Genomic DNA, 56786 nt, shown 5'->3' with positions numbered 1-56786 from the left:
TGGTATGTGGAAGCGTTTAACTAATGTTTAGATCAAAATAATAATAATTTAAAAAACAACACCTCCATCCAGACAAGGTAGAGTTCATGCAGAGGACAGTGATCACACACTGCTCACAGAAGTTTGTTTGCTCAGCGGATGGGTTTATCAAGGGTGACTTACACAACTCACATTTTTTAAAAGCGTGATCATTTTATGATCCATGAGGTGAGCAAAGACAGGCCTTCTGCACTGATAGGGCCTCCATGTCTGCAGTCACCACAGACCGTACCGCTATGGGACTCAACATCTCAGCGTCCTCACACAATTTTTTTTTTTTTTTCAGGGAGCACCTAATTTGTTTGCAAGGCTTCTTTGTCTAGGACGACCTCCATTGTTTGCATTTAAATAGCTGGATGTTTATTGACACAATTCAGGTTGGCATTGCCAACACTAAACCTTCACCTTTCTGAATCCAGGTCCTGTTCCATACTACACCACATGGCATGCCACATAGTGCCAAGGGGAAGAAATAAAAGCCAGATATTAATTTCTAAAGGCCTGTGGATGATACAGACATTGTCTGTTGGATAGATACGTACCATATTTACATAATCCGTTTGAAACCATGATCCACATTATTCCTATTATTTCTGTGACTTGGGGATTTTGTCCTTTCAAAATAATTAACAGCATTCCAACATCTACTCACATGTCTAATCAGATATTTGTACTACTTTGCAACTGAGTTGTTCAGTCTTGCAGTTATATGTCTGCCAGTATTACAAGATGTGCATTGCTAGTGGATTTTTGTGGTTGCAAAATTATTTAGAGAGCATGTGCATTTTTTTCAGGTAGTTCACAAATAATCAACTGTCAAATGCAAGAGAGCTGATCTATTTCCACTGTATTTTTAAATCTGAGCCATAACCAATGGGATGTCAAGTAGCAAGTGATCTCAGTCACTCTCTGACATGTAAGGGCTATGGGAAAATACATCATGGGTTTTGCCCTTTGATTTCCTTTGCCTGTGCAGGAAGCATTTTCTGTAATTGTACAATCTCAAGCGCACTGATGTATTTTACAAAATGTTCCTCTATAGATATCACTGTAGGCATCATGTCAGTGATGTAGACACTGTTCCTTTACCTCTGAAATGGTGAGTGCAGAGAAAGTGTTTGCGTCATGTACTATTCTTGGGTTCTATTGTTGAGCGTCAGATCTTACTGATGGTGGTTACCAGCAGCCCTGAGAAACAGTTTTCTGTACGGCACTGTGGGTACTTTCTGGCAAAGTTTCAGCAGTCACCCACAGTTTTCTGTTGCACTAGGTCTAAGACAAATGTCAGGGATGTCATGTTGAATACATGTTTTTATGTAGATAAGACTAAAACTGTAAAATGAAAATATGCCCTACCTGATGACTAGATGACTATCTATTTACCATAACTATATCTGTTTTTTTTTTTTTTTTTTTTGACACTTGATTGCGTTGGATGCCCCCATGTTTTCTCGTGGAAAGAAACGATGTACACGGCATAGGCTATTTGTCTAACTTTTTCCGGGTGCAGACAGATAACTGCTCACACCCTGCCCATGCAAATTCCGGTTATTCGCACTCCGAGTAAATGTTACTCCCGGCAATGGACCATCAAAAGGTGAAAACTTCGCACGTCATGTGTTGTACAATAGCCAAGACAATGCTAAATGGCCAAATGAAAGATTGTTTTGTTGAATACTTGCGGGGTGGAAGGGGCGCGTGGATATTTGGACAATCTGCAGCATGTAGTAAATTCAAAAGGAAAGCAGGTGAGCTATTAGAGCATAATACAGTTCTCTAATAGCGCTCGCTGTTGGCTGTTGTCTGAAAAAGACCCTAGCCAATAACGTTTGTAGTAATACTCACAACCAGCGCATTTCTAGTATATCAGTAATATAGGTTGCCACAGAGCCAAAGAATATTTATAGATTTCGACGAAACTGCTTGCAGTATTGTTGTTACTGACGCACATACCCCGCCCATACGAGCCGTGGCGGCTATGAACGGGGCACACAGATACGTACTTCCTTACTAACATACACAGGTGTTCGCGCGGCGTGGCTCATTTAAGGCAAAGAGCGTTGCTTTTCATCACTCGTCTTCCGATCGTAGACTTGAGTCAAAGCAATATACATAACGGAACGAACTGTCAAAGGAATACAGTCGCTGGACAACGTTTTCCCACGTTTGCAAGGTTAATTCACGAAGATTTTACATCTCGTGCAGGTAGGCATCTACAGTGGTTTTCGCTTGCGCTTTTAAAGCAACTGTGTAATAGGCCCTACTTATTACTAGTATTACTATGTAGTACCAAGAAGTTTATACTCTTCTTTCTTACTACTAGAACTACAAGTCACTTTACTGTATAGAACAGCGGTTGCAATGTAGGCTACTGAATGACAATTACAGGAAATGCATTTAAACGGTAAAGTTTATTTTAAGAAGATTACCGACCAAAACATTTGTTGTCTGCATTGGACTGTTGTTCGAAGTCATCAATTAAGAGTAGTAATCTCAGGAAAAATGTGGCGTTTTTCAGTTGTTGCAATTCATAGTTCCAGGATGATAGCCACCTGCCATAGCCAGGAGACTTCTTTTAGGTTTGTTGCGAAACAGTACTGATATTGTTTTTATCGCACATCACCTAACATGGTGTTGCAGGATTGATTACGATTACTTGAAGGTTATGAGTCATCCGCATGAAACTGTGCTACGGTCACGGACGCACGGTGTGCAATAGCCATTCAGTGGTAAACGTATGGCTACCCACGGTCTGACGAGCGCGCTTGAGTCATCTCTAGGCTACCTGTTATACTAGTGACCAATGGGAGAATTATGCGCGTTTCTGTGGAATGGGTTGATTGATTGAATTACTTAGACAAGAAAAAAACAAATATTTTGAATTTTTTGTCGTGATAAATTTGTAGCCATACGAAAATTGTTCGTTGTCTAGTGCCGCGGGATTAAACCAGCATTTCCCCCCAAATCCCAAAAGGACCAAATCCATAGTACAGTCCCTCCAGATTAAATGTTGCATCTTTGTCGCATTTAACAATTTAAGGGGAGTATCTGTATATTATGTGATATACCTGCATACTGTTTCTACAATTTAGTATTTTACATAGCACTTAAATACATTGACTCAGCTGCGTAAATCTTACATGCTTTACTTTGGAAGTCGTTGCTTTGTAAATCTTTATCTTTATCAATTGTTTAATAAAAGTATCCCACTTTTAATGATCTCTCTAACAGCTCCAAACTGCAATGTGTGACATCGCCCTGGACATAGCGGACCCTCTATCTGCTGGTTACCGCACGCATTTCAAGGTAAGAAAAGCAGGGGTCTGCTCTCAGCCAATACGTAATAGCCTACAAGAGACGCCGTGCTGTCCACAGAGCACGTGTATTTGAATATACAGTTAAAACTAAACATCAGAATACAGAAGCGTTGCTTTACTGATCAACATTCCCTCGTTCCAGCCCAAGTTCCAAAAAAAAAAAAAAAAACACGCGCGTTTTCCCCACGGCCCCTCTAGAGCGTAATTAACTTAATGCACTGAATCATTATGAAGGGCTTTTGTGTTAAAATAGCCTCCAATGCTTTTAACTGCTATAACTGTTTGAGCTCTGCCATTACCTGAGTACAAAAGAAGCAGAAATGCTGTGGTTGAGTCCTTTGTGGAGGCTCTTGTTCCTACAGGCCAATCATCCAATCCAAGGCTCAGAAGTTGGCACTTTAGTGGCCTCAGTGGCTTTTAAGATGATTAAAAATGGTTTTATTATTGGAATTTTCCAGCCCAGCAAAGGTGACATTGAATTTGCTTTCCTCTGGCCTGATCTCAGATGGCAGCGGATGAGGAGGGTATTGAATGTGGCAGTGTAACATGGTTGTAAGGAGTAGGGGTTGTAACTGAAAGGTTGCTGGTTCAGTTCCCCACTGCGGCACTGTTTTACCATTGGGCAAGGTACTTAACCCACAGGCGCCTCTGTAAATATCCAGCTGTATAAATGGATAACATGTAAAAAATTGTAACTTGTGTAAGTCACTCTGGACAAGTGCATCTGCTCAATGACAATAATGTGATGTATGTATTGAATGTATGGTGAGTCTGTAGACTAAGAAATAGGGGAAATTGGAACTGATCATCACATATTTTACTAAACTTGATTTTCAGCCTTTCAGCTATTGTAGCCTTCAAGCTATATATATATATATTCTTCCGCTCTTCCTCCCAGAAGTGTGAAGCGTGTGCTTGTGTGAGCATAGCCTCTTGAGATGTCTGGTTTGGATGAATAGGTTAATATTCATGTGATGAGCGCAGGGATTATGTGGTGCCAGTGTGGTGTTTGAGGTTTATTCCCGTCAGAGAGTGTGTCTGCACCAGCACGCACACACACACACACACACACACACACAGAACAAGAGGAAACACACTCTTCACATGTGGATGTGTCTGATTCCACTGACGGTTAACGCCTTGATACCCCCTCATTTTCTCCCAGCATGGATTATCATAATGCAGCCCCTGTGTAAATGGGTAAATCTTAATCCATGTCGCATGCCTAGTTAATGTTCTAAAATCTTTTTATAGCACTGCTATTTAAATAAACCAAAAAACTAGGGAAAAATGTTAGGGGGAAACAAGTCCTTTTTTTCATTTGAAGAGAACTTACTTATGGGTTACAGCCGCTCTCCCACAGAGCTCCATGCACCACAGCTGCTGGCTAGTGTCCAGACTACCCACAAGCCTTTTGAGAAAAGAGGAACTTTGTCGATGCGGTCACAGCCTGCACCTCCAACTCCTCCGCATACGGGTTGCAAGTTGATGCAACCGCAGGGTATTTGAGCATCAATGATAAGCAGAGAGAGGTTTCGTGTGAAAAATAATGACAGTGTTCCCCGAGAAACTTGCCTTACCGTCATTGTTATTCTTGGTTTACATTGCACAACAGCAGCATGAAGTGGAACTTTTGAGCAAAAGAAATACATTCTCTCTGTGTGATGTGGTTTTCAGAGTAGGTATATTCTAAGGATTACAGTGTGATATTGAATATTCCATGGTTCGCATGCATGCATATTCAGACAGTCAAAGCCCACCTGTTTTTTTTCTTTTTCTCAAACACTGTACAAAAAGTAATGACCTGTTGTATGTGGAGATGTACAGTCACTCCTTACATTTGGGCAGGAAAATTAATAGTATATATGGATTAGCTGATGTTTTGTGCAGGGCACTATTCCTTGACTCTTCTTCATGAGCATGAGAAAAAGTGGAAAATACCTTTCCTTATTTGGGCATGATTTAGTCATTTCCTCTCAATAAGAGTGTTTTTTTTTTCTCGTTATGTTTTCTCCCCAGCGTCAGATGGCCTTTGATATGTTCGATGACACCATGTCCGTGTTCTCAGCAGTCGAAAAGCAATCTTTTCAGGAGGTTCCCTCAGGCCTGGACTCTGTCCCTCCTGGTATGTCCTCTCAAAAGCATCCAGGATCCAACAGTCTCCCACTGAATACCATGCAGCCACATTGACAGGACTGTCCCAGAACGTACTCTAGCAGAATGAGAAATGGAAAAAAAAATCTTCTTGAGAATGTGACACACCAGAGCTGTGGTGGTTTGTGACCATTAGGGAAAAGTGAGGAAGCAGAAAATGACTGAATTAGAGTAAAAAAAAAGGTAAAAAAAAAAAGGTTTTAGAAAGGGCAGACATCCTGTCTACCAGCCCATGGTTGTTTCTAATCCTCTGCCTTGACGGTAAAGAAAATCAAAAATCGCCCACAAGAATGTCCCAGTGACCAACCATGTCAAATGCACTGTACTGCTTGCGGTATCTCTCAAAACTCTGATTGCAAAATGGAGCTCTGACTACATATGTATACAGATTGCTACATTAATAATTTTAAAAAATCACATTGCATTTCAAAAGCTATGTTTGCACTTCTCTGTCATTATTGGTTATTAATGTTATAAGTTAATTGAGAGATCGGCTAACTTGCACTTTTCTGTATTGAATCAGTATAGTAAATTATGTTCAAATCCGTAACAGATGTTGCCAGTTTATAATTTTGCCTCTTGGCTGAACTACAATATGTATTAAGTCTCAGCAGAAATTATGACGTAATGGCTGAGATGTTTGATGTTGAATTTCGAACTACTGTCACACTGTAATATTTTTCCATGCTTACATAGAGAATGAGGCTGAAATCCCTTTTGATGAATGCCCTTAGTTAATCACAGACTGTTCCTCTCCCATCTACCCCCTCCTCTAGACCTGGATCCCAGCATGGTCCCACTGCTGACACCATGCAGTAAGGCAGTGATGAGCCAGGCTTTGAGGGCCAGTTTCAGTGGATTTTCCAAAGTGCAGCGACACTATGGGATTTCCAGCGGTGAGTTGTCTTCTTTTTTTTTCTCTCTCAGAGCTTCATACGTAATCCTGCCCAAAACACATTCCTGTCCTTGCCTGGCCACAAACCCTGTGCACCAGGAATGATCTGGGGTTTGCGCTCACATGAACGAGGCGTTAATAAGGCTTGACAAGGTAAAGTTTTCAGAGAAGTACAGACCCAAAGCAGTTACTGATGCATCTCTCTCTCCCTGTTTTTCTGTCTTCGTCCTTGCTTTGTGACTCCCCTTTTCTTTCCCTGCATAATGTTTTTCTCTGTCTCTGCTCCTCCACCTATTACTTTCTCTTATTCTCTTTCTCTCTCCTGGGTGTCTCTATCTCTCTTTTTCTCTTCCTGTCTCTTTCTCCCTCTCAATTTCTCACTGTCTCCCTCTGTTACACTCTATCTCTCTCTCTGTCTTTCTCTGCCTCTCTCTCTCTCTGCTGCTATTTGTCTTTCTTTCTCTCCATCTCTCTATCTCTCTCTCTCTCTCTCTCTCTCTCTCTCTCTCTCTCTCTCTCTCTCTCCCACTGTTACTCTCTGTCTTTCTCTCCCCCTGCCTCTCTCACACTCTCTCAGATCCCCGCAGATGGAGCAAAGCAGACGTGCTTCAGTGGCTGTGCTGGGCAGCTGAAGAGTTCAGTCTGTCCAGCATCAACCTCCTCCAGTTCGATGTGTGCGGGCAGGAGCTCTGTGACCTTGGGAAAGAGCAGTTCCTGGAGCTGGCCCCTGACTTCGTCGGGGACATCCTGTGGGAGCACCTGGATCAGATGATGAAAGGTGAGGGAGCCATTAGTCTTCTGTTCACATCCTGAATCCCCTAAGGTGAAATCTGTGCATGCAACATGTAATGTATGTAAGTGTACGTTACAATGTAATGTGATGTAATGCAATGTAATGCTACAATGTTGCTTGCACTTAAATCAGTGATATCCCTTACTTCTGACAGATTGCCAAGAGAACCTCAGTGACACTGTACCTTCAGTATCCAGCTGGATAGATAGCTGTCCCAGCGGTAAGTGGCTTTGGCTCAAATTCATTTTCGGCACTTGAATAAACTGCCTGTAACACCAACACTTTTACCCATAGTTGTTGTTCATATTTTTAAGTTTTTTTTTTAATTTCTCTGAACGTGGTTAGAAAGTGTATAAGAACATTGTGATGTGCTGCTATTTGATAAATGGGCCCCAATGTTCTCGTGTGAAATATTTACTTCAAAGTCATTTTGGTGGTGACTGTGGCTCAGGCTGGAATATTATATACACATTTACAAAATATTGATAATGTATAAATAAATGATTTCATTCTAAATATTTGTTATATCTCTGGTAAACATATGAGAATAGCTAAGGATGTGATTGCAGTGATTTGATTGGAAAACCACTGATAGATTATCCAAGCTCCTTTGAAATTAGTTTCATGCAAGTGTTGATACTGTATGTTGTTTTAATTGCAGTATGTTATATTGTTGTTCAGTGGTATTTTAACTTTTCTATTTTTGGAAGTATTGCTGAAACAACCTGAGTCCTAACACCCCTGATACGTTGTTCAGTGTGCATGTACACTTGTCTCTGCAGACACTAGTTTGGATCCTGGCAGCAACGGAAGGAGCTTACTGAGAGAGGAGTTTAAAAGGCATGACCAGACACCTCTCCTCACCGCCTGCCAGGAGTACCAGCTCTTCCCTAAACCTCAGCTTGACACTGTAACTGTTACCTACACCTCCCTCAACCAGGACTGTTCCAGGAACAATCCTGGCAAAGCCCTCCGTACAGCCAGTAAGTGTGATTTAACTTATCTGTGTGTACTCGATACATGGGTTACAGTGAGTTACAGCCAAAATACATTCCAGATGCATGGTGCTCTTATCAGTCACCACCAGCCCAGAATCCAGGCATCTGTGTCTGATTTTGGCCTGGACAGTACCTGTACACTGGCCTTGCTCAATATATCATGGTGGGTTGTTGTAAAGGGGCATATTTGAACAGCAAGCCACCTTAATTTGGAAGCACTGTGGGTGGGTGCACGTGATTCTGTAGTCATCCCTGAATCCGTATCAGCTGTACTCCTGTGATGACGTCGTCCGTCTCCATTTTTCAGGGTCCTCGTATGACCAGAGCTCCTTGGACAGCGAGGACAGTGCCGGGAGCCCGGACTCGTTGCCGCACCCCTGGAGCCAGCCCTCCCAGCCCGACATGCAGCGGGTTCCGTCCCACGACAGCTTTGACGAGGACAGCGGCTCGGGGCCCCTCGGCCTAAGCATCCAGGGCTTATCCTTCAAGGACTATGTGCAGGAGAAGGAGGAGCCCATGGAGCCAGGCCAGGCTGTCATCCCGGCCTCCACACTGGCTGGTTTCACTGGTGAGCAGCCACTTCCCTGGGCATGGTTAGCAGTGTGGGCTAACGGGTAAATGGCTGTGCTTTGGACCCCATGCCTGTGGGTTTGCCAGGCTCTACGTTGAGAAGGGAACTAATGGAAAAATAACAATACACCATACACAAAACAATCACAATGAAAGGAGCTGCTGTGTTGGTTTCATCACTGACATGTATGAACCAATCAAGAACAAACAATATGTATGACTATGTATGAATAACACAATGATTGGTCCAAAACTGAGAGATTAACAGAAGATGATGAAATATAAACCATATAAGTTGTAAATCCTTAAGCATTGTAAATTTCACAGAATAAGGAAATAATCAATGATCATATAATATCTTATTTCCTTCCTGCTGTGTATATACTGTTATGTATTTGTATTATGTATCATTCAAGGTAACAGAGAGAATTAGGAGATACAGGTTTAGAATAGAAATGGCAAATACAAAAATAACCCGACAGCACAAAAGTAGCTACATATCTTAAGGTAACAAATATCTGCAAATACATATCTAATACACATATCTTGCAGCAAAACCAATTAGACATAATATTCATCATCTCCAATGTACAGACAGATATTTTTAATACTGTCTTGGTTGTCTGTGACATCATATTGGGTTCAGCAATTCTGAGGTAGCGACAGAAAGTCTTCCTTTTTTTGCCTGTGCAGGCAGTGGTCAGATCCACCTGTGGCAGTTCCTGCTGGAGCTCCTGACAGACCGAACCTGCCAGTCTTTCATCAGCTGGACGGGAAACGGCTGGGAGTTCAAACTCAGGGATCCTGACGAGGTGAGAAGGCCGAAAATACTCACAGCTCTGCCATGCAGTGAAACAGCGTGATTTACCTGAGAGAGACATGTGGGGCGGCAGTGTAGCATAGTGGTAAGGAGCAGGACTTGTAACTAAAAAGGTTGCAGGTTTGATTCCCTGCTGGGGTATTGCTGCTGTATCCGTGGGCAAGGTACCTAACGCACAATTGCCTCAGTAAATATTCAGCTGTATAAATGGATAATATGTAAAAATTGTAACCTATGTAAATTGCTCTGGATAAGAGCGTCTGCTAAATGACAATAATGTAATGATTTAAGAAGGGACCACAGAATTTAACTGTGGTGTTCAACATCAGAGAGTTCAGATACACTTGATCCTGACACACACAAAAAAAACAATAAATGATAAAATAAAAATGTGATTATTGTGGCCTGGGAACAGTGTGAAGCCAGGAACAGTGCTAATCAAACAAAACCGCACACGACAAATCCATGAACGGCAAGGCTTTCCTTTTCTTGAAGCTATATTTATTGAAGCAGTTGCATTCGATCAACTGTCTCCCTGCTCTGCCCAGGTGGCACGGCGGTGGGGCCGGCGGAAGAACAAGCCGAAGATGAACTACGAGAAGCTGAGCAGGGGCCTGCGGTACTACTACGACAAGAACATCATCCACAAGACCCTGGGCAAGCGCTACGTGTACCGCTTCGTCTGCAACCTCCGCGGCCTGCTGGGCTACTCTGCGGAGGAGCTGCACCTTATGCTGGGGGTCCAGCCTGATAAAGAGGACTGAACCACCTGTTACACTGCAGGGGGGGGGGGGAGGGGGGGATGGAATCCCCCCTAAAGGAAAACTCACTAATGGTTGAGGCCTTTATGAAGGTTTCCGTTTCTGGTCAATTAGTAGGGAGAGATGGACTGAGCTGAATGTTGCTGTATTCCCTGGGCTGCACTGACAAGAGGAACCTTTTTCCTGGCAAGAGGAAACTATATCATTTTAACCAAGAGGGTCGTCCCTCAGTGATTTTTAAAGGGGTAGTGTCTGTTCCCTTTCAATGCATGTTCACTGAAAAGAGCCTGTTTTCTTGTGGGAATACAGGCCCCCATGGGATGATTTTTTCCAGATTCCTCCTGTTGAGATGAGGAAGTGACATGCTGGTGCTGAGAAACGAATTATGAATTATGGCCCTTAAAAGCGATGGAATCCAACAGATTCCTCATTAATGAACAGCTAGAGGACTGCACTATAGTCTGGCTGCATTTTTATTTATATCCTAAGTGATTATTAGTGTATCTGTTATGTTTATGTTTAATCTATTAGCCGTAGTGTAACTGTAACAGGACCTCTGATGGTTCACAGAAAAAGATACTTTTATCAATGAATGTATGTTTCATTGGGAGGTCTGTACTTCTGTTTTTGTGGAAAAAAATCCATTTGACCTGCAAATACAAACTACAGTGCTAGATAAACTTTAGCCCCAATTAATACTGCTGAATCTGTCAGAGACTTGTGTCACCTACAGCTGAAACACTACACTCATCTCATGTTGAATGGAGTTTGCAATTATAACAATGCCTTTAAAGCAATAAGGGTCAATCAAAATGACTTCAGTAAGGGTGCAAACCACCAGTCCACTGAACTCTGTTAGAACTGGAGCAGTCTTTGCAGGTGGACCTGAATGTTGATGATTTATGTTTACAAATGTATTTATATTGCTGTTATAAAATATAATTCCAGTAAACTGTTGTAGTAAAAATAGTTAAATGTTACTATTGATTGTCTTGTCTTTCTCATGATTTATAATTTATTATGTTACCAAATGTCTGTCAGAGCAGCACATGCTGCAGGATTATTGCCTCAGAATGTAGATAACTTTGTATTTTCTTGAACATTGATTATTCTGTTCTTTTACACTTTATTTTTTATGGACTGAATGTAAGTCTATGTAAAAAATTGGTTCACAGAATCCTTATTATCTATTTTGTCATTAGCACACACTCAGACTTGTGGTAGAATAAATTTTAAAAAACTATGTAATAAAGCTTTATTTTATCCTACTAATGGTACGTTTTTTGGCTTTTTGGTTTCATGGTTTCATCATGAAACCATCACTTCCTGCTACCCGCTGGGTTTTACGTGGTCAGCACACAAATACACAGCCCTCTGTTTACTGTTGACAAGGTGAGTGTTGACATACAGACCACAATGCCGCGGTACAAGGGCTGACCAGCAAACACCATCTTTACTTGTTCCACTACGCATTGGATAAAATACACCCATATACCAGGACGGACCAAGGTTATGGTGTTCACATGAAAACAAACTGTTACGGTTTATATGTCAAGTAACATCCACACTGCAGCCAGCATGCCCCCTCCCTCCATCTCCCTGCATGACCCCTATCTAGACCCCATCTAAATTATTCTGCTGACATATGTTAACATAAGTATGTTTTACATAATTGAAATACCTCGTCTTGCTTCACCATTCGCCTGTTTCTATGCCTTTTTTGTATCTGTTGCTATACAAACAAACATGTACTATTCGGAAGGGGAGATGATGGGTGTATATCAAGCACAAATCAGGAATTTTTTCATGTCTCTAGCCCTGCTCCTTACTGCTGTGTAATGGCCTTAACTAGTGGTATAAATAAATAAAGGCAAATTATGTTTGTGTATAATTACTGTGTTTGGATGATGTGTTTGCTTAGAAAAGCCTTCAGTGATGAAATGTATAGTGGTCAGGAAGAAATGTACCAGTGTGTTGGTTGCTTGAAAAATTTGCTGTTTGAAATAAGCATTTTAAAGTAGCCCAAGACCATCCACAACTGGCTTATCTGTGATGGTTATTGGCCATACAATGCAGTGTACACTGAACACAGAGGTAGCCACCCTGATTGCACTGGTGGTTATGTCTGCTGATGTCTTTGGTTTTTTGCTCCTCTTTACAGTGCAGCAGGGCTATGTAATTCAAAAGGTCTGGCAGTAGACAGGACTCAAACAGCTCCGATCTGATCCACTTCTACTGTGGCAGCTTTCTGGCACAGGACTAAATGGGAACTGTGATGATATTTTGCAGTGTCAAGCTGAAGGGTTGGCTGGTTTCCCTGTAACTTATATCTGAGGGACACAACCATAAGAAGTTTTCAAAAAAAAAAAGAAGAAGAAGAAGAATGTGGAAGAGAATGACAGAAAATGTTGCGACATAAACTTGTAAATGTATTGAAGATGCATCTCTTGGAACAGAATCCATGTGCAGTGAAGAGACGTTGGCAAAAACCCAGAACAGATTTCATGGAGCTTCAGCCTTCAGAAGCACACACTGTGTTCTGGGAAACCTCAGGCCTTATGTCATCAGCTGACATGCCCTGACAGATGCATATAGGGAAAAAATTACTTTAAATCAGAATAATCAATTCACTGGAGCTCTTATCTGTTCAGCAGTAAAAGCTTTCATTATGTGAAGGTATAATTATGTCTTTCATGCTGCAACAGCTCTGGACCTCGATAAATGTAATATGATTTCTTTTAAAATGAAATCTTGCACCGTATCTAGATATCACATAACATTTCTTTTTCTGAAGTAACATTACATTCTCTGTTATGCCATAATTTGCAGTCTGTTTTGGAATATCATTTTGGTTATTGCCATATTTAAAAAGATTTGTATGAAGATTTTGTCATGCACAATTGAGAATTTACAAATTAGTGGTCACAGGAGATTGGAGCTTGGTCGTCAAGGTAGGCAGATGCATACACTCAGACAGATATCCTGAAAGCTTCATTTGAAATAAGCCAAGTAATCATCTAACAGAATGTATGAAAGCACTTTTAATCTAAACAATGCACGAAAAAACAAAAATAATGTAATGAACGTTAGTAAAAATAATATAGAACATAGTGTGCAACTTTGATCTACAAGGCTGGCATTGCCATTTGGTCTGAAATGTTCTGTCCTGTCAGGCTGTTGCTCCAAGCTGTGATGTCATAAACAGGCTGTGATGTGTGACCAATGCAAGCTGAGAGGCAAAGAGCACTGTTGGTCTGTTTCTTTTTATTTCTGTTTAACTTCTATGGAAATGAGGTCATAAGACTCTAAAGCTGGTCTCTGTTTCCACTTGTGTAACTGCTTACTGAAAATCTAGTCATAAGCAGGCTATAAAAACCTCAGATGAGCTTGTGAGGAAATTGTAATGATATTATGCTGCTTGAGCACCACTATCTCTATATATGGTAAAATACTGTATTGATATCCAGTATTTGTGTACAGTCAAGCTTAGCTAAACCTTAGTCTGTCTTCCTTTTCCCAAAACCAGCTTCCCAAAACCAGCCCATTTTATGTGTATTTTTGATGTTTTCTTTATTCAATGCATTCTTTGTTCATTTTTTTTCCATGGCATATTCTAGATCAATTGTAGCAATGTTATTAGTGCAATATAAATACATTTTGTTGACTGGCTCAAATTACAAACAATATCATTATTACTTTTTTATTAGGCCCCGCTGTGGTTCTCAGCTGTATCACAGAAACATGAATAAAAGCAAACAATCCATAATAATAACAATGTTAACAGTCAGCCTGTGTTTTATGGTCACTATTGTCTGTAATATGACTGATTGGTCATGTCTTGCTTCTATGGCAACAGATCCCAGATTCTGGGAATACTCCGACACGTCATCACTACCATTTAGTCTACAACTGCATCACCGCCTGGCCTCAGGCCGAAGGACCTATCCTACTGGTGAAACATGCCCTGTAGAATATTCAATGCTCACAATACAGCTAGTTCCATGAATGGTGAAATGTTGATTTTTATAGATGCTGTAGCAATAACCTTTGACATCTGCAATGTAAATCAGAACACAAACAATGTGTTCATGTGATGTACACTGCCATTCAAATGTTTGGACACGCCTACTTATAGAAGGGTTTTTCTTTACTATTTTCCACATTTTAGAATAATAGCAAAGACATCGAAACTATGAAATAACATTTCATAACAATTGAATTATGCAGTGAACAAAAAAAGTGTTAAACAAATCAAAACTATCTTATATCTTATATCTATATCTAGACTATCTTATATCTATATTCTTCAAAGTAGCCAAAAAAAATTTTTTGGAAAGATATTCATACAGGGACATCACCCTCACTGTATTTGTGTAAAAAACACATTTCAAGCATTTAAGCATAAGTCCTTAGATCAAAATTTCTTTGAATGCATGTTTCCCATTATATTAATCAGCTGTGTCCAAACCTTTGACTGGTACTGTATGGTCACGTGAGTGAGTAGGATTAGGATGGGGAATAAGACCAGGGATAAGGTTAATGTGTTTGCTTGCTAATTATTATCATTACATCATAATGACATTGTTTCATTATGATGTAATGAGGAAATGTTCTTAAGTATATATCTATACTTAATCAGTGGAAGCTGGATGGTATTTTAGTGCAATACATTAATTGGACATTTAAGAGTCAAGACTGCTGGTGGGAATCAGAGATCAGGAGAGATGTTTACCCAAACAACCAGACAGTTTTGAACATATTTGCAACTGGTATTCAAACTACACAAAGCATATATGACAACAGCAGAACCAAAACTCAAGGAATCGCGTCACAGGCTACCAAACCCGAAATCTTTCAGATGACCAAAGAGTATAGCTGAAATAGATGGTTATTGCAGGGAAAAATATGCTTCTAGTACAATATTGATGGTGTCTGTAAACCTCAGTAAAAATTTAAAAGCACTGAGTAAGAGAGGCATGACTTTTCTTGAGAATTTATTGGTTGAATAAGTTTCCATGCTTTTTCCATGCTTCCATAAGCATGAACGGAGATCCAATCAGGGAGTGCTGCTCGGTTATTTTAAGATGGATGACATCCAGCTGTTCATAGCATAGAATCTGAGGAACAGGGAAACACTAAGAGGGGGTACAATTTTACCTTATTTTTAATTTTTAGGCTCAAATCACATACCTGAGGGATCAGAACTGTGCCGCCATCATGGGTGTGTCAGCAAGGGGTTACATTTTTTGTCGTCACATTTTGTTATTTAGCAGACGCTCTTATGCAGCGCGACAAAGATTGAGTTCAAAGTGCAGTGAAGTGACACAAACCATACCCTCACAGACTGCAGTGACATCTAATGCATACATACGCAAGTACGGACAGCACAAGTGCAGTACAACGTGGGCTACAGTAAAACTACAACATACCCATGACACAAAAGACACAGAAATTCTTGAATTATGCATGGGTGGGGGAGCCAGGGTGCAGTCTTAAGAAGTGGGTCTGTGATGATAGATAGCCAGAAACACCCCTGTCCTGACCACTTTAGGGAGCTCATTCCACCACATTGGAAACATAACAGACAGAAGACCCAACTTACAGTTACTGGTAGCCAGTGGAGGGAGATCAGACATGGTTTTAGTTGTGGGCTTGAACTCAGAATCAGGAATATGATTTTTTTTAAAAAAGGGGAAATGAAACAATTTTTCATTTCCAGTTAATTCTCTGAAAGAAATGTAATACATGGCCCATTTGCAAAGTTTATCCCATTTTAGAAATGCAGTTTATTTAAAATCCCTACCTGCAGAGAGTGTGTGCAGTTATTTTTCCTGTTCAGATGAGGCCTTTGGATTGCTTAGTTGCCCACACTGAACATTATTTACATGCTGCCAGTAACTAACCATTTAAGGTGTATTCAACAAGCTGATCCAGCCATCCTGAAAGATCTGCTGGCCTCGGTGCTAACAATAACAAAAAAGAAATGTCTACAAGAAATGGTTTAGTAGGTAAAGTTTATTGGTGCTAGGTACCTTGTCATGACAGGTAAAGAAGGCCAAAACCTTTAATACATTTGCACAAAGTTTTGTGGGGAGGCATAACTCAAACAAGCCGGCTTGGTCTGAGGCAAAACAAGCAAGAACATGATCTCTATTCTTCTGAAGGCCGTATCGCACCCTTTCTGTGGAAATCTACACCCCATCTACACCCATCCATGGGTGAGGTACAGTGTATGGGCAGGTATTTTCCCTTGAGATTATTACAAGTCACCACAGCAGTGAATTACAGGGAATCAAAATTCAAATGATTAAGGATGTGAACTGGGAAGTGTTTTGCATCTGTGCCAAGAAAAATCTTCTCTCCTTCATTTTCCTGCTCCCTGCTGTACTCGGAGCCCACTGACATAACACTGTGAATGTGCACAGAACACTTTTATTTCATCTAAATTCATTTTCCTTTCTCCTGCTTGGGTCACCCATGCAGTGGGCTGGATCTGAAAATCAGGGGATTTTCCCCTTTTCTGGCCCCGGTAGCTCTTATCTGATTGGATGACGCAAATTCGTCCATTTTCAGAATATTTGTCTGATGGTGTGAGCCGCTGTGGTCAGTAAGTTTTCTTCCTTTGCGCTCTTAGGTAGAAGCTTATCGCTTGTGCAAGTGTAAAAAGAGGAACTGTTCTGAGATCAAGCCTATTCATCTCATTCCCCTTCACACTACATGGCCCCCTGGTTATGTTTGATCGGCAAGTTCTTAATTAGAGCGATCCTACGCTTCACTGCCTCCTGAGGTTGCAAGAGTGTACGTCTATGATGCTGATGACGTTGTATTTTGACTCAAATTGAAACCGCCGCACAGATAATAATCAGGCTTCACTGCATTTGCTATCTCAACCCGAAGTGAACACACGTCAGTTGACGGTTGTGTTCATCAAGGACAAAGCAATAAGCATTTGAATTTAAAGCCTGTTAATGTGTCACAGGGACTTGAAAGATACTGGAAGTCCTATCACACCTGTGTCAACACCAATACTGTCTCAACCACACCTGCGTTTAATGAGTTTAGGATCAGGCAACATTGACGGGAGCCCAGACCTGGGTACACAATGTGACTCTGTCTAACCCAAACACATAACAGGTAAAATGTTGTTAAATACAGGAAATAATAATATTGCAGGTGCACCAATGACATACAGTAGCACTCACTCAGGGGCATAAGCCTTGCCCAATACACTTTACAGGACAGTAATGAAAATACAAATACTAAATCCGCAATGCCTAAAAGGAGGACAAGTGATAGTGAATAACAGGAACAAAAACATTTTCTGCAGAAATAGCCATGTATGACCAACACATCACAAAGGACAACTGATACAGAGGAAGGCTATGTAAAATCCAGTTTGGTGATGATGATGACATTAACAATTCTTATTATTAATTTTCATCAGCTGTTTGTCTGTCTTGTGTGTTGGAGGATGACTGCTGTAGGTAGAGGTCAAAGGAGTGGAGTAGTGGGTGGGGTAGGAGCCAGTGGTTTGGTAGTCCTCTGACTGGGTGCTAAAATCTCCCAGGAGAAGAAGCAGGGCCCATTGTTGAATTACATAGGCTACAGTTTCCTTTTTTTTCACGTTACCCCTTTATACAGCTGGATATTTACTGAGACAACTGTAGGTTAAGTACCAAAAGTACAACAGCAGTAGCCTAGCAGGGAATTGAACCAACAACCTTTTGGTCATGAGCGCTGCTCCTTACTACTACACCACTATCAGTGGACTGCCAACTTGTGGTGGCAAATGTGCATTTTTCATGGCATTAAGCAGGGGCCTATTACATCTACCCACACAATCTCTTAGAGCCCTATGAGCCCAAAATGGCGAAAATGCATATTCTGGAAGACTTCACTCCTTGGAAAGTCAGGTTGCAGCTGGATCTTGTGCTTGTGACCCAGAGGAAGACACTCTTCCATTTGGACCAAAAGTAGAAACCAGTGCTTTAGTGCATTGCTTTTTAATTTATCTCTGCAGAAACTATATATTTCACTGTTAAAACACTTCAGAATTTACTTCTTTGACTGGTGGATAAGAATAAAAATTCACTATCTGGTGACAGTCTCAGTGGGTATGTATTTACCCATTTCATCACAGAAAAAGATTAGATATTGGCCATGGCTACATAGCTTCACTTCAACAAATGTAGCAAAACAACCTAACAGTAGCATTGCATTATAGTAGACATCAAATAAGTGGCCAGAGCAATGTACTGTCTCACTAGCCACTGAAATCAGAATGCCATTGTATTTACTATAAGGAGACACTGGCCTGGTAGAATGGCCAATCTGGTCATTTTAGTATGCCTACTGCAACTGGCTTCACAAATGCATACAGAAATCACTCTGAGATCCCGCTTCTTGCAGGACAACTGAAATGTATATATAAATTACCTTGCAACAAGGCATCACCATCCATAGCATTTCTACCTTTCCTGTCAAAGGGGAGTGCCATTTCAGGACATGTTCTGAAGGAAATTGAGGTTGTCTCAACAGAAGCAAAGCTGGATAAACTTTAATGAAATTTCTGACACTTGTTTCTGCCATCACCTCAGTTCATATATTTATTATACCCAGTAGTGTTGCACCTCATGCAAGAATGTGACTATGCCGCCCCCTGCAGGACATATGCTGACCACATTTATGTGTGCATTTCGTTGTACAATGTGCAATGACAATAAAGGCATTCTATTCTATTCTATTCTATTCTATTCTGTTCTTTGGATTATCATAAACTCTGGCTCTGGCTGTTGTGAGCCTTTTCTGAACGTGTGCCAGAGAGAAACAGGGTCTGGACAGGTTCACTGGAAATCCAGTGGACAGCTTATTACTCTCAGTATAAGACAATGAAGCAGAAGGGGGCACAAGAAGACCTGACCCCTGGACACTGCTGATGATACAAAAGGAAAACATCCTGGGCAGACATGGCTAGGACAAAAAAAGGAGAAAGAGAAAATCAAAATATACCTGTGCGCTCTCATTGCCTCCATTTCAATGAAAAGACAAAATGCATCACTGAAAAGTGCTGGGAAAACCTCCAATGTGTGTTGAGGAACCAAACATCAAAATGTCAGACACATACAGTCTCATACAGCGAAGTGTCCTGAACGTTTCATTCCTGGCTGGAATAGGGGCTTTTCAGTGAGGAGTAAAAACAAACCCTGGTTATCTTGAGAACCAAACTCTGTGGACTGCAGTGCAGAGGTTTCCAGGGGCTGTATGCATGACAATCGGGCACAAGGGAAAGCTGAACGCGTCATCTGCGATACTGTACAATCTGGAGCAGCTTTCTGAACTGTTGCTGACTTGCTGTCTGGATGGAGCCGTGCCAATGTCAGCAACAATAGGGTTTGTACCACGTAACATCGTAGCCTACTCTATGTAGTATTATTAAGACTAAATTATAACATATTAAATTCTTTTAAGGAGGAAGACACATCCAAATTGTACATTTTTATGTCAGGGGTCTACCTACTGTATGCACTTTTGTAAGTCGCTTTGGATAAAAGCGTCTGCTAAATAAATAAATGTAAATGTAAATGTCTTGCTCCTATTTAGTCCAAGGCTAAATAAGTACGGATATCGTGGTATACTATCGTGGTAGCACGTTTGGGCGAATTCGTACATCCTCTTGGGACAATTAGTTCAGCTTCGTTTCGCGACTAGTACACAACTTTATTGCACCGGTTAATGTAGTATGATAAATACACATTTATGTACCTATATTGCACATTTATGTACCTATATTGCACTGACAACAATGTAATGAATATAACGAATTAATGCTATTTATTGTATTAGCCTGCTTCTCACTGAACGGGTACCTACGACTAACTGTAACTGAACGTCTCTGTCCGTTCAAAGAATCAAGGGAAAGATGTTATACTGTTGCAAACATCTCAGATGATTAGATACTGCGTTTGTTGAGAAAGGTGCAGAGTCCTACATAAAGTCCAACGGGCAGAATACAATTCAAACGCAGGAACGACTTTGCCACGCAGGAACAATGCTAACTAGTTAGACAGATACAATCCTTAAAACCTGCAAAAATTGCCTGCGACAGCGGAAAATTCATGCATAAAGTAGGTCGATAAATCATCAGCTCCCATCAACGGTCAGTTAAAAAAAATACTGAATCGGAGGCGCACAGACTGGCTAACCAGATTAGGGAATGCGTAATGTGGTAGACTAGCCTAGATTAGCTCCCGCGCAAGTGAGTTAGGGAAAATGTTGGGAAATATTTATGAATGTTTATGATTGAATAACCACAGAAAGAGCTGGCTCTGATCGTATAACACATAAACTGATAATATAGTACATATGTCAAAGTAGTGTGATTCCTATAGCTACGTGTCACTTCCCAGGGATGACTGGCTCGTTGGTCTAGGGGTATGATTCTCGCTTCGGGTGCGAGAGGTCCCGGGTTCAAATCCCGGACGAGCCCTACTTTTAACAGCATAATATATATGTACATATAAATATATGTACAATGCGTACTGTGAACTAATTGAAGGTCGTCGTCGTTTGAATCACGTATGTTCATTATGAAATTACAAATGTCCACGGCAAGAAAAACAGAATACGCAGTATTATTCACAAATGCACCATTCCCATTGTTTCTTCTTTCATGGAACTGTTCATAACCATTTTTCCGTAAAAGCGGGCTCGTCCGGGATTTGAACCCGGGACCTCTCGCACCCTAAGCGAGAATCATACCCCTAGACCAACGAGCCGGATGACATTAGCATTCTTAATGTAGACCAACGAGTCTGATGGCCTTTTCCACAATACCATGGATATTTCAAAGACAACTGTCAACCTGTCTGCTTTATTGACACTATTAATATTCAATAGATCCAGCATTTAAGGGCATTTATTTAGCTATATAATGGTAACAATAACAATTGTGAAGCCCTGAAACAGCCTACAGTCAATGATGAATGTGGTGGAATTGCTCAGCACATGTAATTTAACACTGACTAGAGTCATCGGCGCATCACATTCTTCAAAACGGGCATAACACAATACTGCCAGTTAGCTAACCGTAGCTAACACCGTAAAAATCTTATTTCGATGTTTAACGCTGGGCGCTGGGCATTTTTTAGGTTTCTCGGGTGTGACGGTCCGCCATCCCAGTGCCTCACGATACAAATGCATTATGGGACGGAGGCGGACTCAATCGCCATCTACTGATAAAGGCTTTGGCCCATTGCCGACACATTACAACTGCATTATGGGACGGGGGCGGACTCTTCGTTTTAATCGCGCAAACCCAGCTGTAGAGGAATCCTCCAGGCCACAGAAAGCAGTATTGCGCGCTTTTCATTGCCGCCGTTTTCCCCCCAAATATAGAACGAATTAATAAATTAACAGTGTTTGTAAATAATTGGATTTAACGGAAGTCGGTATTGTTGGAAATCACTGGTCTAGCCAAAAATTGGGAGGCTCCAATGATTTGGTGAATAATGCCGAATTTTTGCGCGGCCCCGAATTGCACTAGGAAAAGCACACAGTCGGACTTGGCTTTTTTTAGGTTTCCCAGAGACCCGCAAAGGTAAGTTTGAAGTGAATGTGATAAACTGTGAATGTACTGTCCAGCTATAAAGAGTTAACAGTCGATAAATGCATTGAATATAAAATCAATGTTGCTAGCGAACTTGGTGGCTAGCGAGCTACAGATGCAGAACCCCATGTTTCTGGTTTTAGCCTCTTAGCTAGCTAGCTTCCTAGCTAGTAACGTTTTATGGTCTATATTAACTGGTTTTGTAATAGAAGCATAGAATTGGAATGATGGCAACGTTAGTGGGTAGGTCACTCGATACTTTGCCATGCAACACAAGACGTGCTTACAACTTTAACCGACAAATGGCTGAGAGAGAACCATGAATCTGACGCTAAACATCCGCCAGCTAGCAACCCCTTCATTCACTGTGCCTGCTTCTAGCAGTCTGGGTACCTAGAGTTCGCTGCCTGTTAGATCCGATGTGTTTTTACCTCTGTCTGCAGAATACAACAATATTTACTTCAGCGCGGAAATGGGACGTCATACGTGCACGGCAGCGAGCTAGTAACAGATAACCGAATTGCTGCGTAACGAGCCTGTTTTGGATCAAGCTAGCAACTCCAGAGGCTCGGTGTAGAGTCTTGATCTACCGTTACATTATCTCGGCTTCCCTATTCACCAAGTCCATCATTGCAGCGTATTGTTGCGCACAGTCCGCATTGATTAACACAAATCATTAGCCCTAGTCTCCACGTGTCTGCGCTAGCACTTACTAGCCTGCCACCTGAATCAGCCTCCTACCCAAAGCTTCCTTATTTCATTGGCTGATCCTTCCCATCTAATCTCCAACGGCGGCTTTCCAGTAAAAAAATGATGATGAATCGTTCATGGTTGTTTTTTTTTAACGTGCGCAGGCAACATTTTTTAAGTTAACAACACGGATTTGTCTGGTCGTCTTATCTGTTAACTGAGCTGAAAACGTTCAGTCTCACTGCCAGTCGACAGCAAGCGGTCCAGCGGGCATCACGTTGCACTACAGGCGTATTCATATTGAAAGCGTCACTTTTTTGACGCGTGCATTTCATATTTTGGAACAGTTTCTGTTTTTATACGATCATTATTTTCATTGGGATCAAGAAAGCATAATTTGCAGAAATTGCACCACAAACATTAGCAAGCATTTGGAGATTAGCACGCAGTCAGCTGAATTGGAACGTGTGTGTGTGTGTGTACAAACTGTTTCCCCCCGTGTTCAGATGCCAGCTGTGGGTGGAGAACTGCCGTCGCGCAGACCTGGAAGACAAAACGCCCGACCAGCTGAACAAACATTACCGGCTCTGTGCCAAACACTTCGAGCCGTCGATGATCTGTAAAACCGTAAGTACGGGAACAAAGCGTGTCCATAGCTGTGTTTGTGCCCGAATCTCAGATTTGCTGTGAGGCGCAAATTCTGATGGTGGCCGTTCAAAATGAACTTGCAGTCGCCTATGTTGTGGTATTTGTTTTATTTATGTAAAGGATATGCGGTTGCTTTCAAAATTAATTTTTAAATTGATGTGCCCCTCAACAGGTCAGATTCAAACCAGTGTATCCAATCCCACTGACACCTTTCAGAAATGTTTAGTTCACATTTAGTTCTTTTGAGTAAGAATGTCATATTTTAGCAACCTCACAGACTGAGAGCTTTATGTTTCCAGGTATCAGCTGTTTGCTCTGAGTGCACATGCACATATCTGGCCTGTTATTTTGTACCAGATGTACTTTGTACTTACCCCTTATAAGTCCCTCTGGATAAGAGCATTTGCTAAATGATTGTAATGTAATGTCTATGTGACTGTTTTCTTTATCAGCTGAAATGTTGACTAACTCTGTCATTCAGAATTATTGTATCTGGAATACAGCTTTATTCAAAATAATGTATTCTGCACATGTGGTTTATAAGACTTTGAAGCATTTGTGACTCTTACATGTTTCAAGTAATATCTGAGAAATTTAGTGCCTGTAATTAAGTGACCCATCCTTGATCTTCACTGTATTTTCAACTGGTTTTGGTTCCTTGTTTTTTCAGAGCCCATATAGGACAGTACTGAAAGACACTGCTGTTCCAACAATATTTGACCTAACCAGCCACCTGAATAATCCACATAGCAGACACCGCAAACGGATAAAAGAACTGGTATGATCTATTTCTTTTTCATTGGTATGCTTCTTGAAATGATTTTAGGCCTCTTTCTGACTTTGCTTTCAGCTCATGGATGAATGATTCCCATTGCAGGGAGCCTTGATTGGTCGGTACAGTGCATGCACAGAATGTTTCCTGTGGTTGCTTAAAAACAGGAACTCACCATGCTGGTGTTATTGCATAAGGTCCAACTCACTCAAGGTTTGCAAACATTACAAATACAACACAGCGCATAAGTGCCACCATTAAAATCTACCAACTGACTCTTAACCCCTCAGGTCCACACAGTCAACTTGCAAACAGCCAAGCATGAGAGTGACAGAATATTTGAACATCAGTGGCAAAGTAATTAGTAGTAGCAAACTAGCTTTCATGGACAAACCCACATAAAATGAAGTATGAGCATTTAATTGGTCATTTAGCTACAGTTCTCAGTAGCTATATGAAAGAACAAAGATGTCACTTGACACATTGTAAGAAAGTGAAATGAAAGATCAGGAATCACTTCATTTGTCTGAGGTGTCAGAAATGTTGTAATCACTTGTTACATACACTTCATGAGTCTGTGTGTCTCTTGCAGTGGTTCCCAAAATATGTGACATGGAATATTTTCCCCTGGTTGTAGTTGTTCTGTTACCTGAAACAGTCCAAGAACCACTGTTCTGTAGCATCTGAGGTTAATATATTTTTTAAAGAATGTAACATTCACATTAAAATCGTTTGCAAGCTTCAAGTAATGTGAGAGCAAGAGAGCTACTTCAGGCCTGCCCCCTCATGAGTCTCATTACTTTGGCGCTTAGAAAAAAATGTTTGTTTTTCTAAACAGACTGAAGAGGACATAAGGAGAATGAAAGAGAGGAGACGTGAGTGCCACTTCTTTTCTTTTTTATTTTATTCATTTATACTTGACAGCAAAATAGAGACTGATCATCGTTTCCTTCTTTTATCCCCAAGTGGAAGCCGCTCGTGACCAGTCCCAGAATAAAGAAAATGAAACCAGCGAGAGCCAGGACAGTGCTGGCACCAACGAGGACGTGCCCTCTCTGAGCCCGGAGGAGAAGGAGCTCCGGGACTACCTCAAGTCCCTGTTCGAGGTCATCGTGGTGATCGGCAAGCAGAACATCCCGCTGAACGGCCACCTGGAGGTGGAGGAGGACAGCGAGTGCTTCACGCCCAGCAACTTCCAGGCCCTGCTGGAGTACCGCATCAACGCCGGGGACGAGGTGCTCCGCAGGAGGTTCGAAACCACCGCCGTCAACGCCGAGTACTGCCCGTCCGGCCAGCAGCGGCGCATCCTGGAGGTGTGCGAGAGCTGCGTGCGGGAGGAGCTCCTGCAGGAGGCCAGAGACGCCCGCTTCTTCTCGTTGGTCACCGGCGATCTGGCCGACTTCCCCGAGGGGCCCCACATCCCGCTCTTCCTGCGCTTCGTCGACCAGTCCCACTTCCTGCGGGAGGAGTTCATTGAGTTCCTGCCCTTCGAGGGGGACGAGGAGGCCCTGACAGAGCGGCTGGTGGCCCAGATCACCGAGAAGTGGGGGCTGAGCATGGAGCACTGCCGTGGCCAGGCACATGTTGGCTCCGGTGTCTTTGCTGGCAAAATCAAAGCCGTCGCCATCCGGCTGATGGAGAGGTACCCGCTGGCCGTGTACACGCCCTGCTCCACCTGCGCCCTGAATGTTTACCTGGCGAACAATCTGCTCCTCACCGGGGTTCAGGTGGTGATGTCCACTTTAAAAAGGATCGGCTTGTTCTTCAGCAAGTCGCCCTTGCTGCAGGCCGAGCTGGACCACGCCATCTCCATCTTCTATCAGGGCAACGAGGAGAAGGCGAACAGCCTCAAGGAGACCTGCCGCCTCGGCTGGACGGAGAGGCACGACGTGTTCGAGCTGGCTGTGGACCTGCTGGAGTCTCTCCTGCTCTGCACGGACAGCATTCACGACAACGAGGACTTGAAGTGGAACGACCGGATCACCAGCGAGGCGTACACCATCTCCGAGGCCCTGGCCGACTTTGAGTTCGTGGTGACTCTGGTGGTGCTGAAGAACGCCCTGTCCTTCACCAGGGCGTTCGGCAAGAACCTGCAGGGGCAGACCCTGGATGTGTTTTTCGCCGCCAGCAGCCTGACGGCGGTCCTGCACTCGCTCAACGAGGTCATGGACAACATCGAGGTCTACCACGAGTTCTGGTTCGAGGAGGCCGTCAACCTGGCTGCGGCCATGGAGATCCCGGTGAAGGTGCCCAGGCTGTACTTCAGGAAGCAGCGCACCGAGGCGGGGGTGGAGATCCAGCCCGAGAGCTACTTCAAGGAGTACCTGACCGTGCCGGTGGTGAGGCGCATCATTCAGGAACTGAAGGAGGTGTTCTCCGAGAACCACCTGAAGGCGCTGAAATGCCTGTCGCTCGTCCCCGCCGTCATGGGCCAGCTGAAGTTCAACGCGTCGGAGGAGAGCAACGCGGACTTGTACAGGAACGACCTCCCCAACCCGGACACCCTCCCTGCCGAACTGCACTGCTGGAGGATCAAGTGGAAACACCGAGGCAAGGAGATCAGCCTGCCCTCAACCATCCACGACACCATCCAGCTGGCCGAGGTCAAGTTTTTCCCCAACGTCTACGCCTTCCTCAAAGTGCTCTGCACGCTGCCAGTTCTGAAGCTGGAGAACTCCAAGTGCGAGGTGGCCTGGAAGCGCATGAAAGCGTACCTGGCGGACACACCTGTGAACCACAGGTCCAAGAGCCTGGCGGTGCTCAACATCAATTACGATGTCAAGCATGACTTGGAAGTGATGGTGGATGCCTACATTAAAATGTACCCAGAGAAAGAGGACGAGTCACTCGAATGAGGCTGGACAGGGAAACGAGGTTGGGTGAACTGTATGCCTTTTGCCTGGTTGGCTCGCGCGAATGTTAAGCTTCACTTGACATTGAAATGTACCCAGCAGGAAACGATGACATTGGAATGACTGAGTATATGGCTCTGCGTTTAGGACTACTTCATCTTTTGTATAAGTAAATGTTTATTTAACTTTTGACAGGTTTTTACCAAATGTGTTTTCCATGCCTTTTGCCTGTTTTTGGCAATTCATAATGTTATTTCAGATTAAATTGGTCCATCATAGTCTTCTGCTCATAGCTCTGGCTTCTGTCGTTGTCACTTTTTATTGCAGTGTACAGAATAAAATCTTGTCAACACTTGTGGCAGAAATACCTTTTCAGTGCTCTGTACTGGCTCAGCAATTTTGAAACATGACAGTCAACAGGTTTACGACGTCATCATGGGTTTATGATTACAATGAATCATTTTCAGTTTATTTTTGGTTATGTTTGTTTTAGAATATCATACTCCTGTTAGAATCAAATTTATGTGTCCATCCTCTCAGATATTAATCTCTTCAACAGACTGCTAAACATTTCATATCATTATCTGTTCAGAGAGAGAATTGTTGTTTTGTTCTAACTTGCTCTAAGTAAAATCTAACCCTTAGGTTACTCTGTAATAACAGCTGTGGAAAGGTACTGTATGGGAGTCATTCAGGATGGTGGAATTGATGAACTTTCAGAGGTAGGCCTTTAAGAACTGGGCCGTTGGAAACATTGTGGCCCTAGGTTTGTGTAGAGTGTGTTGTATGTCATTGTTTTGCCTCCAGGAACGTTGGAACCTTATTAAATGGGAACAGAGTGTGATGTAAAATGCAGTTTTAATTGTAAGTCACTCAGGATTAAGATGTCTGCTCAGTAAATAAAGACAGATTATGATTGTGTTACATTGCCAGTCCTTTGGCAGTAGTAGGCATTAATTGTTTGAAGTATCATTTTGATGAAAGTCATTTCCAGCATTTGTGTTTGGAGAAAAAAAAATATTGTAAAAAAGTGCAGATTGCTGGCAAATCATGAAATGTTGTGTAGCAAGCCATACTAATTACGATAATGTTAACAGAAATCTTACTGATGTAGCTTTTCTGATGGTATTAATGGATAAATTATTAATTAGTAAATGATGTACAATTTTATATATATATGTTACTTAGCTCACTGATTGAAGAGTAGTGGTGTTCCTAATCTTGCACTGGGAAGATCATCCTATTTTTGATCCAGTCCATTACAGACTTATGGCAGTTGGTGATTGATTGTGTTTCTTAACAAACCACAAGGGGGCGTAATCTCCTTCCTGAAAGAAGATTTCATGCATGAGGACAGTTGGGTAGAGTGTTCCAGGAACTGATCGCAAACATTGCCCATCTCACATGGAGCACTGACTCCACAGTGGTCTTCATGTAGTAAGAACCTTTAGGATGCTGTGTGTCCACAGTGCTAGATCTCTGCTAGGTGTCCTAATGCTCCACAGAATGGAACTGGTCAAATGGACATCTAGCCACACAATGCTGTCATTTCTTTAGTAGTAAATACAGAGTAGAAAAAGAGATTCCAGGTTCTGTTTGCATCAGGCTAGTCGTTCTTCCAAATCATTTTGAGGGGTCCTTTTAGATAGTATATTAGAAGAATTACCTGGAAACCTGACCAGGTCTGTGTTTCAGATTTGTCACCTTCAGTTTTTGCTATGTTTAAAAAATAATGTGCAGAGGTGTCAAAATTAGTATTTTTACACCACAACGATCCACCAACCCCCACAGTTAATTCTGCAGTCACCAGTGAAGCTCCTGGTTTCAAAACATCAGACTGTCACTCATTGAAGGAACACATAAATTAGGTTTTTGCACATTGCAGAATGTTTTATGTAACATTTAAGGGCAAACAGCCTGGAGAGGTTGTACAGCGGTCAGAGATGTAATGGCCTAATTGCACATGAACAGGGTTACTTATGAGCCAAACTCTTCACTGTAGTGGTCTGATGCCAGCGTATCGCGGTGCTGCCCAGAGTACTGTAGGTTATTTAATTGTGTGTGAGTATAATTTGCACAGGCATTTATTTGGAGTTGTACTCTAGCTTAACCAGTGCCTTTTTGTCTGTTGGCATGTATAACCTTGTGTTGAAATTACTGATTTTAATTACATCAAGCATAGATAAACATTTTTCGATAACCTGCCTAAAAAGTCTGTGGGAAAAAGAATAATGGAATTACATCATATTTATGGGCTCATTTACTGAGGACTCAACAAAAACGTGTTTCTCAAGTTTAATAATTTAATAATAACACATTTTTCACAAGGGGATGCAATAATAATAAATGTTAAATGTAACCTTAGTTTACCTATGTTAGTGATAGATATTTTAGAAAAAGCAATATTTAGTAACGACTTTGTAGAAGTATTTTGCTATATAACTTAGGCATCATCATAACTTAGGTCATCAATAGGCATTAAATTCCCATATAAATAGATCTGCAATTATTCAGAACACTTGTGCAATGAAAATGAAATTTTTCAGTTTTTCAAGTTCATATTTATTTTGTATTAATCTGTAATATTAATAGATTTTCTACTCTTTCCTAATTCATTTCATGACAGTGAATTAATCAGGAAGCATGGTAGTGTAGTATACGTTACCATTTAAGAAACTGTTTGATAAATTACACCTGTACAAACACTGCGTATAGACTCTGATGTCTAGTCAAGTATGTCCCAAAACCTTTTTAGGGTAAATTAGGTGACTAATTAATTATGCCCGTGCCATACAAATACAAACAAAATTCATAACTCTGCCCATGCTGGAAAAAAAAATCTTTTAGGGAAGTATGAATTTGAATGACGTGGACTCATGGAATCGTTCCAGTGAGATAGTGATATTGACATCTAAGAAACAATGCCATGTCCATCGTGTTTGTATAGGTTATATAGGTACACCTAGGCAGGTACTTAGCTATAGGTATGCTTGGGCAGCTAAGTGTTACATATTTACAGGGTGAAACGGCCCCTGTTTCTCCTTCATGATGTAATTAAGAGCGTCTGCTGTTCTCATCTGTAATGTGCAAGTGGCTGCCAGATTATATTCGCTTTGAATGCGCAGAGAAATGCTTTGACAGAAAAATAACTCGACTAATTTGAATAAATGTTGACATAATCATTTTTTTCTGCATTCAGTTCAGAGCACTACCTCTGTATATGACAGAGAGGCAACATAATTAGAGGCTTACTGTATTTGGAAAAAAAATATGAGGAATTTTGTTTACGTTGTGAGTGCATACATAATGCTGCACAGCTGGGGGTATGCAGTTCATTTTGCCTTTGTGTTTCTGAATTTCGTCATGGTCTGATTTTTATTATATGAAGGAGAAGCTTTTGCTACTTGTGTTAATAGAGCAGTTTTGCTTTTGTGCTATGAGTTTTAAGAGATGACAATGGTAATCTGGGAATTACCTGGGAAATACTATTGCCTCATACAGATTGGTAAACCCTGTTACTAGCCATTTTGAGAAAGGTAGATTTCAGCTTTTTCAGTGTTTGAAAGTGTTTCAAACTGAAAGTGTTTCAGTGATGTCTAACTTCTACACCACAGATGATGATTAAATTCTGATTAAAATCAACTGTGGGGGGGGGGGGGGGTGAGAATAGTGAGCGGTGATGATGTCACAAAGCATAAGCCCAGGAGTCAAATTACACCGAAAACATGTCTTTCCTCATAATTCCCTGGAACTCTAAATCGCAACACAAATTTCACCTTTCAAATAGTGGAGAGGGAGTAACCCGATCATCTCAAATCAAACTCCAATCCCTATAAATATAAAATTACTAGAAAGGTGGAAAGGTTGATCTGATTGGTGTAATACTGCCCCCTCCTATATGGCACACAGTAGAAATACACACAAAGGGCTTCTCTCGCCTTACATTATTAGATTTGAAATGAAACAAACACTCCAATCTGATCCTGTGTATAATAGCTAATAAAAAGTCTGTGCGTACCTCATCATTGCTTTCATGTTTTTTATCCAACAGAAATTTAACAGTATTAAGGCATATTTCATTTTTTTGTGCTGGGGTTTTAAAGGATTCACCAGCAGTCAGAAATATACATTGTGAAAATCATTATTATCTTCTGAAAATAAACTTTAGGATGCTGAATACTTGATACAATATCCAACATGAAATAGAAAATTAGCAATACAATTACTTTAAATATTTGCAAGAATGTGAAATTGAAATGTATGCATTATTAAAGCCTTCATCTAGAAACTACTCTCATGTATGTAACTGCAGGTTAGACACTTTCATAACAGATTGATTCAAACAGATTAATGGTAGAAAAATGTAGCTGTATGGTTTAGTCTGAATTGCTCATTACATAAGAAGTAATGCTTTCAGGTCTGGTCAGGAGACTTAGCATTGCAGTAACTGAAACCAAATGGTCTGCTTGCTCATGGCTCTGTTTCCTGGCTTTGGCTGCATTTTTTCCCTGAGGAGAAACCTTGCAGAAAGTCAGTTTAAGATCTCTGGCTTTCCCTGGGAGAGCGGTTAAATGCTTGTTGTATGTGGACATAATTACAGACGGCCCTACACCGATGCCTTCCATCAGTAGTGAACCAAGGCCAGAAAGGAAATTTGCTTGTCTTAATGAGAGAACAAGTATTTTGCTCAGACAGTCAAGGAGTATGGTAACATTATTTGTACCTTTCTAGTAAGCATGGTGCAGATGTTGGTTCCATTTTAGGCTGTTTTTGGTCATTTGTGACACCCAGGTTAATGTAAGGATTTAAGTAAGAAAAGAAGGCTTGGAGAGAGGAAGGCCAGTGATCACGCTTGTAAACCATGACACTGCAGGTTTGCACTACCGGTTTGTGATAAGCACTTGCAACACCCCCTGCTGGGCAGTCATTGACCTTGCAAGTACACAGGCCCTGGTGATAGGTAAGGAGTCAGGTCTCAAACAGAGGCAGGCTGCTCAGTTGGAGTGATGTCATAATGTGGAACAGCTGTTTTTTGTGGGTGCAGTACTAATTAGTAAATTCTAATGATAAAAGCAGAAGAGCTATTGTAGAATCAGGCAAATGTAGGGTTAATTTAAGTGTTAATTTCATCTCACTGGTAATGCCTTACTGCCTTCTTAAGTGTTTTGTTGGTTACAGAGTAATATCAATGCCCTACCACTCCGAATACCATTACCGAAGTCCTGTTTCTGTCTCAATCCATGTCCTGTCGTTGCATGCTTGTTCAGAGCTGATTATGAGAAATCACTCATGTTTCACTGTTTAAAAGAGATGTCCACATGCCCTTTACTTTCATTAACTCTTTTTCAAACACAGACCACAGGCAAACAAAAAAGTCATTTAGTAGGGACTTTGAATAAGAGACTTCATGTTTGGATTTAATAATCATTCAAAGAGAGGAGGCAAGGAATAGCCTATTTATTTAGCATGTGATACCCAGCAGCAAACAAAGAATACACAAAGAACTTGAAATTTTGTGGTTGACATATGCGCTGTATATTGTATGGGCAACATATGTATTTCCACAGACCACCCAAGCAATTTCAGTCTAGAATTTTATAGCCACTTAAAGATTGAATCCAGGCCTTAGTTTCCTTTTGAGCAGTGAAAAGACATCCATGGAACTTTCTAACACCAAAGCACCGTCTTAAGCATAAACTTAGACTTAGACTTAGACTAACAACTGTCACAGTGTGTGCTGTGTCACCCTCCATGTCAAATGTGGTTTACCATCTCCCACCAAATCAGAATTTCATGGTAATGTGACCTGGGATATAGATGATGACAAAGTGCATGCTCTTGGTGGTTTATACTGGTTGGCGTAAGTGTTTATGAATGGTTATGTTGTTCTAACGGAGGTGTTACGTAATTTTGTGTCACTCTGCAAAGGAAGTGTTAGCACATCATCACAATTGCCTTTCAATGCTACATGAAAATCTTCAAGTCAAGGTGTGATCCAGGAATCTACCCCACAGTGCGTTCATTTTCCAACCTTTCAAAAAGAGGGTCAGTCAGGAAGTATAGATCTCCACACAAAGCATGCTGGGGTCCTTGAATACCATCTTCGGAATGGGCCTCTCATTGTAGATAGAAATTATAACCAATATACGAAAAGATAAAATGTTCTCATTCTTTCAAAAATTAGAATTGGCAAACAGTTTGAGATTGGTTCAGTGTGGTTGTGCAGGAGTGAAAACAGTGAATACACCATAAAAAGCATCTGTGATGGTCCTGGAAAGAACCAGGAGAAATCACAACCTAAGGACATTGTTTGGTCAGACATACAAAGTAATCATAATTTTGCCTGTAAAGGCTGTTGATTTGGCATGCGCTTGGAAGATGCAACTCAACACTTTCCTCGCGGCTGCACTTTCATGCACTACGAGAGGTCTTCCAGAAAACAAAATCCACTCCAAGATTCAATTGGATCTACATGTGAAATGATGATGTGAGGTAAACAACTGATAATCTCTCAGAGTACAGCCTGAGGTGTGCTTTATTATGTGCAGCACTGATGTCTTTGTAAAATTACACCGGTGTTTATCACAAATCTCTTTTAATATTCGATTGAAAGCACAGCCATGTGCTGTTTACGGACGAAGGGTGTGTTATTAAGCCAACGCAGCTTTTTCCATATCTTACATATTAAGGAAATATCTCGCCATCTGGAGCACCAGAGACGACTGTTTACATCGTTGCCAAAATGAAGACTGGGCTATAAACCCCACAGACCTCAAAGTCCCCAAAAATCTGACTGCTAATAAGCTCTAGAGGGAGTGTGTGGGATCTTGCATTCAGACATCCAGTTTCAATAAATCGCAGCCCTCATAAACACGACGCTTTTCCAAGCAAACCGTGTTTGTGTCTCTGTGCCAGATTTCCCCCATTGTTTTTCCAAGCCAAAGGGTCCGCTGCTTTTCAAGAGTTTTGTCAAAGGAAATACCTATTACAGTTCTTCCCAGACTCCCAGTAACCACTATTTTCTGATGACACTCCAGTTCAATAGGTATTTCCCCCAAATCAGAAACAGAAAGCAGCCCATGTGTGGGAGAAAAACAGGGTTTTGCTTTGCAGATACCAGGACTGGTACAATGATGACTTTGCATAATGGCAGTTTACATGGGAACTGGATGAATGGACTATCACTCAAAAAAAAAAAGAAAAAAATTCAGGCCACACTGACTTTTAAGGCAACCAGCTGCCCGCTTTCCTTTTAAGTGCCCTCGTCTTTTCAGCAGCGTTCTCCGTATGAAAAATTTAGTAAATTCGAAAAGGTTCTGCAGCTGGTTGTCTTATATTTTAAACCACATTAATATGAAATTAAATTGAGGATTTAATTTCTTTCAGTCTACTTCAGTGCATCCCAAACATGACTGCATTTTTGAGGTAACTTAACGAAATGTAGATATAAATCTATTTAAAGAACCTTTAATGAGTCAAATATGTTCAGAATAAATAGTAAAAATAATGGCAGTTTCTCTCTTAATATGCTTAACATCATGATTGTCCTTGCACAAATAATACTATGCTACCCAACTACTCTAATTCAACTCAGCGGATATCAGCACAATTTTATTACCATGCCAACTTGTTAGTGCAAGGTGGTTCTCCAAGGTGCATCTAGATTTTACGTTTGTGGAATAGCTAACTCATTGTTTCTACCCAGAATTGAACCTGAGTCACAGAGACGTAATGATATTTTGCCAGTAGAATGCAAAATCGTCCTTGAAAGCTCAAAATATTGTTCGTTAAAATTTAAAGACATGTACATATGTCTACAGGTAAAAGCTAAGTACATTTCTGTAGAATGTATTCATAAACCAAGAAAGATAAAGAACAAATACAGAAATTATGACACACAGAATAGAACACATGTTAAGGAGCACCCCATCTACACAAATTATATAGAATGTGTGCAAAAAGTGATATGCAAAACAATAGCTAAATTTTGTAAATTACAAACAGTAGTGACAGTCCTAATTGTAATATGAATGATCATAATCATTGCAACAACAGCAGTAGTAATAACCATCATAATCATAACCATAATAATAAAAACTCAATCATGGTCATAAATATAATGAACAGGAAATCCAGACTAATCTCTGCAGAATGGTCTATTTTTATCCAAGGTACATGTCAATAGCCTTCTATGACAATGGCAATGGCTTAAACTTTTATATTACCACTTAGGACAGTTTAAGCATTAGATGGTATTTAAACTGGGAAAACCGCCTCCTCATTTCAATTCACATTGTGTTTCAGGCTACTTTGAGTCCTCCAAGTTGAAGAGACCACCTGCTGTACTGCTGCCCTTTTTTGACCAGGTATTACACACATGTACATTAAAAAATCATAATAAAAAAACTTGTGTTCTTCTTATTTTAGTTACGTTTCTTTACTGGATTTCTATTCATGTTGGCTGAGAAACGTAAATGAAAAAATAAATCTGCGCCTGAAACTGGCATTTTATACCAATGAGGTTTTGTTGACCGTTGACATTGCTTTGCTCCACCCCCCGCTCCACCACCATCACCACACACACACTTTTTTTTTTTTTTTTTAACTTTGCAAAATGTATCGAAACAACACTACGTATTTAGACAGACTTTTGAAATCCATGTATGTTTTAATATATTTTTACAATGTAAAACCTGTCACTGCCTACTGCAGTTCATACTTTTGATTTTTTTTTATGCCATTTAAATTTAGTTCTCCATATTTGCCAAGCCAAGATGCAATATGAATTCATGTATTTAATTTAGCCCTCAGCACCAAAAGCCAAATGTATATCATAAAAATAAACCATAGAGCTGCGTGAGGGTGAGGGTTTAATTTTAAAAAATTGCTAAGTAGCATTGCGAGACTTTTCATGCGTAGGCTACTGTGTCCGACATGTCAAATTGGTCCGACAGACCATTATTCGATGTTATGCTAAAACACTGGTTCTGATTGCTCCTGGCACTGGTAAATATAACGTGCATGCATCAGCATGTGTACTCTTCCTCTCCGTTGATTTCCCTGATCACACATACAATGACACGGTTTCTGGATGAAAAATCTTAACATTGGTAAAACACGCTCGCTAATGAAGGTGAAAGGCATACAATTTTCTCCATTTAATAAGGCACCAGGATGTCTCCCTCGTATCCATTCAGATTTGAAATCATACCTCATGCCATACGAAAAGATCGTTACTCTGCGCTTCTAAAATTATCTGAAAGGAAAGTAAAGCCAGAAATTTGTCGAATTTTATATTCATCTGCACGTAGTCTAAACTTCTGTCACCAATTACCTTACCTCGATTAGTAAGGTTTATTAAGCAGGAAGTTCCACCTTTGAACATAAGTATTTGTGAGAATTTCAGAACAGCGTTTATCTGTGTAGCTGCAAACGGTCTAATGATCTAAAATGACAAAACACCAACTCTAGTCTCAGCGACCCAGGACACTCAAGGGATTGAGGTGAGCAAAAAGTGAGAACCAGGAACGACAGAAAGGCAACGTTGTACAGCACAGCAAGTGTAAGGCGCTTATTGCATTGCGCAAAAAATCTGACAAGACACAGGCGTGCGTGGAACGTATTTGGAAGAAAGGGTATTATGACGCGCTCAGCCTGTTCCCCTGTAATCACACCTGAGTCAAACTTCATGGGGAAATGTAAAAGCCCAGGGTTTGAGGTATCTTGCTAGTCAGCTGTAATGCAAGATATATGCTAAAAAAAAGAAAAGAAAAGAAAAGAAAGAAAAACTTCTGGTGTTCAGAGTAGCGAACGCTCAGTATTCTGTCCGGTGTATTTCTTTATTGTTATTATTACGGTTTTACGTCATAGGGAATACATATTCGATCAATTAAATCAACACATTCTCTTTTGTAGCAAATAAAATATACATACTGATTCACAGTCACAGTCAAATGTAACGACATGCGGCTGGAAAAGTGACATAAAATGAACATTCTCCATGCAAGAGATGTGACCTGATAATTATGATATTAAACATTATTCCAGAAAATTTTAATCTGACGTCAAAAGCATATATTACAAAATATCCACAGGAATAAAAGATAACCATTTTATCTACGTTTTCGTTGTGATTCAAATAATCAATTTTATGTTATTATTTGAATTTGCAGTTTATGTTTTGATGGTCAGTTCAGTGTCTTGATCTAAAACCGTGTTCATAGACCAGCTCTAAAATGTTATTTGTAAAGATGTTTCTTATTTCATTGAACATTGTCTTGTATTTGTTTCTGTAAGACCAACGAGGCAATACTCATCATCATCAGGATAAATCTTGCGCCAGCGGGATCAGCCTGTCATTAATTTCTTGAATGACCATGCAGTCATCTTGTTCTGAGGTGTCGTTGTGTTTTGTCATTACGGACGAGAGAAGTGTTAGCTTTGGCATGACGTACCGTGCAAACCCCACAGTAAGGAAAATGTAATGGGCTCCACAAGTTCTGCTGCCATCTCCTCGTAAAAATTTTATTTTTCAAATTAAATCATAAAACACCCGCAAATTGCCGGAGTTCCCTCTTAAAAACAATAAATACTGAAATAAGACGTTGGGTGATGCTGTAGTGCACACGGTTTTGATTAGGATATTCTTATCGCAGAGGTAGGCTACTTAGAGGTGTTATTTTTGTAAGTACATTCTGTGTGCGTATGCGAAGCCCGCTGCGTGACATTTCGTGAATCAGAAACCTATTACAACAATAAACAAACGTAGCCAAGCTATGCAACGTGCGTATTGGCTCTGATTGCTACATTGTAAAATTCCGGACATTTCCCTTTAGACTGTGTCGACTGATAAAAATAGGCCTAATTAAAATATCAATATGCATGCGCAAGAATATGGTAGGCTAATCATTATATATTGTTTATCATTCATTCATCCGAATTCGTATTGTCACAATCAAATTTGGTCAGTCTGACAGTTCGAAAAGTTTAACAGGCAAACTACATGAAACCCATATAAATTACAGAAGGAGTACAGAGGAAAAGGGCATCAAATTAATCTCGTTGTTGAAATATGGTAGCGGCACGACAACGTAACCCGCAGAAAGCGCTTTTTGAGGCTGCAAAAATGTACAAATAATTCATGGTAGTAACTCTTAAAGTTACATTGCTTGACGGAGTCACACCTCTAAGATTGGGCTAAATAGTTTATTTGTACACGAAATTTCATAATCAGTAGAGCCAATGACACTGGGCTTCTTATGGAGCTAGATAGACAGATAGACGAACTATTGTACACCAGTATATCAATCAATTACAAACTTCCATAATGTTCTGCCCTGAAGGCTGACACTGTATGATAATGATTATTATTATTTTATTGCATGGTCGAGGGAGGTTTATACATTATTCGCCGACATAGCACAACGTTATATTTCTCAGGTGCCGCAGAATTCGTTGATATTTTTGTGGAAGCGCGTTGTTATGCTAATTATGTCTGACATCACGTTGAGATCAAAGCGTCGCAGGGGCGTATAAACCGGGGCTTCGGAGTCTGCCTGAGTTCACATTCCAGAGGGAGTCTTAGCGCTGAAAGGAGAACCTCCTCGCTCTCATAACGCGCTGTCTGTGTTTGCGCCGATAAATAACGCTCTATGCGTTTTGCAGCGGTAAATACTTACACATTGTGGATTTACAAACAGGTGTTGATGGCTAATCGTGAATGAAGAAAGATACTATCTGGAATACTGCCACGACATTGATATTCTGACATCACTAAAGAAGGTAAGAATCACTCTTTGAGTTGCTTTGCTTTGGGCATCCTCGTAGCATTTTGATGAATGTTTTCGTTTCGTGTTTTGTTCGTCAATAGTGTGTGAAAATTAAATTTTAAAGTTTATCGGACATACTCGTGACCAGAGCTGCTGGCTGTACCAACCATCTGTAATTACGTTAAAAACTCCAGCGTCATCTGATCTTGCCCGCGACTATGCAGCGTTCACGGGGTTCAACACAATGATGGAGAATGCCAAGAACGCTTCGCTCTACTTCTCATTTTATAGAGTATTCAAATTTGCACACAGTGATGGACATAGACCAAATATAGGTATTTTGAGTGTTGTAGATAGGGCTCTTTATAAGTATGATCTCCTCTCTCTGTATAAAAATAGTGATGGTACTGCATACTGCATCTCGAGGGGGCACGAGTCATTTACCTCCATCACCGGTGGGTGGAGCAGTGTATATGATCCGTTGACTTACTTCTGTCCTCCAGTGTGTGTGTGTGTGTGTGTGTGTGTAACCCGAAGAATTAAAATATTACGCACAGATTTGGATAAAACTCTCGGAAATTATGCATTAATACGTAAAGGAACAGATTCTGTTTTAGGTAATGAATAGGACAGTGGAAGTATGCACACTAACAAGAGACTCAACAGTTTTGAAGAAACAAGCGACTTTGTCGCGAAGTAGATTTTACTTGTCTGATATTGACACTTTTAAACATTTTAAAATTCAATGGATTATTTCAGTTGTCAAGAAATGAGAGTTTGTTTGCCTCTTGGCCCAAATTCAATTGTAGAAATTCTTTCACGTTTATTCTTCATTTTTGTGCTGGTCTGGTGAATGGTATGACTTGCGGCGAGTGTTCGATTAGTTAAGGTTACTATGGTTGCAACATTGGTACCATTATGCCATGTGAAGTATTTGATATTGTCATGCCTTTGGCCACAGGAAGTGAAAACATCAAAACAGGCCCCCTTAATTACTTTTTAAAATTGTTCTATTCTGCTTACTAACTGGACTAATTCATGGATGTCAGTGAAACGCATTTTACGTCAAATATATATTTTTTCAGTTTCATTAATCTCCTGGGAAGAATAACTGATATTCATGCTATATTCAGGCTGCTTCAATGTCTGTCACTGTATGATTTGTTAGTGTTATATGAAAGAAATATGCTTTTCAATTGTTTGATTTTCTGTGACCATGCGATTACAGATGTAATTTAGTTAGTGGGATCTGGGGGTAGCTGAAAACTGAAAAACCTGAAAACAAAAACTATGTAAATATAAAGAAATCATAGCGAATGCCCTACACCCTTCCACATGATGTGATTGCATTTAAGTGATGTGACAAGTTTCAGTCAATTCTACATTTCCATTCACCATATAGAGATGATTTTAATAATCACATGTTTTTTTTTCCCTAAAAGAGAGCAGTTCCACTGCTTGACTGACCACCTTCACAAACACACATCTGCATGTTTTCCGGTCTCAGACAATGGCGCGCAGCTTAGGTGCCACATCTGTTTTTGTATTTCAGGCGACGAAGAACCCGAGGGACGGGGGCGACAGTGTCTGTGACCAGGGAAACTTCACGCTTCGTCACCCATCTTTTCCGTTCTGCACGGGACTGACATCATGAACAGACCTTCACAGCCAGCTTCTCTGTGTCTGCTCTCTCTGCTGTGGATGTTCCAGGTCTGCTCTGGAATCAAGTGGCTGTAAGCTCTTCAGATTTTTCGCAGCATTCTCATGAAGGAAGTGTCTCTCTCCTCTTGCTTATAGGCTCAGACGGGTGTGTTTCCAGTTGCACGGTATGTCCCAAACATCTAAATGTGAAAGGTTGTCTTGGCTGCGTATGTTTAAGTTATTCCAGCTCAAGTTCAGCCAAGATGACAGGTCCCAGTTACAGCCGAGGAAATCTAGGCTCTTCCTCATATCTGATGCCCGTAGAATGTGTGGTTTTCTTTGCAGAGAGATATCAAAGCAGCTTCAAATCAGTGAGAACATCTCATTTAAATCCGTGAGCAGGTAAATGTATTGGATTTGAACACAAACATATCTTACTATGGTCTAACCTCAAATCCTGTTGAATTAAAGCATACATTTTCCTAGATGTCATGAATATGAAAATTCACTGAGGACTGTGTGTGATTTCCCCATAATGCCGAGCATCTGTAGCAACAGCTCTCATTTGGAAGTTGTTGTATGATTTTTGTGATAGCTCTTCAAGATATCGAGACAGCAAAGCCCACATGTGATAAGTGGGAGTGAGGGCTTGTATAGCTTGAAATAAGAGTGAATTTAAAACAGATGCGGCAATAAACACCTGTTTAAAGAGGATAGCCAGGAACGAGAGAGAGGTGGGCTGACCATCAGCACATGTGGAGCATACCGAGCCGAATGCTTGCACAGCGGTGCATTTATGAAATTCTTTGCACCAAAAATAATGAAGGTTCTCAAGAAAAATATCAATAGTGTTCATGAGAGACCCCATATAAGGACCTTTGGGTGGAGAAAATACATTCCAGGGAAAGCGCTTGATTGGACACAGTTATAGATCATACTTATATGTTACCCTGTAGAGGAAAATCAAATGAAACACTTTCTGTGGGTTTTGAAACATCTAACTTCTCCATCAAACTGAGGGTTGCAAAAATGTGTAGATTGTACTGAAGAACTATCACCACATAGCATTTTGTCATCTAAAATAATCTAAAACTAAGTGAAATCAGGAATCATTGAAAAGAGGAAAGCATGAATATTTTTGGCATTAATTATAAATTCATTTATTTTTGCATTTTTTTAGGTTTGCTTACACTAAGGAATTTAAGAAAAAATAAGGAAAGAGCAAATTTTGTTATAATTCACATTTAGTACTACAAAAGTACTGTTTTTCTATATGGATTTACATAGCATTTATGCATGCTAGTATAAATTAAATTACAACAGGCTAAATCCAATTTAGACACAACTGACAGTGAACCAAGTGCAAGTACATCGTATACACCGCAGGTACAATGTATACTGTACAGTAAAAGTTCCAAAACAAACAAACCAAGAGCAGTAATTTATATCTATAATAATTGACGTTACTGTATATAGTAAAGTCTTACTGGCCAATTTACCAGAATAATTCAGCAGCACAGGTTCAGCCCATCTGAAGAATTTAATGGTAAACTTTGGGCAACACAGGTACAGTCTAATCAGGTAACCCTTCAGAGGGTAACAGCAGAGGCAAAGGACACACAGAAGGCCAGCAACAGAAAGCTTATCACCTGGGCAGTGAGAGGTAGGGGTCTCAAGGGGACAGTTTTCAGACAGTCTTTAGTTTTTTTTTGTTTTCAGTCAGATACGAAATTCTGGATTCTGTTGGCATGGAGGCCTTCGGGGATGGTTTTGCAACAGTCCAGGAAGAGAAGCAGGACCTGAATGAGCTGCAGGAGAGGGCAGGTGGCGAGAAATGGGAAGAATGCAGAGGCAGATCATGGAGTTACTGGCAGTTATGGGCCAGCACCACAGTCTTCTGGGAAAAGCTGAGCAAGTGCATTTGTTGTGAATCCTCCAGAGTTTTGGCAATCTGAGTGTTTCTGTCTGTGTGTGTTGTGGGGGCGTGGGTTTTGGGTTGATAGAATATTCCTTTAGAGAGATGGTGAGGTATTGGACCAGTGGGGACTGGTTTGGAGATACAGCAAGTCCAACTTGTAAGGGCTGAGTTTGAGTTGGCTGGTGGTTGTTAGGGAGATCTGAGCAAATGCTGGTATCACTGAAGAGACATGAGTAGGGTGTCATGAGGTGTCAGTGGATGTCATCAGTACCTATTGGAAATGTCTAGAAATAGTCAAAGCTTTGTTACTGACAAGTGACACAAGCTCCTGTTGTGTCTTTACTGGCGCTGGAAGCCCTCTGAATGACAATACTATCTGACTGCATTAGGCTTTCCATGTCAGTGGTTTGCCCTTGTCAAATTTAAGTCATTGTTCTGGATAGGGTTTGTGTGTTTGAACAACAAACATTTATACATTATCTGGAAATGTACTCAAATATACAGATAGTTAAGATAAACACATAGTTTGAGATTCATAAAAAGGCATTGACAGCATAGAAAGACTACTACCTCTGTTAACACTAATAATTACAATAGTAGCATAGTAAAACTACAGATAATAATAACAACCATAATAATAGCTAATATATATAAAATCAACCATATAAACCATGTCTGTTTCCATTAAATACAAAAAGTAAAATTTAATTGTTTGTGTGTGTATGTGTGTGTGCCTGCGCATGCGTGTATGCATGTGTGCGTGTGTGTGTATGTATGTGTGTGCGTGTGTGTGTGTGTATGTGTGTGTATGTGTGTGTATGTATGTGTGTGCGTGTGTGTGTGTGTATGTGTGTGTGTGCGTGTATGTGTGTGTATGTGTGTGTATGTGTGTGTATGTATGTGTGTGCGTGTGTGTGTATGTATGTGTGTGTGTATGTGCGTGTATGTGTGTGTGTGCGTGTGTGTGTGTGTGTGTGTGTGTGTGTGTGTGTGTGTGTATGTGTGTGTGTGCGTGTATGTGTGTGTATGTGTGTGTATGTGTGTGTATGTGTGCGTGTGTGCGTGTATGTGTGTGTATGTGTGTGTGTATGTATGCTTGTGTGTGTGTGCGTGTGTGTGTGTATGTATGTGTGTGTGTATGTGCGTGTATGTGTGTGTGTGCGTGTGTTTAGGGCCCTGTCGCAGACGCCCGCTTCCATGAGCATCAACCGGACTCAGCACTGCAAGCAGCTGCGGGGCCTGGTGTCCGCTCAGGTGCAGCTGTGCCGCAACAACCTGGAGCTCATGCAGACCATCATCCAGGCCGCCCGCGAGGTGAAGAAGACCTGCCAGAAGACCTTCGCTGACATGCGCTGGAACTGCTCCTCCATCGAGACCGCCCCGCAGTACCTTCCAGACCTGGAGAGAGGTGCTTTCCCGCTCCGCTGTCTGTAGAAAAGGGTTACGGTGCCACCCCCCCCTCGCCAACCCCGCATGCATGTAGAGCAAGGCAGGGCCATTTCTTGGGTTCTGTCTAATATTTTGTGAAAATCAATGGTAAAGGGAAGGTAAAAGCCCCCTGAGACACCCCTGGGGGCCCTCCTTTGTGTAACAGGTTGTTTGGAACTCATCAACCCTGATGCACGCAGAAATGCAGGCTCCATTATTTGTTGTTCTACATGCCTTCCACATCAATGAGTGGTTTTTCGCGGGTGTTTAAAAAACAAAACACATTCACGTTCCACTGCAGTCAATAGTGTCACACATACCACTCTCAACATCCTTTATCCTTTCTGCAGGATTTCCCGGCTTGGCAAAATCTCTGTTCTACCACTCATATATTTGCATTCTACCAGGGTAATAATCTATTCAGTGACATTTTCCCAGGTGTGAGACATGACACATCACCCAAACCAAACTTCTGCTATCATGTGTGATAGCTGTTATTGTCTGTCGCAATGCAGTTCCATGCCAGAATCACTCAGTTCTGTGGATCGTTCTGCAACACTACTCTGGTAAGAGATAAATCTCCAAGCCACAAGACAGACTTCACTCCTAGCTGAGCAGTTACACCAAAAAGATCAAATTATGTTCCAACAGTAGGAGTGGTGTGGAAAACACTATTGACTATAATGGAATTTGTTCATAAATGGTTTAGATTCTTCAAAAATAGCCTCTTTGGAGCTTTGAAAAAGAGGCTATCCCTTCTAAAACTCTGCTTTCTTTCTACAAAACCTGCAGCTTGTTGAATATGGATGTGCTGGCACACACCCTAAAGGTGTTTGCACACTGACCCTATGCACACCTAGCGAACCACAGAAAACACCAGCGTGAGGTTGGGGAGTATTTCTTGGCTCTTTTTTCTGCTGGCTTTTGTGTGTTGCAGTGTTTGCCAACTCCAGATTTTAACTGCCATTTGGTCAGTGTTGTTCAACGTCAGAATGGCTTGCTTAGGAATTCAGCAAACTTTGGCAACAGAAAAAAATAGTCAATTTTGATTCTGCACGCTACCTTGCTGGACAGTAAGCCTGTTACCTGGTCCAACAATAGGAATATTAAGCAGGCAAAATAGGGCACTTTTGTTTTTATGGGACACTGAAATGAGTTGACAAGTCTTTGATGTGCAAACCAGAGATGACGTTCTCCAGGAAATTGAAGGAATTATAGCTTTCAAATTTTCATCATGACACACTGCAGTTGAACTTCCTATTGGCAGAACACTTACATTTTTTCACTTTTCCCTATGCAAATGGGGTGAAATACATGTTCCAAGTTTTGAACTACTGAAACACACAGAAACCGAAGAGGTATCTAGCAGCACTGAGAAGTATGGATACTAGACAGAAAATGAGTCTAAGTACCCAGGGCCAGTGAATTGGCTATTTATTAAAATAGTTAATGATGCACGTACAATGGACATCGCTGGCTACTTTTTAAACCTTTGTGGATGATACCCACATGAAAATGAAATACATTTTAATATAATGAAAAATATTTTTTTCAGCCCAAGAATATATCACAAAGAAAAATAAAATATGTTAAATATGTTAATGCAAAGTGGAAATATATTGCAATATACCAGAATTGCAATAATTTTCAATATATTGATTGAGCTAAAATATATTCTTTAAAATGTATTCTCAATATATTATTTTTGTATGGGTAGACCCATGGGTTTTAAAAAAAATCATGTTGAAAAAGAAATTTTGTTTAACAGAACATATTTTTCTTAGGGATCTAGCTTGCTATATAGCAAACTATAGGACCATACCTAGCTAGCTATGTAGAAACCTTGGTAGACACCAAGTACCTCCCCTTGTGGCACTGGAGTGGAGTGAAATTAAAGTGTTTACATTGACATTATTATGGATTACAGCTGTTAAAATCCTGCATGTTTATGTGCATGTTTAACTATTTTTGTAGCAGTGGTTTCCATGGAATTCATTAATGGGCCTCAGCAAGGTGGTTTACAATAGCACAAGGCCTGGTGAGACCCTCTTCTGTAATATTTATGCTCTCTCTGGATGAAAAATGACTTCACTGCCCCCTGCTGTTGTGGAGTGTTGCTCTTTAGCCGCGTTTTGCTCGGTGTTACATGCCTTCAAGAAAACGTTCACGTGTACGCTTCCAAAACCAGCAAATGTCGGCCAATGCTGGGCTCCTGGAGAGCATGACATTATTGTGCAAGTACCTTTAAGTACAATGTTTTTTATATAAAAAAAAATTCTTACTGAATGTTTTCTGTCTAACATCTGCTCACAACACTTCACTTCACTGCCTGTTTTTAACAGCGTCTAGCGATGTTTTTCCCCTTTAAATCTTCTTTTCACTTCTCCATCCCACCTCAGATCCTTTTTTTCTCCTCTCTTATCTCAAACCACATCTTCACCCCTGTCTCTCTAATCCTCCGTGTGTTCCCTTCTGTCTTTGGCTGGGTCTCTGAGTGAAATACCATCGACCTATCCCTCAAAGAATGCATGGGTGGTGCACACGTGCCTCGCAGTTCGATTTATGGCCATCGTAACGTTCAGGGCCTCGCCCCGCCCCTCTCCAGAAGTTCCACCACGCTGCTGCGCTGATCCGTTTTTTTTTTAAGGTTTTGTTTTCTTATCAGCTCTGCTTGCCAAGAGAGTCTCTCCTCTGCCAGAGCGACTGAATGCCAGGGCAGATTTACAAATCCGGAGTCATGAGCCCACTTCAAAGGCCCCTCCAATCAAACAGGCATGAGAGATAGCTGGATGACATCTCAAAAGGAGACGCTTTCCATCTGTCATTTGTTTAACCAGCCTTGCAAACCCCCGCCAGCCACAAGTGGTCTGCATCTCAGGGGCGTCTTTGATATATCCCATGCTGAGTCAAGGCAGGGTTCTTTTGGATTCGTCATCCATTCTTGCTTGACATATATTCCTGCTGTGAACGCTATTCGTCTCTGGACTGGACTTTTTTTTTTCCTGCTGTAGAGAGTCTTCCCTCGATATTTCAGCTCAACAGATGGTTTTGTGGAAGACCCATGCTGAACCCATCCCATCTCTAACAAACTCAGTTTAATCCAGGATGATGAACAGTGTGGGATATCATACCCTCTGTCCTGTCTCCCGCAGTCCAGCAATGGACAGTCAGGATCTCAGTGTGATCTTTGTGCCTCCCATGCTTGTGACAAGGAGCAGGGAGAATCCAAATCTAGAGATGACTCAGGACACAAGAGGCTTAGTTCAACAAAAATAAAATTACCTTTACTGGAGAATCGGGAGAAAAAAAACAGGCTTGGTACTTGGTACTCACACACTAGACTGGGCAGAGCCATGAACAAAGGACAGGGCGTAAATCATAGACAAGATGAAACCAATAAATCATAGACATAGATGAAACCAATAATTAATCAGCACAGGTGGAAGACATTAACTAAATGAGTGATGGAACACAGGCAGGAAGTCATGTGGCCATCTGGTGGCCAACCTGGGTAATAGCAGCCATATCAGCCCCCACAATGCTGTTTCAGCAAACTTGACGAAAAACATTGAGCTGGTTACTGAGTTTTTCTCAGGACATCTTTGATGTCCACGTTTTCTCGCTACCTGATTGAATAGCATGTTAACCTAAGGTGAGTTCACTTCCATCAGCCGAGTTCGTCATGTCTCTGTCAGGCACAAGGGAGTCTGCGTTCGTGTACGCCCTGTCCGCTGCCACCATCAGCCACACCATCGCCCGGGCCTGCACGTCGGGCGACCTGCGATACTGCTCCTGCGGCCCCATCCCGGGCGAGGTTCCCCAGCCCGGGTACCGCTGGGGCGGCTGCGCGGACAACCTGCACTACGGCCTGCTTATGGGCACCAAGTTCTCCGACGCCCCCATGAAGATGAGGAAGTCCCGCTCCCAGGCCAACAAGCTGATGCACCTGCACAACAGCGAAGTGGGCCGGCAGGTAGCAGCACGACTACAGCTCTCATCAGCCGCCTTCACTCTCACCACAAAGATGCTGAGCAGAATTATTCAGACTGGCTCTTCTGTATTGCATGAAATTTGCTCCACATGTAGTCAAATGCAACAGGGGGATTATAGTGAAGGACCTGTACTGTGCAGGCCTGACCAGATCATGAACAGTATTTATTCATTTATTTTGACAGTTTTCCTGATATATTGTATATCATATTGTATATATAAAAATATTTGACTGGGTTAGGACATTACAGTGAACACAAAGTATTTCAGTCTGAAGCATTCTGTAAACATTAGAAGTTTACCTGAATCTGTAGCTGTGAGGTGTATATGTAGTGTCATTTTTTATTCATAACCTGTAACTATGACATCTAGCAGTCATTTGCCACCTCTAACAATTTTGCCATTTTTCTCACTTATTGTTTATGTAGACAGGTACTTTGTAGATTTTTCTTGTTCGGTTGGTATGTTAGTAAGTGGAGTACGGACTTAAATAATATTTTTGTGTGTCTATGATGACCCAAAATTAAGATAATAAGAAAAAAAAATCTGGATTGCAACTATATTGTTTTGTCATACATGATCACTTCTCGGTATTGTGCCTTGTACACTAATAGACTAAACTTACTAATTGTAATTGAACAATTGTACAATTACTAGTTGTAAGTCGCTTTGGTTTAAAAGCGTCTGCGAAATGCCGAATTGTAAATTGTAGAGTGCTCTTTGTCCATGGTATCATGAATTACACAATATGATTGGCTGATTGAATGACTGAATGACCATTAAAAGCCCAGTGTTCTTCTTGTGTCACCCTCTTGTGTGTTTGACGGGCGTGTACCTTTCCCACAGGCCCTGCGAGACGCGCTGGAGCTGAAATGTAAGTGTCACGGCGTCTCCGGCTCCTGCTCCATCAGAACCTGCTGGAAGGGCCTGCAGGACCTGAAGGACATCGCCATGGACCTGAAGACCAAGTACCTGTCCGCCACCAAGGTGGTGCACCGGCCCATGGGCACCAGGAAGCAGCTGGTCCCCAAGGACATCGACATCAGGCCCGTCCGGGAGAATGAGCTCGTCTACCTGCAGAGCTCACCCGACTTCTGCCACAGGAACGAGAAGCAGGGCTCCTTCGGGACGCAGGGCAGGTGAGCCTTCTGACAGGTGCACCTCTGTGCACACCTGTGCTAGCTGTCCCTGGCTATATGGATGACATCTGCCATAGTTGTACATTGATGGGTCTTAACCATCCCTGCCAGCACATACAGAGTTTAACACCTGTTCTGCCCAGTCCTTACAGAATCATGCTATCTTGTTTTGGCCTATTGCTTCATAAATTAGATTAATTATTCAGCCTCTTTGAATTGCATTGTGGCACTGTGATGGGGTGACTTTTCTTAGATTTGTCTCTATAACAATGACTAAATTTGCCTTTTTCTGCCCTTGCTCAAAAGCATGTGCAACTGAAAGTGCAATAACCATTCAGACACCCCACGTAAAAATGAAAGCACGGCATTCACAAGGCCAGATGTTTATGGCATGACCCTGACCGGAGGTAGGTGTTGATACATGATGTCAGCAGTCTAGGCTGGCTCTGCAGTTTGCTGAGGAACCCAGTGCAGCCCTGGTAGATTTTCCCACAAATGTGAAAGGGGAGATCTTGGAAAAACTCGATTGCTGGCCTCTGTTTTTCCACTGTTTTTCCACTTTCCACTTTTCCACCTTTCGGGAAACAACATACTAATCTTTCAGATATTTGTGGATACTCTCTTCGTGTTTCTTGATAAAATAATTGAAGTAGAACTGTGACTCAGGCTTCTCAGCAGCACTTTGGAAATATCTGTGGTCCCTGTTACTCAAAATGAATTTTTACCCCGGGAACTTACAGCTGTACAGCTTTGTAGGGACGGGGAAACATTAACAGTACAGGCAACATTATGAACATTATTTACATTTTTCTTGTGTCAAAAATGGAAGCATTTGTCAGACAGTAATTGTACAGTGTTTTAATCTTGCCTCCTACAGAAGTTTAATATGTTTTGCTGACGACAGAAAGCATCTCGTATTATTAGCATACCCATACCCATATTCTTAACTACTAACTGTGAAGCAGAGTAGTACTATTTTATGACTAACACGTGAACCTGTAGTGCCTTCCAAACTGGTCCTGTCCACAACTGTCACTTATCACTTCAACAGTCATGTACACGACATTCATAAAACATTTCAACACACATCAATATACACAGCGTCCTATAAAGAGCTTATATACATCAAACTGTAATATCCAATAAGCACATTAGACTCAGATATTTTTTTCCACCTAAAATACATCAGAACACTCATCAGTGGCTTTGCCAGTGCTAGGCTTTTGTGGACAAGTGCAGTTGAGTAGAACCACAGCTTGTCCAGCTCCCATTTTGCGATACTGGGAGAGATGGGGAAGGAAATGTGATGGAGAAGCCTTTATCTGTCCCCAAAATGGCCGCAGTGTTTTCTTATTGTTGTTAAAGGTTTTAATCTTAACGATCCTTCATTTTTTTTTCCATTTTAGTACATTTTCAATAAAACAGGTTAAGTGTTTAATTGTTCCATTTTTAATTGTCTTTGTCTGTATGAACCAGCCATTGGCTAATGAGCCTCACCTGCCTAATCAGGCTTGTTAAATACAGGTGTGTGGCTGGAGAGCAGGAGAGCTTTTTTCTTCTGCAGTTGGTTGTGTGCTGAGGCTGGCTCCTTTTCTTTGTTGGTTTTTAAAATATATTTTTTGTTTTGTTTTTGCTTTTTCTGTTCATTTCTTTTTTTGTGAGAAATGTTGGCCACCTTCTCCACACCAGAGGCCTCCTATAGTATGATTTTACTGACTCATCTAACTGCAGTTCAGACTCACGCTGTCACAGGTGTTTATTAGCTTTCAGTGCGTCAGGGGTAGCAGAGGTTACTCTTTAGATGGAACTCCTCATGTGAGAACACAGACTTTATTTTTTTTCCAAATGATATTTGCATTTGTAGGTATGGAAATCAGTTAAAAGGCTACTTGCCTCCAAATCGTCTTCCCCTAACATTGAACACAGCTGGAAAAAATGAAAGCCTCTGTTGGTGAATCATTTTTTCAACATTTGCATTTGATTATTTTTTTGCAGATACAAATAAAAGTCTGGTTTTAGGTTTGTGCATGCATGGGGACATGCATTTCACATTTTTTACATGTTCAAAGATGTGTCTAAAAGACCTGGTACTGTATGCCAGGTCATTTCACCCCTTGTGCCACGTAACTGTTTTGGAGATCAGTAATATCGTTTAATGTGAAAAATGATCTCCTGCTGAATGTATAACAGATAAATAATGTGTGACAAGGACATTAGTCAGGCCTGGTGCTTAGGAAAAATTCACTGTCTGAGAAATTACTCAGTTCAAAACTAGAGGGCTTCTAAAATACTTTTGCGGATGTCATATTTTATATGGACTCGGGGGGGGGGGGGTATTTTCATGTATAGATAACTGTTTGTGTAAGGGGTCACCATTTGGCTTGGTATGCTTCAGTGGAAAGAGCACTTGATTCCATTAGTCTGACTATGTGCACCATTGTAGCAGAGACCTTTGTATGAATGGCATGGTGCAATGTGCTCCACCAGAAAAACTACGCAGAGACATGTTTTATACACCCTGTGCTTTCATTAAACCCTATATGCCCACAGACTCAATATTAAGTTCTTTTTAAGGGGTCTGTGATTTACCATTTGCACAGGATGATGTGTTTTGTTTTAGTCACACAGGCTGTGGCAGTCCACAGACAGTACAATCATGACTAAGATGCGGCTTGCTCACTCAGCTACGTCTTGTCTGGTGTTTTTTTTTTTCTGTTCTTCATCTGCATTACATTACGTTACACTATTGTCATTTAGCACTCCTATCCAGAGCAACTTACATTAGACATACATTTAACATTTTTATACAGCTGGAAATTTACTGTACCTCGCCCAAGGGTACAGCAGCGGTGCCCCTGTGGGGAATCGATCCAGTAACCTTTTGGTTACAAGTCCTGCTTCTGAGCGCTATGCTACACTGCTGCCCCTTTATTTATGTATTGTGTTTGATATACTTTTTTATCTGGGGAGATTTCTGTAGCTCACATTTTTCTCTTTTACATATATTCCATTCATACAGCTGGACATTTACTGAAGAAATTCAAGTTAAGTACTCTGCTTAAGGATTCCACAACAGTGTACTGCCTGGGGATTGAACTGGCAACCTCTGGGTTACAGGCTCAGATTAAACAATACACCACACTAAGTAGGACCCCCCCCCCATCCCCTCCTTCTCCTCCCAGCATTCCATTCTTCTCTCTCACCAGGGGGGCCATTAACACCCTGCAATTATAAAGCTATGTATGTAGAAAAGACTTGTTAAAGAGGGTGATCCCTTGTGTGTAATACTGCAGTGTCAAGCCTTCAGGGCTCTTCTGTCGACAGACGCTCTTAGTTCGCTGTGTTGGGTTCGGCTTTAACTGGGCTAACGACTTCAACGTGGGTGCTCAACCTCTGCTGTGATGGAAAGTTCAGTTACAGGAGGGGTTTACGGAAGCTTGTAGGCTTTAGAGGCCTTGCAGATTGCAGCAGTCATGATAAAAACTGTCAGCAGGGGTCAAGTGCGTTGCAGGTCCCACCCCCAAGAGCCCAATTTGTCTCGTCCTTGAGTGTCCGTGTGTGTGTGTGTGGGGGGGGGGGGGGGGCGCTCCATGTGCCTAATGTTGTTTTCCCTTCTGTGCTCCACAGGCAGTGTAACAAGACCTCCATTGGCAGCGACAGCTGTGACCTCATGTGCTGTGGGCGGGGCTACAACCCCTACACCGAGACGCTGGTGGAGAAGTGTCACTGCAAGTACCACTGGTGCTGCTACGTCACGTGCAAGAGGTGCGAGAGGACAGTGGAACGGTACATTTGCAAATGACCCCCCACCCACCCCTTTTTCTTCATCTCGCCCCTGTACCCCCCCTTCCAAGCTGCACATAATAACCGAAGCGATACGTACCGAGAAAGCTTATCTTTTTGTCTTAAGCTTCAGCTTTTTTGAATGTTTGAACTGGAACAGTTTTTTTTACATATTTGGTTTTTTATTTGGTCGCAAAACTCCTCTCCAGGCCGGACTCTGTTTTGTTTTTGAGGGTTGACGTGGGTGTTGTTTCAACGCCCATCACGTAAGCAAAGACGACCGTCCTTGAGGATTTTTGTTTTTCACAAAGTGCGAACACTTTGCTATATTTTTTAAAATTAAAAAAAAAAATCTATTTTCTTATGCATTCATTAAAGAAATTATATTAGAGTGTGTGAGGAGGAAACCTCAAATATTCGGACAGCAGGAGGTGCATAGCTAACCTTGGACCAATGCTAACGTAAAATATTCACTTCAAAGCCATTCCATGGAATTCCAAGGGATTGAAATGATCTGTGGGATTATCCCTTTATGAAGAAATGAAGAAAAAGTTACTGAGTACACAAAAGGACAATCAAATACTGCTCTGCCTCTGGAGCCTGAAATTGATATGCATTTAAAGTTTGTCCTTGGAGGAGATGTAAGAGCTCTGTCACATACATCCCTGCCAAGAACCATAAACCAAGAATAGTTGTATTGTTAAATTTCCTATAACATAAGGAATTTTTAGTGTCCAAACTGTGCAGTCCAGAATGTACAGAATCTTTTTGGTTCCCATGACAACGTATTAAGAGCCACTTCTGTGTGGATGTACATACTGTCTTCTGTATTCAGAAATTAAAAGAATATTTATGATGTAATTAAAAAGTCTTACTGAACTCTCGACATGGATAACTTGTTTTTTTGTCTAGAATAAACACCTTTTGGTCATTATCAAGGTTCTAGTGAAAGGATCTAAACAATCCTTGTTCTAGAAAATGACCAATGTACAGCCTTGGTATTACAATTGCTGTTTCTGGTCATTTGCTATAGGGAAAAATTCATGACATATTAATGTAAAAAATGCATCCAAAGTTTTGCTTTCTGCAGAGGGCTGATGAGTTGTACTACGATTCCATGATTTCCTGTTGAAATTGAGCGTGACTACGGGGTAGGACTACAGCTTGTTCACTGCAGCCAGATTCTGACATGTTGTGGCTGTAGCCAAGACTTGCCTCGGCAGAGCTGTTGACCAAGCCATTGGGGATACCACAGGTTCCAAAAGACAACAATTATGCATGGCTTGTTTTAAGAATGAAATCATAGTCACAGTTGTAAAGTTTGTGTTTTGAATTGGTTTCAAGTTATCGATGATTAATTTATTAGACGAAAAATCATTTTTAATGATTAACATTATATTTTCATGATGTATATATTTTATTTAGAAATGGCTTGCCCCAGCTAGCCTATTTTGCTTCCCAGTTATGGAAGATATAATCTGGATACCTGATATGTTGGAATTTATCTTAATTTATTATAATTTTCAAAATATTGCCTGCTTGCAATGTATGGACTGCTGCCAACTGCATTGAGATCAGAAAAATTTCTCCTTCACAGTGTGAGGGAGAAATGTTGCATCTCTTTAAAAAACATGTTGTAGATCATAGATTAAGAGATGGTATTCCTCGCTGTTCACTAGATGTCATTTGGCTGTATGTGAAATGGACATTTTACTTTTAGGATGGTAATAACTAACAGTTTGAAGAATAGTCACTTACAATTCAGGACCTGTGAACTCCTCAGCTCTCCCAGAGGAAAGCAGGACTGCATGGAAATGGAGCCAATGGACCACCCATCATTGCCGGGTTTAGCTTTATGTCTGCCTGCACCATATATCCGGTTCTGTCCCTAATGTTCTGTTCTGATGTAATTACTTAAATGATTCCATTTCCCACTGTTGTAACCGGAATATGAAAGGAGTCACTGAAGGAGTCATTTTTGTTTTTCCTCATCCTAATAACTAAAAACATGCAAATAGGGCCTGCTATAACCATGAAAGTTGGCCTGGATACATTAGTGTCCATTTCTCATGTTTCTTTGTAAGAAGCTCAGGAACTATAAATATGATCTACATAGATATGCATATGGCATACCAGGAACAAAGAGGGTTTGTTAGGTAAGTAAAGTTTTTGTCATTGAAGCTGGGACAGATGTTGTCTGTCAGGATGAAGGACACAGACACAGCCTCAGTGCAGGTCAGGGGGGCTGTAATTCTCACAGCTGAGCACACATGAATCTGGACTGGTAATAAACGCTTTATTTTGTTCGTAATGTTGAAAATTTTATGGGTCCTGGGTACAGTGAAACATACCACATACCCACTCACTCTTATATTGTTAGAAAAACAAAGTTTAATGAAACGTTTCGAGCAGCCGCTTCTTTGTCAAACCTATGAAACATTGTCTCATTAAACTTTTGCGAGCAACATAACAGCATGCAGATATGTATCAGTTCTAAATTGATTCATTCCTTATAACATCACCCTGAACAAAGGTAAAAGGTGGTGCACACCAATTACATTCCAGGAGTTTTTAACATTTTGTACCTCTTTTCTTCTCATCTGTTGAGTGAAAACTGCAGTGAGACATGGAAGGAAAGTTTTAGACCGTGAGCAGAGCAGCTCCCTGAACAGAGCTGGCTGCTCCGTGACTTGCAGTAATGTCGATTTGGGCCTTAAGCGCACTGCAAATACAGCATTAAAATTGTTTCAAAAACAGAATAGATTCCAATTGACGTTATGTCTGTTTTGCATTTGCATACCAGAGAAAAACAGAGAGAAGAAAGGAGGGGGGGGGGGTGTAGACAGTGGACAGAGTGATGGAGAGGTGAGAGGAAGGGAGAGGTACGGTTGAAATACTCTGGGAAATAAACAGACAAAAACCATTTAAATACATCATTAATTTTAGGCCTTTGCCTCCGTGCTTTGTTTCACCAATTGCTCCCAACAGGCTGCATGTTCTGAACATAACATACAAGCTGCAGCGATTTAGAAAATGATTGTACTTGATGTTATTACCACACTCAGCACTCGAATATAAAAATGACATTAGAGACGTCGGCCAATGTAAGCATTGCATTTAGTGCATTAAATGTAATGGAAGTCCTGGCAAAGCAGTGATACTCTGATATGGAAAACAAAGCTGCCAATGGATTGACTTCAGCTCGGAGGGGGGAAAAGATTGCCCTCTCATTTCAGCGACTCGTGTTGTTCCTCTAAACTTGTTGATATTTTAATCAAATACCATTTGGCAGTGCACTGTTGACGCTCTCTCTGGCAAGAACCTCCACTTGTAAAACTGCCATGATACATTGTACAATTATACAATTAAAATTTAGAAGACTCATTTTTTTTTCCTGCCTTTTGTTATGGTGAAGATTGCTTAATGTTTATTCTGCAATTCTCATTCTCAGCCTGTTCCATTGGCGTAATCTGCTAATCAGGCAGGCCTCAGACCTGTGTTCTTACCGTGAGGGGAAACAAAAATAAACTAACAGAGAGGGTTATTGCTGCCCTGCAGTCGTTGATGCAAAATTTTCACAGTCAATAGTTCATTCCAATCTAACCGATCAATGGTAGCTGGAATGTTTTCCTTAAAACTATTGTTAATACAAACCAGTGGGTATGATCCTGTTTTCAGTGGGACAAAGCAAAATGCAACACAACACAACACACACACACACACACACACACACACACTTGTGTGCGCTCTTATGCAAGACTCTGTCAAAATCCAGTGACAAAAAACATTGAGCATTCCTCTTACAAAACCAAGAAAACAAGGCTTTCCAAGATGAACCAGGAGGGAACAGAAGTCAGAATAGCGAGAAAGTCTACAGCTGATTTTAGCTGTGGTCCAACTACGGGTCTCAGTGCGAAAGATTGCTCAGGCAGGATTCCAGTGCAACCAGCAGACAGTTTGCACCAGCAACTTGGCCTGTTTCCCACAAGGGAAGGGTTTGACTGTGAGCTGAGCTTCAGAGCACTGATGAAAAGAAGGTGCTAAACCTATGTAAACTGTGAATCCATGCCTTTTTAAATATAAACCTCAGTCATGGTAATTTAGCCCAACTCTTAATGTGCTAACGTGAAAACTGCCTTCAAGTTTGTATAGGTTAAATATCACGGCTGAGCCTTCAGCGTGAACCTTAAAAGGAGATTTGTGGA

At 41.2% G+C, this 56786-nt stretch overlaps 3 protein-coding genes and 2 non-coding genes across 5 annotated transcripts; 4 read left to right on the top strand and 1 right to left on the bottom strand.

Annotated features, from left to right (window-relative positions):
• Positions 1 to 2169: 2169 nt before the first annotated feature.
• Positions 2170 to 11209, top strand: LOC118783831 (protein C-ets-2-like). The gene is made up of 10 exons (XM_036537789.1): positions 2170 to 2244; positions 3271 to 3345; positions 5376 to 5481; positions 6287 to 6406; positions 6983 to 7183; positions 7353 to 7418; positions 7981 to 8181; positions 8504 to 8764; positions 9460 to 9578; positions 10135 to 11209. Exons 2-10 carry the CDS (start codon positions 3283 to 3285, stop codon positions 10348 to 10350), a joined length of 1353 nt encoding a protein of 450 aa, XP_036393682.1. The 5' UTR covers positions 2170 to 2244; positions 3271 to 3282; the 3' UTR covers positions 10351 to 11209.
• A 9552-nt stretch (positions 11210 to 20761) lies between these two features.
• On the top strand, positions 20762 to 20833 carry trnap-cgg. Its single transcript has one exon. It is a non-coding gene; the product is annotated as a tRNA-Pro (tRNA).
• Positions 20834 to 21050: 217 nt separating this feature from the next.
• Positions 21051 to 21122, bottom strand: trnap-agg. The gene has a single exon. It is a non-coding gene; the product is annotated as a tRNA-Pro (tRNA).
• A 561-nt stretch (positions 21123 to 21683) lies between these two features.
• LOC118783288 (52 kDa repressor of the inhibitor of the protein kinase-like) lies at positions 21684 to 27439 on the top strand. Its single transcript, XM_036537072.1, has 5 exons — positions 21684 to 21943; positions 23149 to 23269; positions 23961 to 24068; positions 24901 to 24937; positions 25029 to 27439. Exons 1-5 carry the CDS (start codon positions 21855 to 21857, stop codon positions 26915 to 26917), a joined length of 2244 nt encoding a protein of 747 aa, XP_036392965.1. The 5' UTR covers positions 21684 to 21854; the 3' UTR covers positions 26918 to 27439.
• A 12893-nt stretch (positions 27440 to 40332) lies between these two features.
• On the top strand, positions 40333 to 52643 carry LOC118783468 (protein Wnt-11-like). Its single transcript, XM_036537355.1, has 5 exons — positions 40333 to 40415; positions 43414 to 43649; positions 47365 to 47642; positions 48506 to 48798; positions 52426 to 52643. The coding sequence occupies exons 1-5, from the start codon at positions 40333 to 40335 to the stop codon at positions 52598 to 52600; spliced, it is 1065 nt and encodes a 354-aa protein (XP_036393248.1). The 3' UTR covers positions 52601 to 52643.
• Positions 52644 to 56786: the final 4143 nt, after the last annotated feature.

Source organism: Megalops cyprinoides, chromosome 9, assembly GCF_013368585.1.
Source record: "Megalops cyprinoides isolate fMegCyp1 chromosome 9, fMegCyp1.pri, whole genome shotgun sequence".
Classification (NCBI taxonomy): domain Eukaryota; kingdom Metazoa; phylum Chordata; class Actinopteri; order Elopiformes; family Megalopidae; genus Megalops; species Megalops cyprinoides.
The sequence above is the reverse complement of the archived record's forward strand: the minus strand, read 5'-3'. Positions and strand labels throughout refer to the sequence as shown.

Excerpts from the sequence above, each read along its gene's own strand:
- LOC118783468 (XM_036537355.1), top strand. The coding sequence starts at position 40,333 with ATGAACAGACCTTCACAGCCAGCTTCTCTGTGTCTGCTCTCTCTGCTG. Across the intron at positions 40,416-43,413 it reads TGCTCTGGAATCAAGTGGCT|GGCCCTGTCGCAGACGCCCG; the intron begins GTAAGCTCTTCA and ends GCGTGTGTTTAG. Across the intron at positions 47,643-48,505 it reads ACAGCGAAGTGGGCCGGCAG|GCCCTGCGAGACGCGCTGGA; the intron begins GTAGCAGCACGA and ends CCTTTCCCACAG.
- LOC118783831 (XM_036537789.1), top strand. The coding sequence starts at position 3,283 with ATGTGTGACATCGCCCTGGACATAGCGGACCCTCTATCTGCTGGTTAC. Across the intron at positions 3,346-5,375 it reads GTTACCGCACGCATTTCAAG|CGTCAGATGGCCTTTGATAT; the intron begins GTAAGAAAAGCA and ends TTTTCTCCCCAG. Across the intron at positions 5,482-6,286 it reads CCTGGACTCTGTCCCTCCTG|ACCTGGATCCCAGCATGGTC; the intron begins GTATGTCCTCTC and ends CCCCTCCTCTAG.
- LOC118783288 (XM_036537072.1), top strand. The coding sequence starts at position 21,855 with ATGCCGAATTTTTGCGCGGCCCCGAATTGCACTAGGAAAAGCACACAG. Across the intron at positions 24,069-24,900 it reads GCAAACGGATAAAAGAACTG|ACTGAAGAGGACATAAGGAG; the intron begins GTATGATCTATT and ends TTTTCTAAACAG. Across the intron at positions 24,938-25,028 it reads GAGAATGAAAGAGAGGAGAC|TGGAAGCCGCTCGTGACCAG; the intron begins GTGAGTGCCACT and ends TTTATCCCCAAG.